The following is a 68,491-nucleotide window of genomic DNA, read 5'->3' as shown; positions in this document are numbered from 1 at the left end:
AAAGTTCTTCTTCTCAACGTTGATTATTTAAACTTTTCTAATCCACGACATCTTTTTCCCTGAGTTTTCGTTGAAAGTTTTTCGTCTTTTGATGAACTCGATGAATTGATGAATTTGCTAGAGTGCTCCATACTTCTTTACATTCCATACGCTTATTATTACTATTGAATGCAAGGAAGCATGGAACTTTCAAAGCTTAAAAGTGTTACTGCGTTCCATTGTTGATGCGTTACATCCATTAATTGAATCACGTTTGCATTTGAAGAAATTCCTGCAAAAGAAGAAAAGTTTTAAAGACAAAACCCGATTTTTTTTCCATTGATAAAAAGTTTTGTGCATTCAATCAGTTCCTCACATGAAAATAAAAGCCTATTTCAACTTTTCCAACGCAATTTTCTTCTCTTTTTATTACTTCGAAGTTTGACTTGGCACTTTTTTTTTGTTGCTCGTAATATTAGACAACAAAGTCGACCAATGCAGGACAATAAAGTTCATTTTAAAGAAAAGTTCATTCAAAAAATAAGGTGAAACGCAAGCAAAAGAGAAACTTTCATGTAATAAGGTTCACTGGCGAAGCGAAAAAAGCAAAGATTTCTAATAAAACACAAAAGTTTTAAGTTATTATTAGAACGACGTCACGAGCATGTAGAAAATCAAATAAAATGAGATCAAAGTTTTTCCTTGTTGGTTTGTTTGTTCGACGACGTCCGTATTTTTTCGACCACATTTTTTCTGTCAGTTGTTTTTTTTTCGCTCGTTGGCTCGTCGTATGACGACTGTCTTTTTCGCAAATCGAAGCAGAAAGTCATAAACCATTACGTACGACTTTTCAACATTTTTATGACAAAAATAATAATAAGAAGAGAAATAAGAGACACAAAAAAAAACTTTGAAATATGTTGTAATATGGCAATCACATGTTTCCTCTTTTACTATTATTTTAACTTATTGCCATATGATTGCATTTTGTTTTGTGTTCTCATTTTGTGTTTTTTTCGGTCGACAATTTTTTCTTTCAGACTTTCTTGAAAAACAAATGGATTGCATAAGAACGTCGGAATGTTGTTCGTCAAGATCGATTATTATTATCTGAAACCACTGATTTTTTGCGGATTATTTTCTTTTTTTCGTGAAAAATTCGCACAATTTTCTTGGCTGCGTTTCAAAGAGACTTCATTTTGATGATTTTTCGCCATTTTTGTCAGTCACTGAGGTTCCTCATTATACAACATCATCATCATAAAAGTTGTTTTTTCTTTCTTGGCAAGTTGCGATTTCGCAAAAAAAAAAAGAAGAGTCCAACAACAAATTTTTTATTTATTTATTTAAAATTATTTTACGATGAGTAATGTTTTGGCAATCATCTATTTCTGTGGGTATGCACGCTTGTTATTCGATTTTTATGTGTCCTCTGCGTTGCAAAAACACACAGAGCAAAGAGCGAATTCTGTATAGTAAATTGTTGTTTGTTGTCGACGCAAAACTGAGCGGAGCAGCGACAGTGTGTTGTGCCAGGAGGAGAAAACATTTAAATGGATGTTGCAATCAGTGTAATTGAATTTTCTTGAAAATTTATTTTTGGTTCGTGTGTTCGTTTCTCACATACCGACTAAATATATTCGTTCGAATGTGGACATTTTTTTTTTTGTAAAAAATAAAATAAAAAAATTTCCAATCCCAAATGTAAAATGTATTGAAATTCGATCCCTTTTGGGAATATTTTGACCGTTTTCAAGGAATTTTGTGTGCTACTCATTCTCTCACGCCTCCCACAACAGGATATTTTTTTCATTTTTTGTAAATTTATCATCTCGCCTCAGACGAGACATAAAATTATGTGTCAGAAAAGTGTCATCACATTTTATAAATCATAAAAAAATACACTGGTACTCTCGACACATAAATAAATAAAGTAGCTGTCGATTCAACAGATTCCAGTTCTTCGTGAATCCTTTCACCCGACATCTTTGGATGTTTGTTTTCGTTCGTATGACGCCACTGTTGGTGGTTGGTTTTTTGGTACGAGTGGTAAACAAACTGTCTTGAACGACTTTTATTTTATGACATTTTCCATATTTTCAACTGCAAAAATGTCAGGGGGCGAAAAAGACGTTCAAAATTTATTTTAAACTTTTTTCGCTTGCAGAATTTTAAAAGTTAAAAAATTTCAATGGGACGAAAAAAAAAAGATTTTTAACTTTTGAAATTAAAATTAAAATTTTTAAATTACAATTTTTTCGAACTTTTCTTATAATTTAAATTTTTTTATAATAATTTTATAATATTTAATTTTATTTTATTAAATAATTATTATTTATTTTATAAAATTTTTAAAATTTAATTTCAATTTTATTTTTTATTAATTAAATTTTTTTAAATATTTTGTACTGTAAATATTTTTTTTACAAAGTTTTGCATTTCTTGAAATATTTTTCACAAAATTACTGAACTAAAATTTTATTAAAATTATTTTTCAGATATTTTTTTTTTATTTTTTAATCAATTTAAAATTAAAAAGTCATAACAAAGATAAAAATATTAAAAAATACAAAAAAATATAGATAAAAATTTAAAATAATTTAATTGATTAATTTTATTAAATTTATATGAATTTTTATTTGGAAATTAAATTAAATTAAATTTAATTAATTTTTCTTAAATTTTATTTTTTTTTTCGATTTTATTTTTCTCAAAAAAAAAATAATAAATAAATTAAATAATAAAAATTGTGACAAAAAATAAATTTTGCACAGCCTTCAAAAATGAAAAATATTAAATTATGCAACACATAAAAAAAATCAGAAATCATCGTAAAAAACGAAAACAATATCATCTAATAAACACTTTTCTTGGTTATTCACCAAAAAAATGACGAAAAAAAGTATCTGCATATATTTTTATGATTACGATGATTTTATTGCACCTCCGATGATGCTCCCACTACTTACTACGGATGACAATGTAGCACACTCACACACAGGAATTTACCACGAAAAATCGTGATTCTTCCTCTTTCCGTGTTCTCGTGTGACATGTTTTCCTTAGCTCTATCTCCATGCCACGTTTGACGATGAGATATGAGGCAATGCAAGACTACTCCCCTGTCGCGTTTTATTAGGTTATTTATTTTTTACCACCTCGTCGTTGTCGTCATACGATACGCTCCGCGTTGTGTAACCAAAAACCGCCACATCCATCAAAAATTCATATTTATTCATAACGGTGATCGGTGTGCAGCTTTCTTCTCCTCAGGTTAAGTAAGGAATTTACTTTGGAAAGTTTTTTTTTGTGCCGTAAGATTTTTTTTCTTATGTAAGAAATTGAAATTTGTTCATTTTTTGCAGGATTCTCTACGAAAAATCGTTGGAAGCTGATTCGGATTTATTTTTAATGCACGTGAAATGATATCTTACACACTCACGTAACTAAAGTTAGATCCCTTTTAATATTAAATGCATGCCTGGTGTACTTTTAGCAGCAAAAAAAAAATAAAAGTTTTCGCACACACACAAGAAATTCGCGAAGGAACGCAAGGCACTTGATATCTCCTTGTCGTAATTTCTTTTCTTGTTGTTTTGAAAGGCACTTCATTTATCTCTCTTTCTCGTATTATTTTCCGTAGGTACATATTTAATGTTATTCAAGTCAGTACGTTTCATATTTTTTTTTCTTGCTTTTTGCTGTGTGTGTGATGCCCTTTTAATATGTATTTTACCTCCTCGCTATATCACTCACTCACTATCTCGACGAAAAAAAAAAAGTTTTTTCACCCGCAAACACACAAAAGTTGAGAAAGAAGAAAAAAAGTAAGAAAATTTCGCCTTAAAACTTTTACATGATGGGCGAAGTAGTATTGCATGCTGATTTATTTCCATCAGCCAATATATATTACTTTTGCATATTTCATTTCCTGTTCACTACTTTCTATCTCTTCGTTCCGAGAAAAAAGTTGTGAATTGGCTAGATGGACTTTTGATGATAATCGGAAAATAAAGTATTATTTTTTTCCTTGCTTTTGGTGTTGAAAGTGTTGTTTTGGACAGCATCTTTTTCAAAAAGAAGCCAGAAAAAAATAGGGAAAAAAAGCCAGAAGGCGATGTTGATGTCAGAGTTTGACATGGAGATCAATTCGGTTGATATTCATGAATTCACAAGGAGATGTAATGGATAAAAATGGCACTTTTTACTTGAAGCATGCTGATTTTGACATTCGATTATACAAAAAAAATTCGTCACACGATACGAGCACGTGCTTTTCTCCGCCACAAAAAAAAAATTAAACCACGTGGTTTCCAGCGCATTACCGCACGTATCAAGTCTCAAGTCTATTTTAAGCCAAATCGCTTTCGTCGCGTTGTCGTCGTCGTCGTAGGTGGATAAATATCGCTCCGCTATAAATAAACAAAAAAAAACAACAACAACAACAACAACGGGAAACATGAACCGATCCACAAAGAGTTATCTCCCAAGGAATTCTCGACTTGACACGACGAACGACCAGATCTGGTCCAAAAATAAACTCGGTGCGCGCGAGACCAGATGCAGTCATCGAACTCGACGAAAAAAACAAAAACTATCGACTACTGGCTACTTTTATTGCTCTGTGCGTGCGTTTGTGTGTAATTTTAGTATTTTATGTCTAGTTTTATTTTTTTTTTACTGTGTTATGTTTCTTTTTTTTACACTCTCTGTCTCTCGCTGCCTCTGTTTCCTTGTGCATGTAAAATATTTGTGTGTTTGAAACAAAAATATTTATTTCTGAAACAACGCGCTTTAAAAAAGATTCAAATTACATGCGTTTTTTTAATGGGATTGTTACATTTTTTTTTCTTGTCTGGCATTTAATGTCGATAATGACGAAATTTAATTACAAAAAAAATCATCTGTCGTATTTAAATTTAAATAAAATTTTTTTAAAAAATCAAAAAAAATTGTCTTAATTTTTTTTTTTAATTTTTAAATGATTGTTTTTTAACTAAAATTTAAAAAAAAATAAAATTTCTTACCTGATCCGATTTAAAGTCCTTCGTTTATTTTTTTTTTAAATTTTAAAAATTATATTTAAAAAAAAAAATCAAACCACCATTCACTTTCTATTTTTTTTAAATACAGTTGCAGTGAAATTAGAGAATGTACAAAAATAGCACATGAAAAATTCGGTGAAGCAATCGATGTATTTTTAGATGTGAAAATTTTGCCGACTGTTGCGCGATGATTAAATTTTTCTTAAATTATTTTCATTTTTTTTTAATAGAAAATATTTTTAAAATTAAAAAATTAATTTTTAAATTTAATTTAATTTTTTTTCCTTGAAAATTCTTGGCTCCGTTTCTTTTACAAAACAAAAAAAAATAAATATTTATTTAAATTATTTTAAATAAATACAAAACGATGTTAATAGCTTGAAAACTAAATCAAGAATGCACTCTAGGGATGCAGTATAACTATAGAAGAGCATATATAATGGATGAAAAATTTATTTTTATTTACTCGTCGAGAACTAAATTCATTTTTTTTTGCTTCTCTTCAAACAAAAAAAAAATAAAAACAAAAATTCACGGAGCGGCGAACGATAAGCGGAGGTGTGGTGCGGAGGAAGGCACACACCGAAAAAACATCTCGCGAGACGTGAAACGAGCACCGAAGACGACGACGACTAACACACTCAAACCTTAGAAGGGGTCTAAAAATGGCTACAACGAGTCGATTGGTCGTCTTTAATTTCTTCTTTTTGCGTTACTCACTTTTTGTCGAGAGCGAAATTTCTTCTCGGCAACATGTGCTCGCGTGTTCACTCTCCGACTGCGGCGAGACAGAATTATTTTTAAAACCGCGACTGATGATTAAGTGAGTAGTCAATAAATGTTGAAAATGATCCCGCAAAAAAAAAAATTAAAAAAATGATTCACTTAATTGTTTTTTTATGAGTCGATAATTTAAAAAAAAATATCACTAAAAAATTTCACTTAAATTTTTATTTTTTCAGATTCTCCCAGAAAACAGTCTTAACACTTCCGAAGCAGAGCAACAACTGATCCTCACTTTTTCGAAAAATGTGTTCATCAATGAAAATCTAAAAATTAGTCAGTACGATCTCTACTGAGAGGATGTACGATCGACTTTTTTCTGCTCTTATGTAAAAGAAGAAGAAAAAAAATATATAAGAAAAAAATTTTGGTGTTGGTGTACATATGGTAAACAAATGGTGACTCTGGTCTGAATTGCTCACTCATATGTCGTTTTGTTGTTTTTTTTTGTTTTTTTCTTATTTGTTGGTGATGTCTCTAATGACATGCATGCCAAGTACATAATTAAGAATTATTGTAAGGAATGTTCGTCTAAATGGTAGATGACGAAGGAATTAGAGGCAATTGAATCCATATTAATGGATGATCATTTGTCATCGGGAACTTTGCTCACATTCTGAATAACTTTAAAGATCCTGTTTCATGCGTGTTTTAATGAAAAATCAACATTTCATGTCCTTTTACGTCACTCAAAAAAAATCAATCAATTAAAAAAATGAAATTTTTCCTCACTTTAACCGCAATTTTTGTACTTTTTTCAGCAATTAACGCCACAAAAATCCCCTGTGTGGCTTCCAAGGACGAAAAAGGCCGATCCATGTGCACGTTAAAGCTCTCAAATGAAGCTGACGAAATCGATCCCATTTCAGACACGGCATTTCAAGTTGCCCAACTCGAAGGATCCGTAAAACTCTTACGAAATGGCGTTTGTAAGGCATCTCCTAAAATGGAAAATTTCGTTATTAAATGCTCGATTGAAGAAATTGCTGAAGATGCGTTCTCGGATTGTTCTCAACTGCCATCGCTTGACTTGCATTTAATTAATATCAAGAAACCGCTTCATTTAAAAACATTTTCGTCACTGATTTCACTGCAAAAACTCCATTTAACGGGAAATTCTTTGGGAATTATCACTTTTGACTTGACCCATCTTAAGAATTTACAAAATTTTGTGTATTCGGGACAGGCGATGACCGCATTTTATCCTGATAGTCTCAAAGGACTTTCAAAATTGGAACATTTGGGACTTTATTCGAATCGTTTATCGAGCTTGGATGTCGAAAAAATCCTGAAAAACACTCCAAACTTGAAAAAACTCGATATTGCTGATAATAATTTGAAATGCACTGATGTTGAAAAAATTCTTGCGATCTGTAAAAAGAAGAAAATTACATGTAGCGACTTTACATTACCGGAAATCCTGCGAAAACGTGATTACAAGCCCGCCCTTCGTGAAGGAATTCATTGTTTGAACGAAGAACAATTTAAAAAGGAATTTTCCAAAGATGCAGCCGTTGAAAAAGTCGACCAGCATGAGAATAATTTGATCGCAATCTTTAACATGGAGATTAATTTGGAGCGAAGAATCACGAGTCTCGAAATAAAGTTCAATAAATCGCTGGAATGTTGCTTGGCGAGTCAAAATATCACAACTACGACGGAAATTGCGACCACAAATGAACCTGAAATGGTAGAAAAAATCGATTTTAGTCCAATTTTTGAAATGATTCATGGAATTCAAGCTCATATGTGGGGACTTTGGATCATGGCGTGCGTTAATACTTTGCTAATTTTGGGCATCACAGTTTTTCTTGTGAAAAAATTTGTTTTTGACGATCAAAAAGATAGAAAAAATTTGAAACAACAATAAATTTCAACGATGAACCTTTGAGTTTTCTGTCATTTTTTAAAAATATAAAAAAATGAAAAACCTGATAAAACTTGTAATTTTGCTCCTTGCAGCAATTTCGGGAGTTTTTAGCAAAAAATACGAATGTCGAGTTTTTGATATGGAAGAAAATGATGTCACATTCAAAGCTTGCGAACTAAAACTTTCTGAGGGAAATCAGAATGAAATTGTTGAACCGACATCAAGTCAACTAGATGCAATTCAAATGGTTTATTTAAAGGGAAAACTACCCGCCGTGACTTCCGCTACAATAAAAGTTTTTCCGAAATTAATTTCGCTTCGCATAGAAGATGCCACAGTAGCAAGAATTGACGAAAATGCGTTCGAACCAGCTAAAGGAACTTTAACGGAGATTCAAATTCATGGTTCAAAATTCAATACAAAGCCCGGAAAAAATTTATTTAAAAAACTTTCTTTAGTGACGAAATTATCTCTTGGCTCCAGCGAAGATTATTGCCCACAAATGTTCGATTTTTCTGACATGACAAGTTTAAAAGATGTGGAATTCTTTAAAATGCATCTTCATTACTACCGAGTGAATGTTTTATTTAAACAAACGAAACTTGAACGTTTGGCGCTTTACAATAACGATTTGCTTCAAGTAGATTTCGAAGGAATTGTCAGAGTTTGTCCCGATTTAAAAACTTTCGATATTCAAGATAATAATTTGAAATGTTCTCGCATGGATGAAATCATCGCAGTAGCTAAATATAAGGGAATAACTCTGAGAACCCTGACTCCAAATAAATACTTGAGATCGAGAAAATACAATCCGCAGAAAAGAGAAGGTCTCTTATGTTTAACTGATGCGCAATACAACTTGGAATTTCAACCTGTTCAAATTATGGAGGGCATGAAGGAGCACGACGGAGATATCGTTGAGACAGACAAACACGTGGCTGAGATGGAAGAGAGAATAGTTGCGTTGCAAAAACGTCTTCCAGATTTGATTGAATGTTGTGTTGGGGATGAAAATCCGTCGACAGGAACCGATGTCCCGGACGTGGATGACGAGTTTGAGCAACTTTTGGCGGAAATTGAGACAATTTCAGGTCATTTGTGTGGATTGTGGATAATTTCAGTGATCGATTCTTTGATGGTTTTGGCACTTATGGGGTTGATTGTTTATAAAGTGATTAAAGAGCGAAGAAAGGAAAAGTTAAGATCACGTTAAAAATCAAAATAAAAAAAAACTTAACAAATACTGACATTTCACGTTTTCCCTTATTTGGTATTTGGCGACGAGTAAGTAATTTGACAACTCGATCACAGCACTCATCTTGTTGAACCTACTTACTTCCTTATGATACACACAACTCGATTTCTACATTTCATCGAAAAATAAATGGCATGAGATTTTGTTGATGGTTCTGTGTTAATTAAGCTTAAAAAAGTAAAAAAAAAACCTAAATTTAAAATTCTAAAACGAATTTCAACATTTTTAATGCATTTGGGTATATTCAAGTACCTCTTTGACATACCCAATTTCACTAAAAATGCATAGGAACACTGAAGTTTGTTTTAGAATTTTGAGTTTAGGTTTTTTGGACTATTTTAGACTTAATAAACACAAAACCATCAAAAAATCTTACGCTAGTTATTTTTCGATGAAATGCTGAAATCGGGTGATGTGGATAAAATGAGTTCTGGATATTTTTGTACAAATCGCTCATGATCGTTAAGCGTTTTGTAGGTTATGTAGGGGTCCTATCTTTGCTTTGTGAATCAACAAGAGTGTATTAAAGTACAACCTTTGTGTCTCGCAGCATTGATTCCACGTTGGATCGATTGTCTCTCAGTAAAATTGAGCAAAATGCACGGTTACAGAGTATTTGCAGCTTTTTCAATGTTTCGTCGGTTGCAAGGAACAAAATGCCACTGCAATAATCGATGTGTGGTCGAAATTTGCATTTCTTCTATTAAATTTTAAATAATATTTCACGTGTAAAATTTTTGATATGGAAAATCTAAAAAAAATTGTGATAAATTTCGAAAAATTTTTGGAAAATCTCGAAAAATTAAATATTTTTATTAAGTAATGTCGAAAGCTCGTTTCAAAATGTTTTAAATTTTTTTTCATGAAATTTTTCTTAAAGTTGAATAATTTATTTAAGGCATGAAAAAATCGAAAAATAAAATGATTAAATCTCTATTTTGTATCATCTTTAGAGTCATCGTCTCCCAAGACCATTCGAATTAAAACGTACACAATGATTGCTATAATGAGCCATAAATTGATGACTTGCAGGAGCCAAAGTCCCCACAAATGGTTCTCAATGCATTTAATTTGCCCAATAAGTCGATTGTAATTTTCAGTCATGTTAATTTGCGGAGCTTCAGTGATTGGAGGAGCTTCGTTTATGCAACAAGAAGACATGCTTGGAAGTTGTTTCTCGACCATTGTTACGTTTTTCTGCAGTTCTTCGATCCGCGTTACCAAAGCTTCGATATCGACATCGGTTTCTTGTAAGTCTTCCGTAACTTGTTCAGGTTCAAATTCGAGATTGTACTGATCGTCACTCAAACACATGATACCTTTGATTTTTGCTGGGTCATATTTTCTCGGCCTGATATAACCCATATGTGTAAAAGTTCTTAAATTGATATTTCTCTTGTTGGCAATTGCGAGGATTTCTTCCAAACGAGAACATTTCAAATTATTATCCTGAATGTCGAAAGTCTTTAAATCTGGACAATTTTCGACAATTCCTTCGAAATCTATTTGGAGTAAGTCGTTATTGTAAACCGCCAAACGCCTTAGCTTTGTTTGTTTAATTAACTGCTTTAATCGGTAGTAATGGAGATGAATGTTGTAAAATACAAGTTCTGTCAAATTAGTCATGTGATAAAAGTCAAAATCTCGTGGACAAAGAGATTCAGTATAGCCTATTTTCAGAACTTTTAGTCCTCCAAGATCTTTGAAGAAATCCCTTGCTGGCTTTTCTTTCAGAACAAAATGTCGAATTTCGATCCACTCAAGGGTTTTACTGCATGGCTGAAAGGCGTCTGGTTCAATTCGTTGTCCTTCTGCTCTTTTCATATCAAGGATTTGCAAATTTGGAAAAACTTTTGTTGCTTTTGCGCTAAATACTGAAAATGTTCCCTCTAAAAATAAATAGGTGATGTCATTGTATTCACTGCATACAGGTTCAATTTCTATGTCATTTTCCTTTTCTTTAATGTTCAAGTAACAAACTTTATGCTTTCTTCCTAATACTTCTTCTGATGTTGAAACTAAACAATGGTATTTTTTGGCAAAACTGATCGTAATTGTTGAAGAAACAATTAATATGAACATTAATGTTTTCATTTTTTAAGATTTTTTTTTAATGAAGAAAACTTGACAGAAATCTCAAAGAAACATATATTTTTTTTGAAATAAAAATTTTCTAAATTTTGTAAAAAAAAATATTTTACTGAATTTTCTTCAAATTTCTTATAATTTTTTTTTCATTGTATAATTTAAAAAAAATATTTTATTAATTTAAATCATTTTTTTTATTTTAATTTTTAAAAATTGGAAGGAAAAATTTCAATGATTAAAAAGACACGTCTCTGAAAGAAAACTCATAAAATTAGTAAAATAATTTTTTATCATAAAAAAACTGAATAATTTTTCCATTCAAATAAAAAATGAACCCATATATCTCGGGACAATTTACACAAAAATTGATAAGAACAGAACCTCAGAGGACCGTTAAATCATTTTCCGGCAACATTTGCTACTTTTTTTTTTGTTTAAAAAAATAAAATGAAGCCCAAAGTGCTGTTTTTAAAAACAAACTTTTTAAAAAAGTAAAAATTCGAATCTGATATTCAAAGCAAGCATCTAAAATTTAAAAAAAAAATCTCACATAAAATTCGTTCCAATGATTGACGATAACTTTTACGAGAGAGATATGCTGACTTTGTTTGTAACATTTGTTTTTATGGCATGTCACTCCATAAGAGGCAATTGATAAAAGGATATCTTGTGTGTTTCTGTGCAAGTTGATCCTTGTTTGTAAATGTAATAAAATAAAAGTCTCTTTAACATATCGCCATATATCGTTGATGCCTCCATCGTCGAATCGTCGTTTGAGATGATTGAAATAAAGGATGAATCAAGTTTTTATCGATTGTTGGTCGATTTAAAAGGAATTTCTTTCAAAAAAAAAATAAGTTTTTATGGATTTTTTGACCTTTTGATGGATTTTTATTGCTGTAACGTGTAATTTTTTTTTAAATTTCGTATTTTCAGCAAAAAAAATAATTTTAAAATATTTTTAAAAAAATCAATCTGCAACAAGTCTTAACTTTTATTCTAGAGTTTTTACCGAAAAACACGAGAAAAAAAATGAAAGTACTTTTTATGACCATTTCTTTTAATTTTATTGTCTGTAAAAAAACAAACATTTTTTCCATGTAGTTTCCCTTGTTTCGGGCTTAATGTTGTCGAGCTGTTGTTAAAATTATTATGATCTTCCGTTTTTTTTTCATCTTTCTCTTTTTTAAAATTTTCTTTTTTTTTGTATCCCCCTTTTTTTTTTGTTCCACGGATTTAGATAATGTGTAAAAAAAGATCATTAATGTTCACATTTTTTAAAAAACTTTTATGATTTTATGTCTTCCCTTGAGACATTTGACCCTTTCTCCCGTTTTTATTTTTTTTTTGTGTTGTCATTTTGTTTCGTATGTTAGATATCATGATTTTTTTCTTATCTTTTATAAAGTATCCGGCTTTAAGAATAATTTAATTGTACCGAATGAATTGAAATTTATATAAAAAAAATAAATATTTAATTTTTGCTTTGCTTGTAAAGGAAAAAAATATTTATTATTTTTTTTTTTACTTAAAATACTGTTGATAAAATAAAATATTATTTTTTTAACTTAATTAATTAATATGATTTAATTAAATCTTTAATTTAAAATTATTTCAAAAATAAAAAAAATATTTAATTATTAATTTATTTTAATTTTTAATTTAATTATTTTATTTTTTTTTCAAAATTTAAAATTTGTAAAAATTTATTTCTATGAGTTTTCTGTCAAAAAAATTTAAATTTTCATAAAAATGAAAACCATTCTTCGTATTTTAATTTTTTTATCAGTAGCCATGATCGGTTTTGCCAAAAAATACCCATGCTGGCATACAAACTCAGTTGTATGGGGAAATCATCTGTGTTGCGACTTAAATATAAATGAAAAGGAAAATGACACAGAAATTGAACCAGATTCCAATCAATACAACCAAGTCACGCATTTGCTCATCCATGGAACATTTTCCGTTTTAAGCGCAAATACAACCAAAGTTTTTCCAAATTTGCAAGTTTTAGAAGTAATGCACGGAAAAGGTCAGCGTATTACAACAGATGCTCTTCAGCCAGTCAGCAAGACACTTGAATGGATCGAACTTCGAAATTTTGTGCTGAAAGAAAAGCCCGGAAAAAATTTCTTTAAAAATCTTGTAAATTTAAAAGTTTTAAAAATGGGCAACGGCGAAACTCTTTGCCCGCGAGATTTTGACTTTTATGACCTGGTTAATTTGACTGAAGTAGTATTTTTCAACATGCATCTCCATTACTACCGATTGAAGCAATTAATTAAGCAAACACAGCTCAAACGTTTGGCAGTTTACAACAACGACTTGCTCCAAATAGATTTCAAGGGAATTGTCGAAAACTGCAAAAATTTAAATATTTTCGATGTTCAGGATAATAATATTAAGTGCTCCGACCTGGATGAGATTATTGCAATTTCGAAGGAAAGAAAAATTAATTTGAGGACTTTTACTTATGAAGACTACATCAGACCGAGAAAATATACGCCAGTGAAGCATGCAGGGCTGATGTGTTTGAGTGACGATCAATACAATCTTGAGTTCGTGCCGGAGTTTGTTTCGGACGATTTGCAAGAAACCGATGTCGATATCGATGCTTTGGTAACGCGGATCGAAGAACTACAGAAAAACGTGACAATGGTCGAGAAACAACTTCCAAGCATGTCTTCTTGTTGCATAAACGAAGCTCCTCCAATCACTGAAGCTCCGCAAATTAACATGACTGAAAATTACAATCGACTCTTGGGACAAATTAAATGCATCGAGAACCATTTGTGGGGACTTTGGCTCTTGCAAGTCATCAATTTATGGCTCATTATAGCAATCATTGTGTACATTTTGATCCGAATGGTCTACAATTTAAGAGCTAAAGACTCCAATGATGATTAAAAAGACTTTTGATCCTTTTTGTCTTTAATAAAATCTCTGGTACTAATAAAATTTTAATGAGATGTCGTTAAAAGTCGCCAACAAAGATTTCTCTGAAGACCACATGAGTGAAAATAAATATGAATCAAATTTCTTGTCGACGTCACTTTCAATCAATTCACAGAAAAATATCAAAACCACGTGGTTCTGTGTTAAAAATAGACAAAGACACGCGGTTTTTCCTCACGCTATGTGCGGATGATGAATTTCTAGATGTGTGATGATTGTCATTTGTTGTCGTTCCAAGAAGAAAAATCACGTTTGTCGCACACTCTTTAATGTGTAAATTTAGAATTAGACACACACAAACACATACATTGAGATTTGTAGACGGAGAGAAGTCAGTGACACCGGCAAAAATTCCTAAATTGATAGTTTGTAAGGGCTCGAAAAACTTTTTGGTAAAAAATTAAGTTTGTGAGTAAGTCATAATAAGTTCAATATTAAACTCAATATTATTTTTTAAAATTAATTTAAATTTTAAAAAGTAATTTTTTATTAAAAAAAAAATGAATAATTTTCTTTCAAAAATGGGCAAAACTAGATTTTAAGCTTCAGTAAAAATATTTTAGATTTTTTTTTGCTCAAGGTTGCAACTTATTGAGCCAAAATTACAAATATTTTACTTAATTTTCAGTAAGTCACTAAAATTTGACTTTAAGTAAAATTAATTAAACTTAAGCTTAAGTCAAAACAATTCATTTTTACTTTTTTTTCAAGCCTTAAGCAAATTGCAAAGACTTAAACTTAAACTTGAATAAAGAATTTTTTGACTGAAAGGATTTTACAAGAACTTAATGTAAGCTTAAGTAATAAAAAAAATATGTTTTGAATACTTGAACAAATTTTTTAAGAAAAATTTTCATATATTTTTAAGTTAGGTCAATTTATTAAGTAAATTTTTTTTTCTTAAGTTTTGACTTAATTAATTTTACAGCTCTTTAATTACCGCATTTCGAAGAAAAAATGCGGTATTAAATTCGACTTGTCGTCTGTGTGTGTGTGTGTGTGTCAGTAAGGCTGTGCCCCAAAAAAAAATTTTTTTTATTTATTTAAAAATCAAGGCGATTTTGATGGAAATCATCTTTAGAATGAATATTTATTCAATTTTAGCTTTGAAATTCATTGAAAGTTGATTAAAACTTGACTTGAAAAATTGCATGACCGTTTTTCTTCTTTTTCGAAAAAATGGTCATGAAATTTTTTTTTTTATTTTTTCAAAAATCAAGGACATTTCGATAGAAATAATCTTTAGAATGAATATTTATTCAATTTTAGCTTTGAAATCCATCAAAAATTTACTTAAACTTGACTTGAAAAATCTCATGACCGTTTTTCTTCTTTTTGGAAAAAACGGTCATGAATGTGTCTCATTTCAAAGAAAAAATGCGTAAGTGTGTGTGTGTCATTAACACTGTACCCCAAAATTGTCCTAGTTATTTGAGGACCCTGAAGGTCTGTGGGCAGTCCCTTGGGTTGTGAGGTGTATGGAATTGTGAAAGGGCCATGAGGAGTACAAAAATGTGAAATTAGGGGTACAAAATTATTAAATATATGCATTTCAATGGAAAAAGTCTGTAGTTGATAAAAAGTTCGGAAAATTGAAATAAGGAGTATGAAATTGTAAAGTGATGACAACAATAAAGATATGTATGTAAATAATATCGAAATGCGGTATAGTATGTCGTTCTTTAGACGACTACTTTTTCATTTTTTTATTTTTAAATTAATTTTGGTAATTAAGTAAAAATTAAACTTTAAATTTAAGTCAAAAGTTTTTCAGCCCTGTTTCTTACTTAGAATTCTTAGCGTTATCTTGAGTTTTCTATTAATAATCTGCGTGCGTGTCGTTACTTTCTCTTTTATCTTTTTTTCCTCTTTGCATTTAAAAGTCTTGCGGCGCTGCTGTGGACAATGCCAATGCACTCTTAATGATTTATGGCTAAAAATATCCGTATCTTCCATTCATTTTTGTTGCACTTGGGTGACATACACGACGAGAGAGAGAGGGAGTGCAACGAGTGACAACAACTGCATGCATGACGACGGAGGGCGACCGACATTGATGTGATGAAGACGAAGGAACGACGATAAGTAATAAATAAGAATAAATGTGCAGTTGGTGCATTTCACTCATCTTCATTTATTTTAATGGGCATGGCAATAAAATAAGTAATTTTTCTTAATTTTTACTTCCTAAATTGTGTAAAACGTGTGATTGGCCATCTTGACGCGCACACAAAAGATCCGCAAATTGTCATTGGTGTCACTTTTCAGATAAATCATCTTCTGGTTTGTGGCGTATCTCGCGTGAATTGGCTGAGTTTGAACCATGCAGTAACTATCACGGAGTCCCATCACTTTATTGACCTTTTTTCCAATGTCGCTGGCGATGCTTGTCAAATTAGTGCCATATTTTGCTCTTGCTGCTTCCGCATAATGAATGAACTCTAGTTTCTCGGTGAGCGTGTAATTTTTCTCGAAATGCACGATAAAACTGTCTTTGCGAGGTTGAATCCCGCTATCAGTGGACTTGCAAATTATGAAATTGTACGTGAAAATTGACACAATGATTGGCAATAAAAAGCGATCGAACATTTTTTTTGCTTGTGGTTCGAATGATTTGAAAGAACTTTTGAGACTGATTGAAGAATTGCAATGAAGGAAGACTTTTATAGTGAAGAGATACGATCAGAGTTCAAAAACAATTGAAATTTGCTATTTCCTGGTTCATTCTTTGTGAGAAGTCAGAAAGAAATGTATCTGCGATCAAGAATATTTAATTTTAATGGATATCCTGAGGGCATATTCTAACGTCTTTTATTCAAACAATGTCAAAATTTTGTAAAACATTGTAGATTTTAAATTTGAATTGAACAAATAAGCTTTAAACAATTTTAGAGTTAAGAATTTTTTAAATGTCATAAAATATAATTTTTAATTTTTAAATTAGTTAAATAATTTTCTACAAGAAAACTACAAGAAAAAAATTGCGAAGGAATTAAATTTTTTTAATTTCTTTTTAAATTAAATTTATGTGAAATTTGGTGAATTTTCTATTTTGCAAAAATTGTCTGCTTAAAGATAATTCTGCTTAAGTTTTTTTAAGACATTAAAAATTATAAAAATTATCGGTTTCAGTTTATTAAAATTAAATATAAAATTTAAATAATTAACTTTTAAATTTTTTAAATGAAAATTTATTTTTTTAAAAATCAAATTAAGAATTAAATTGTGTAAATTATATTAATTTTTTTTAAATTCAATAGTTTTTTTTTTAACAAAATTTATTTTATTTTATTTATTATTTTTTTTTATATAAAAAACTTTCTAAATACTAAAATCCTTTTCTTTTCTCATCAAATCGATTTTTTTTTTCAAAAATATAAGTGCAAACTTTCATAATCCAATATAATTGCACTTTTTCAACAACAAAAACTAGTTAACTCGCATACTAATCAATACAAACAACAGAAAAAAGTACGAAAGCGAATGAACCCCGTTTTTTTTATTTTATTTTTTTGCAACTTTGATAATTACCATCATTACTGTTATTCTTTTCCATTTTACAACCCGAGCACCGACACAGAATGGAACGCAAGTAGATTCAATTATTTACTTGACTCGAGCGCAACTTTTACAATTATACGAGGCACAAAACTACAATTCAATTGAATTGCTTTCTTTCTTCGTTCATGTCGCGCGCAATTCCCGTGCAGACATCGGAGCAGTACAAAGACACACAAAAGCAACGAGAAGAAGGAAAAAATTGAATTGAGGCTTAAGGGCTTTTGAGATTGATGTATTCTTTTGCCATTTTTCTCCCATTCTCTCGCTTTGTATCATTGCGGAGTTCATATTGATCAGATTGTGGATTATAGTCGTGAATTTAAAAGGGATTAATGCGAAACACATTAAAAAGTTTTTTTTATTGTTATTATTATGTTTTTTTTTTCTGTGTTGCCTTTGAATGCCGGGAGTAGCTTTAAAAAGGATTTAAATAAATGTGTTTTATTTATTTGGACGGAAGGAAGGTTCGGTTATGGATTTTTCGTTTTTTTTTTTCTCTTCTTTCCTTTTCGGCGAATTGCGGAGAAAGTGAAATTTCCTCTGGCGTACGGTTTACTTCCTTTGCCGTCGTCGATGTCGGAAGAGTTGTGAAAGAAAATCGACACGAAAATGATGTAATTTATGACGGTCATTAATAACACCTCATTTCATCCATTTCTCTCTCTGTCTTTCCTTCGCGTTTTCATAAATATTTTTTCCGCATCCTTTGTGCTTTGGTTCAAGAATCCATTCGCAATCGCGACAAACACGGGAAAAAATGTCGGGGTTAGGCAAGTCATTAAAAAAACATCATAACAGTCATCATTTATTTGAACAAGACGTCGTCGTCAGTGTCGCAATGACTGACAAGAAAAAGGGTTTGCGCGAAGAAGACGAACTATGATACTCTACGGATTTAAAAGGGATGATTTTAATCCATTTTAAATCCTTAAGAAGTTAACTTTCCTCCATGAGATGTTAACTTTACTCCTTGAGATGTTAACTTTACTCCTTGAAATGTTAACTTTACTCCTTGAGATGTTCACTTTACTCCTTGAGGTGTTAACTTTACTCCTTGAAATGTTAACTTTACTACTTGATATGTTAACTTTACTCCTTGAGATGTTAACTTTACTCCTTGAGATCTTAATTTAAATCCTTAAGAAGTTAACTTTCCTCCATGAGATGTTAACTTTACTCCTTGAGATGTTAACTTTACTCCTTGAGATGTTAACTTTACTCCTTGAGATGTTAACTTTACTCCTTGAGATGTTAACTTTACTCCTTGAAATGTTAACTTTACTCCTTGAGATGTTAATTTTACTCCTTGAGATGTTAACTTTACTCCTTGAAAAGTTAACTTTACTCCTTGAGATGTTGACTTTACTCCTTGAAATTTTAACTTTACTCCTTGAGATTCTAACCTTGCTCCTTGAGATGTCAACTTTACTCCTTGAAAAGTTAACTTTACTCCTTGATATGTTGACTTTACTCCTTGATATGTTAATTTTTCTCTTTGAGATGTTAGCTTTACTCCTTGAGATGTTAACTTCACTCCTTGAGATGTTAACTTTACTCCTTGAAATTCTAACTTTGCTCCTTGAAATGTTATTAATAATAAAATATAAAATCTTTTCAACCCACAGGGCAAGGAAATGAATATGCAAGGGAACGAACGAACGACACACAGAAAAAAGTTGGCGTGACAAAATTTAATTTAAAAGTACGAAAGAGACGAAAGAAAACTATTTAATGATCCTCTGATGTGCCTCTTTTATTATTAGCTTTTTATTCCTTTCTTACGGAACGTGCGGAATGTGTGTCAAGCAAGAAACTAAAGCAGCCGAAGAAAGTGTGGTGTAATAATGACAAAAGGGATTTTTTTTCGAGACATTCTTGTCAAACGGGTGTGCCGCGCCATCGTCGTCGTTAGTTATGCGACCGAGCGAATTTCCGGAAAAAAAGGGACACAAAAAGCGAGTGTTTGAAAAAGGAAATTTACGGAAGGTAGTTGTAAAAAAGTAATCAACATTATTTTGTTTTTTTTTCTGTTCGTTTGAACAATGAAAGGCAGTGATTATTTTTAATTAGAGTCTTTTTTGTACGTGAACTCTCATAATTTTGATTTTTTTTTTCACTATCCGCAAAAAAAGAAAATTTTATTTGAAGAAAATTCAGGTTTAAGTTTAAAAAAAAATAAAAAAATTAAATTTAATATAAAAAAAATAATGTACAAAATGAAAATCTTGGACAAGGTTTAAAAATTATAAGAAATTTTTTCACCTTCAAAAAAATGCATCTATTAAAAAAAATAATTTTCCAGACATTTTCCGCTCCTTTCTTCGGCAATTTCTCACTCGCTGAATTTTCACAAATCATCGACCATGCAAAATTCAACGAGCGTAAAAATAAACAAATTAAGCCAGAAAGACGCTTTTCATGGATCATTTATCGCACCTGTCCACGATTGCACTGAAAAATCGTCGAGAAAACATCGAGCACTGCAAAAAAAACTGCACTATTATTATTAACTTTCATCTCGAGCACTACTTCTTTCGCATAAGCAACCGTGTAAGATAAATAAGACAGGCATCGAGGAGAGTGTCGACAAACTATGTTGCATTCTAAGAGGCAAACAACAAAAAAAAAGGAAAAATAAACTGGAAATGCATGATAATAAATTGATTGCGCATTGCATCATTTTTCCCTTCTTCAAAGATTTTCTTCATTATTTATAATTTTTCCTTAGCACACCAACTTTTATGCAGATTTATCTTTATTCATCTTTTTGTGTGCCGAGACAACTTTATGGATCATCTGTGGCAACGTCTTCTTCTTCTTACCTGCCGGTTCATGTCCATGCCGGAACATCAATTATTTTATGATTTTTGGCATAAACTTCCATGTGAAAAATTGTCTTTTGAACACGAGGAAATTTCGTGATTAATGAGACAATATTGGGTTACGTTCACTTGTCACTCTAAATTTCCACTCGCAACACATCTCATCAGTTCTGACGATAGTTTTTCTCGACATGACATCCAATATCGTATTTCACTCACTTCAAAGTCGGAAAATTTAGATTTTTTCTTTAAAAATAGACAGAACACGTGCTCCATGATAAACAAAACACTCGTCGCTCGCTCGCTCTCGGAAATTTCGAACAACAATTAAAGTCGTAATCGCCGTTTTTATGGAGAAGTTTCAATTAACGCAGAGAATATTCATATGGACAGATTACATGAACGTCTGTGTAATAACGTCTTTCGTCTCAACTCATTATTAATGATTATTATTATTATTATTATGTTACTTGCTGTGTGTGACGTGTGCGCTTCTTTAATCTCCAATGTGTTCCGCTTTTTTTCTGAAGTTTCGTGCATCGTGGAAGGGAAAAAGTTATTGACATGTAATTTGTCGTCGTTCCATGTGTAAATTGAAAAATTAGATGATTAAAAGAAAAATGACAGAGTCTCGTGGCAAGAAAATTTCGAAATTGCTTAAAAAATTTATTAATCATTAATTTTTTTATTAAATATAAGACTTAAGATAGAATTAAAAAAAAAAATAGTGAAATTGAATAAAATTGATAATTATTTTAATTTTGATAAAAAAAAGTTCTTAAATAAACATAAGAAAAATTTTATTATTTTATTTTTTTATTAAATACGAAAAACATCTTTTGAATTATGAATTATTTTATGAAATTCATGTTGTAAAAATAAAAATTATACACAAATTACAAATAAATACAAAATACAAATAAATTTTCGTATTTTACAAAAAAATAAAATTAAAAGTTAAAATTTAACTTAAAATTAAATTAAATTAAAAATAATATTATTTTTAAATAATTAATAAAAAAAACTAGAAAATTATTTTTTTACAATGTATCATTTTTCGATTTTTTTTTTTTGTAGAAATTTAAAAAAAAATTAATTTATTTTTATTTCTTTTTTATTAAAAATATTTTATTTTATTTATTTATTTTTTAAAATTAAATTAAATTTTAATAAATTTTTTTTAATTTTTTTAAAATTAAATTAAATATACAAAATTAAATAAAAAATTGTTGTAAAATTTTTCGTAAAATAATTTTTTCAGTTCTAATTAAATTCTATGTGCAGGATGCAAATAAAAATGTTTTTTGCTCAAATCTACTTAGAGTTCAAACAATTCCTAATTTTAATTTGTAAGAAGATAAACACCTTGCCTTGCAATTTAATATAAAAAATGAAAAAAAAAAATCATGACACGAAAAAAAAAATATTACGAAGAAATCTCATTTTCCTGTGAATTCATGCAAAAAATTGTAATCATAATAATAATGAAAACGCTTATCCATGCTGATTCCATCCTTTTTCTATCATCAAAACATTTCAGATCGCATTGATTGCAATTGATAAGAAAATTTATGCAGTTTTTCTATATGAGAAAAAAAACAAGAGTAAACGTTACTTTGCTTGATTGAAGATTCAAAAAAAGGTCAAGAAACGTCCATTAAATGCCTTTTCTTTTCTCAATATTTGAAAAAAAAAATAAATTAAAATTTATTATTAATTTTTTACTTTAAAGTTTCCTTTAATTTTTTTTTTATTTCTAATTAAAAGTGCAAATTTATTTTTTTTAATGCAAATTTTCAATTAAAAGTCTCTTTAGCTGATTTTTCCGACGTCATTCACATAAAAATGCAATAAAAATTTTCAATCAACGACCCTTCCAGACACAAAAGATAATCAAAATTTAATCAATGCCCCCTCGTCAAATCAATTTTCTTCCGTTTCGCGACTTTTTCTGTCTCCTATAAAAACGATAAAAAAAATTCGCTTAAAAAGTTTTCATCAAATTACCTTTATTACTTTCCATGCACGTCTGCTATCCAAGATATTTATTACAAAAATCCATTTATTTGCAGTTTACAAACATTCATCATCATCTGATGAGTTAGAAGAGCAGCGTAGAATCATTGAACACATAAAAACTGGCATAAAACTTACATTTCATTAAAAATGCAGTCATTGCCTTTGTTTTTAGTCGCGTACGATTGTCGTCTTCTTTATTATTATCAGTTACGGTTCATTGATTTATTTTGTAATAAAAGTCGTTCGTTCATGGTGACGTCATTTTTTTACAAGAATCAAATTTTTCAGCACTTTATTTTGTGCAGTCCGACTAATTTTGATGATTTGCAGTATTTGCAAGTGAAAATTTGTAAAAAAGTACAATGTAATGATGACGCCTCGCTGCTGTAAGAGACAAAAATTTAACAGAAAAAGAGCAGAAAAGAAGCATATTCAAACTATTTTTCGCTTCGTCTTAAAATAAATTGCATCGCGTTCAACATATTGCTGGTAGTTTGTTGTTTTTTTCGTTCGGTAGAGGCAAAACATAGAGGAAGAAGAAGAAGAAAAACGGCTCGTAAAAACACAACAAAACAGCTACTAAATAAAAAGAAATTGGTATTAAATCTCACATTTTTCTATAAAAAGAGACGAAAGTACGACGTTTCGTACACGAGTTCTTTTACACGAAAATAGTTGTTGTTTTTTGTTGGTACCGAAAAAACTTTTTTTTACCGCATTTCGAAGAAAAAATGCGGTTATATTCTGGTTTTAACGGTAGTTTGTCAAGTCACGTGGTTTAAATTTTTTGTTAAAGTCTTGTGATTTGAATATATCTTCAGGTCATGTGGTTTAAAAAATTCGTAAGTCACATTTTTGAGTTTTTTCAGGTTTGAAAATTTCTTAGGTCACGTGGTTTGAAATTTTTTTTTGTTCACAAAGTTTGATTTTTTTTTCCAAGTTTTGTGATTCGGAAATTTTTTATCAGTTCAGGTAATTTTAAAAATATCTAATATATAGGATTGAACATTTTTAAATCACGTGGTTTGAAATTTGTTTCAGGTCACGTGGTTTGAACATTTCTCATGTTACGTGATATAAAAATTTCCAGATCACGTGGTTTAAATTTTTTGGAGGTCTTTCTTTAAGACTTTAAAATCAAGTTTTTTCGGTAATTTAAAAAATTTCCAAGACACGTGGTTTAATTTTTTTAAAAAAGTCACGTGGTTTAACAATATCTTCAGGTCATGTGGTTTAAAAATTTCTTAGGTCACGTGGTTTGAATTTTTTTTGTTCACAAAGCTTTAATATTTTTTCTAAGTTTTGTCATTCAGAAATTTTTTATCAGTTCAGGTAATTTAATAAAAAAATAATTCACAGGATTGAACATTTTTAAATCACGTGGTTTGAAATTTTTTTCAGGTCACGTGGTTTGAACATTTCTCATGTCACGTGATATAAAAATTTCCAGATCACGTGGTTTAAATTTTTTTTTGAGGTCAGAGGCTTAAAACTTTAAAATCAAGTTTTCTCGGTAGTTTAAAAAATTTCAAGACACGTGGTTTAAATTTTTATAACCACGTGGTTGAAACGATCACATAGTTAACGAACACAAAATGCGGTATTTTTGTTGGTTTTTCTCAAAACGACAACTTTAAATTTTTTTCTTATTTTTATCTGTGTTGAAGCAGCAGAAACGGCAGCCAACATACATGAGAGAAAACACAGACGCTTTTCATCAACGAAGACAGCGAACGACGACGACGACGATCGTGCATGCAAATATGCAGCAACTATGCCAGAAAAGCAATTTACTAGTTTTCGTTGTTGTCTTATATTTCGTGTGTGTGTGTGTGTGTTGTTTGTTTTGCTTTTTATTTAAAGACATCTCGCTCGCTCCAACTTGAGAAAAGTTATTGCACATATTTACATGGTTTATGTATCATCATCATTGTATGCGAATATTTATTTATTTATTGTTTGTGCGGCGGGCTGTGCTGTGCGGGCTATGCCAAGTCAGGGCGAAAGAAAGAAGAAAACGACGAAAAAAAGAAAATACTTAAAGAAGAATTACTTTTGTAAAAGAAAATGAATATTTATTTTATTTCTCACACACAAACACACAGACACACACGACATGCGAATTGTTTATTGCATAAACAGCACACACGTCGCAAGAAAAAGTAAAGTAGGTACAAAACTTTATTTTCTAGTTTTAGTTTTCTTCGTTCGTGTATTTATTTATTTGAGTAGAAGCGAAATTTTTCTTTCTTTTCTTACAAGAAGTTATTACGAGGGAATCACGGAGATTGCTTGGATGTGTGAGGCAATGACGCAAAAGACTTTTGAGTTTCTCGTATTTTTTTTTTCTGGGTTGGAGATTGAAAGTTTTCAGAAACTCATTAGTTAGACGATGAGAAACGGAAAATTATTTTTGTTTTAAAGTTTCTTTGCGTGTTTTATATTCAATCAAGCTTTAAAAAGTCATCAAATTTGTCATTTCATTTTAGAGAGGTTTTTACGAATTTGTTAGTCTTGTGAGAAAGAAAAATATTTTTTTTATAAACAAAAAATCTTAAGTTTTGAGAGTTTTTTGAAAAATTTGTTTAAAAAAATAAATCAAAATAAATTTAAGAAATTTTAAGATATTTTAATTAAAAATGATTGATCCATTTAAATTTTTTTTTATCTAAAATTTGATTTAAAAAATATAAAAAAACTTATATTTTGACATTAAATTATTTTTTTGAAAATAAAAATAAAATAATTAATTAAATTTAATTAAATCGATTAAAAAATTAATTAAAAATTAAAAATTAATTAAGATTAAATTAAATTATATTTTTTCAATTTTATCAAATAAATTACTAATTAAATAATTAATTAACAATTAACTATTTTTTTTTTATTTTAATTTATTTTTAAAAATTTTATTCAGCATATCTAAGGCTTAAAAAAAAATTTATTCAAAATACTTACTTGGAATAAAATTTTGATCTTAGAAACGTCATTTAGCTCTATAAAAATATTTTGAAATTTTATATTAAAAGTTTTAAGATTTTTTTAAGCTTGTAAATATTTTGAGTGAACTCTTCAGATATTTACCAAATATTGCAAATAATAACATAATTTCCTCAAAAATTGATGTTCACGTGTTTTTGGTAAAAATTTCTTGAATTTTCCTTTAAACTTAATTCTTTTTCAATAAATTTTCTCCTTTTTTCAAATTAAAAGCCCCATCACTTCACATTTCATCACACATATTTTATTCACGAAATCACTTCATTTGAACCCGTCAATTGCTCGACATTCGTTCCGTCGTCGTTGTAAACACTTTTCACGGTTCAACGGTCATTTCACGTTTGTTTCATCAAATATTTATAGACAATCGACAGCAATTATTACGTTCGTTTCTTCAACGGAAAAAAGTACACCTTTACACTCTAAACTTTACAATCTGACTGAGTCGCGTCGCACGGAATACAATAAAAAAAAAATTCCATAAACTGGAGCGAAAAACGAAACAATGAGTGAGTGAGCTATTGACAATAAATAAGTAAAAAATGTAAAAATAAATACCTTGATTATCATAATTTGTTTGTGTTCATGTCGTCATTTGCATCGAAGACTTGCTCGAAATCCTGATAAGAATTCCTCGGAGCTGCTTGGGTAATTCGACGAATTTAATTGAACCAAATAGCAGTGTGTCATTCATCAATTTGTGACGTGTTTATCGCTTTTTTGAGATGATGAGCGATGAATAAACTTGATAATGACAAAGAACTTCGTAGTCGTAGTCTTCGTTTCGTCGTCGTTACAATGACAGAGTTGAAGTAAAATTTGAATAAAAATTCATTCAAAAACGGTTTTTGTCGTCGTCGTCATTGCCTGATGTTGCAGTTGTCGTTGTTTTGTGTTTTGTGCTTTATGTGTCGCTTTGCTTGTCGATATGTCTTCGTTCGCATCGAATTATTTTGTCGCATTCAAACGTACAAAATATTCAAATTGATTTGAATTTTAAATTTATTACTTTTGTATTTATTTTACTTCTTTTTTTATTGTTCAGTTCAGTTTATGTATCGATTGTCATGCGATTCAGATGCATTTTTTGTGTGTCGCATTCCATGCTGGAGTAAGTGAAGTAGTTCGTTGTACTTATTTTTGAAGCAGTGACAATGATCGATTTTTCCATGATTTTTTTTTCTTGTCATTTCGTTGAAAAATCAGAAAGATTCTTTGATGGCGACAAAATGTCTTGTTCATTTTTAAATCTTTATTTCGTAAGATGTTGTAAGAAGATGAAAAATACTTCAAACGATTCATAATCTTTTTGCGTATTTTTCTCTGTGGAAGAAAAATAGCGAATTTAATTGTTTAAGTTGATATAAATTTTTTAAATAAAATATTTAAATATCAAAAAAATTAATTTAAATAATTTAAATTAATTTTTACAAAATATTTTTTTAATTTTGAAAATATTTTTAAGTTTCCTTTTTTTCAAATGTATTAGTAAAAATTGGTTTTTGAATCAGTTAAAAAAAATAAAATAATTTTTTTAATAATTAAAACAAATAATATATTTTTTTAAATTTTATATAAAATTTTAATTCCGCAAGTTAAACTTAATTTTCAAAAAAAAAAAAAAAAAATAATAAATAAATAAAATAGGTACCTAATAGTAAAAATTTTAGTTTAATTTTATTTAAATTAATTTTTATAAAATATTTTTTTTTACTTTTATGTAGTAAATAATATTTTTATGTCTTTTTTCAAATTTACAACAAAAAATCGTTTTTCGAACAAATTTAATAAAATAATATAAAAAGATTTATTTGTTTTGAACAAAAAATAGAATGTTTTGAAATTTTTTAAAATTTTGAATTAAAAAAAATCTGTAGAATACTTAATTGAAATAGTTTCAAAAAATTTTTTTAAATCTTTTAAATTTAAAATTTTTTAAATATATTTTTTAAATTAAACTATTTTTAATATTTTTTTTTTATTTTTTTTAAAAATGGAAAAAAAAATTATTTGTTTTGAACAAAAAATAAGATTTTTTGAAATTTTCAGTAATATTTAAAATTTTGAATTAAAAAAAATCTTTAGAATACATATAAATTTGAAATTTTTATTTTTCAAAAGGGGAGGGGGGTTTTTTAATCAAAAGTACGTTTTAAATTTAAAAATTTTTAAATAGTTTTTTTTTAATTAAATCATTTTTAATCAAAAAAAGTCTCATTAAATTTTTATTTTAAGTTAATTTTAAAATTTTAATTGTTAAAAGAACTAAACTCACCACTTTTTGAGCTAAAGGACATTAACTGTAAAAGACATGCAAGTTAGTTCTTTTCACTTTATCGTCGCTAGCTTCAACTATGATACACCATCATCTTATTTCCCAAAAAAAAATATTCCTAAATGTTATGACTGACTATTTATTTTTGCAAGTACAGTCGATTTAGCGTGAGAAAATGACCAAATGTGACTTCTTCTCGGAGCTTTGGTAAGACTTAGAGTGTCTCTGTCGTCATATCTCATGAAATTCAAATAAATTTTCCTCCATCCTAGTCACAAAAAGAGGCAATAAGCCCGCAAAAAGACAGCAAATCCATGAAATTGCTCAGACATAACTTTCCTTTTAGTGTCCCGAACATTTATTATCTGCGAATTCCCTCACATGCTATCATGTCGCACCGAAAAAAGAAATCCTCCGCTGACATTTTTGCACACATTTGCATTAAATGAAGTTTTAACTAGCAACCAGTCGTGTCATCATTACAGCAGATGCAGCTTAATTTAAATATGTCTTAGCTTCCAAACAAACACAAATCATCGCTGCACGTCTTGCGTTCGCCTCCGAGCCGAAGCAGAAGAAGAAAACTTGGGAAAGATGAATTTAATGCACGAATGATATGACGACAGCGTCGACAACGTTCGCGATTATAAAGCGAGCAATCATCTTGTCATAAAATCTTCTTTTCACACTTATGTCGCTTCCATGCAAATTATATTATAATAATTTTGCGGCGCGCGTAAAAACCTCCATTTGTGTGTGTGTGTGTGCATTTCGTGTCATTATCAGCTCGCTGCTAGAAAAATATTTTAAATGCAAAAATAAATTATTTTTTTTTCTCTTGAAAAATTTTTCAGCGAAGACGAACAACTTTTTGGTTTTGATTTCCAGACAAATGTTGGCAGCACGAAGACGACGACGATAATTTAGATTGTGTGAATTGAATTGGAATAAAAGTGCAGATGATGATATTATTTCCTCGACAACAACGGAGGCTGCTATGCAATAAACTGGAATAAAAACAAAATCAAAAGTCATAAAGAAGCAGATTAAAACTTTCTCGCGCGATTTTTCTCGTTTTTTTTTTGTGCAAAACGAGTCAAAGCGCATCGAAAAAAAAATAAAAATTTAAAGATTTTTTCATACTTTCCCTTTTTTTCCCATCATCGCTCAGATTTTCGGGTGATTAATGTCAAACACGAATGATACAAGATAAATTTCTTTATGATAATCCATTTTTTTTTGTGCCGTGTCACTCTTGGGTGCGTCAAAAAAGGGACAGAAACTTGCAAAGAATTTCCGTTCTCGGTCACAGATGTCCTTGATAAATGTCGTCTTCTTCTTATTCGCAAATCACAAAAAAAAAAAAATGTCAAACCCTTTGGCAGCGACTCGCAACATAATAAATGATGTTAATTTTTCGGGGTGACAGATTTTCAGCATTTACTGGGTCAGCTGGACAACAAAAAAAAAAAAACAACGACTAACTTAAATTCATTGTTTCTTGCTTCGTAAATAATTACTTTAATTGTCATCTTGATCCCCTCAATTAATATCTTCATCCTCAAATCTCTCAATTAAAATTTATCTTTGACCTTATTTTTGCCGGAAAATCTAAAAAGTACGAAAAACAAAGGAAAATTTTGTTAATTATTCTGTACGCCTTTAAAATTATTACGAAGCCACCTTTTTGTGTGCGATCAGTGAATTTTAGCGAAAACAAAAAAAAAAGTAAACACGGATGAGAAATGACACTTCAACGCCTTTTTCATGCTCTTTTGTGATGCGAGTTGCCAAGACAATGAAAAGTGCGTGCTGTTAGAGATAAAGATGAGCGTTAGTAATTAAAAAAAGGAAGAAAACAAACGCGAAAAAACAATGAAAGTAATGTCGTTTACATCGAGAAAATGTGGGATGAACAAAAACTTCTGATTTTTGCTTCGATTGTCTTAAAAGTAATTAATTTTAATTTTTTAGTAAGTAAAGGTTTTTTTAAAGTAAAAAAAATAAGTAAAATATTTAAATAATTATTTTTAAATATGTTTTAATATAAATAAAAAAAAAATTCAAAATTCTATATTTTTGATATCTCATTAAAATAAAAAATTAAATTTTAAAGTTTAATTTAAAAAAAAATTTAAAAAAAAAAAAAAAATTAAATGTAAAAAATTTTTTTTTATTTTAAAAAAAGAGATATCAAAAAAAAAAAACTTTGAATTTAAAATAAAATATTGTAAATATTTATAATTAAAGAAAAAATAAATAAGTATATTTAAAATTTTTATTTTTAATTTTATTAATAAAATAAAGAAATTAAATCCATATTAAAAATTTTTTTGAAACTTTTGTTTATATTAATTAATTAAAATTTCATTAAGGGTAAATTATTATTTTTAAATTTTAACAAAATTTTTTTTTCCAATAATTTTTAAATTTTTATGCAAAAATCAAAATTTATTTATTTATTTGTCAGCCAACATTTAAATTTATTCAATTAATTTTAAAAATAAATAATTATATAAAATAATTATTAATTTTAATTAAATTTAAAAATTATTTAATTTATAACTAGAAGTTAAAATAATTTAATATTATTAATTTTTAATTATATTTTTTTCCTATTAATAAAATTTAAGCTGAAACTACAATTTTTACTCCATTAAAATCCTGAACTCCAAAATGCGAATTTAATGACTTACCTCCAAAAAATAATTTCTCCCATCGATTTTTATTCTGGTTTCAACTTTATCGTTCTTCACAACAATGTCACGCTTTGCCTTGACAAACATTGCCATCCACGCAAAAAAAAAAACACCAGAAGCACAAGACGACGAGATAATCACCTTCAAAAGTAATTGTTTCTCATTAAAACTATCGTAAAATAAATTGCGTCCCGCTTGTTTGCTGACAAAATACAAAATCCTCTCGCTCTCGAGTCCATATCTCGCCAGCGCGACACAAAAACACACACACAGAAAATGAGTGACACGCGGAAGATATGATTTGCCATTTTGTAACTGATTGCCGTCATTTTCGTTTTAACTTGTTTTTCCTTCGTCTTCAGCTGAGAAATTGCGAAGCAGAAGATACTTGAGGGAAAAACTGCTGATCTGTCAAACTTTTCTAATTAGAAATTATGAGATGACAAATGTGTTTGTGTCTTTTCCGTTTGTCGTCGTCTTCGTTTCAAGGCGAATTTGTTTTTTCGATGATTTTTTGAATTCGCCTTTGATACCCCGAAATGTATGCAATGAGCAGTTCATCCACCTTTCGATTGTTTTTTCCTCCTCGATTTCCAATACTTTTCGATATAAACCACTTTTTGTGAAGTTTTCTTGATATAACTGTTTTTTCCGCTTTCTACCTGAACTTTATTGACTGAAGACACAAAAAAATGGGAGAAAAACATGATAATTTATGACACCAACTTTTTAATATTTATTCACCTTTAAAACCTTTTTCAGTTTGCTCTTCGTCTTTTTGCTGTTCTTCGTTTCTTTCGTTTCGTCTCTTCCATTGTTGCCACGTTTCTGGACGTGCGGAGAAAAGTAATGCATTGACGTCGCCCTTTTATGGCAAAATTGGATCTACAATGCATTTTAAAAAAATTTTTTTGTCCTACAAAAAAGAAAAAAAAATCCGTAAAAAAGTGGAAAAATTATATCTGTGGTAAAGTTTTTCCTTTTTATATTCTATTTCTTTTCTCTTAGTCTGTGAGTGCGAGTTTTGTGTGTGTGTTGACTATTATTATTATTCACATTTTATACAGTTTTACAGTTCAAGTGCTGTAAATAATACATGAAGGCGCGCACTGAACAACGGCTTGCACTTACTTGCATGCATTTTTATTGTTGTTTGTTGGCTCTTGCTGGCTGGCTGGCTTCCTCGCAGTAACAACAACGACGACGAAAAATGTGTGTTGAGAAAAGTTTACAAAAGGGCCATAATTTTTAGTTTTGAGCATCTCTCATTTTGATATACGACGTTGTTTTGTCTTCCAATGTGCAGCTAAAAGTTACAAAACATAGTTTTTAGTAGTTGGAGCAACAACAACAACAAAAAATGCAACGATACGCCTACTGAGATGAGAGTACCGGAGGAGGATGATAGAGTGGGATAGGAAACGATTTTACAAAATTGTTGGGAAAATGTTAATTTTTATGTGTGAGGATGTGTTTAATAGTCTTCAAGTTTTTCTTCTATTTTTTTTTTGCTGTTGAAAAAATGATGGAAAAGATTTTTTCTCAACAAGTCATGTTGATAGCTTAAATGAAAAGAAAAAGTTTTGACCAAGCAAAAAAAAATAATTAGAAAATATTTTCTAAAATATTGTTTGAATATTTTTGCAAAATTCTTTAAAATAATTTTCATCAATAAAAAAAATCTTTATATTTTCATGAAAAAAAAAATAAATTTTAGGCATTATAAAAAACTTTGAAGACAAGATTTTTTTAAAGCAAAAAATAGTTTTTTGTTATTAATTTAAATAATTTTTTTTTTTAAAAAAACCTAAATTTAAAAATAAAAAAATATTATATTTACATATGTTTCAATCTTTTATAAAATTATATGATAATTCTAATTTTCAACTGATGTTTTAAATAAAAATTGAAAATTGTTAAAAATATTAAATTAATTTTTAAAAATTAAATTCTAATCAAAAATATTTTTTAAATTAAATTTAAAAATTAATTTTATTTTTTTCTTCTAACATTTTAAATTTTGTGTAATTTTTTTTTTATTAAATTAAAAATTAATTAATTTTTTTAATTATTTTACCAAAAACATTTTTTTTAAAATTAAAGTTAAAAAATATTAGATTAGAAGATTTTTTTTAAAATGATTTTAAAATTTTAATTTTATTTAATTTAAATTTTCTTAATTTTTTTTTTAAATTTATATTTTTTTTATCTTGCCAAAAATATTTATTTAAAAAAATATAGGAATAAATAATATTTAAAAATAAATTTTAAAAATTGTCACCTTTTGGGAAATTTAATTATCATAAACATTCCCTCCCTACCCACTCATACATTCAAATAAAAATATCAAATAATACCATTTAGAGACTTAAAAAACACAAAACTGTTATTTATCTTTGTTTCTACTTTAATGTAGGTGCTTCACTTACACATTTTTTCTAATGCCCTTATTTTACATGCACTTTCCCGAGTAGGTACAAAGCAAGGCAAGATACTGGAATTTACAAACAAAACCACATACATTTCTTCTTGTCTCGTAATCATTATAAAGTGGGATATTTTTTTCTACTTTTTTTTTGTTCCATTTTTTTATTATTTAAATTCTAACAAAAAAAAATCTAAAGAGAGTTAAAAATATCATTGAAGCTGAAATCTCCCAATTTAAAGCTATTTTATTTTATTTTTTTTTTTTTGTTAAAAAAAAAGAAAAAACTAGAACAACATGCATAATCTGACTAAGCGATGACTATCTTGGACAAGCATTTTTTGCTAATAATATCGAACGACAATTTTTATGCAATTTTTCATCTCTCGAGTAGGAAAAAAATTTTTTGTGTGTGTCGCATATGTTGCCTTCACATAATATATAAAATATATGAAAATGTTTTTATGTTTTATGATTATATTATTATATGCGAAAAATAAATGAATGAGGATGAAAAATTGTATGGTAATTTAGTGCACCTGGCATTGACGAGGAAAACTTTTGTGTTTGTTATATAGAAAACAATAAACAATAAAAATATAATTTTTTAATATTTTTTTTTTGCGTTGTCGATTTTTTATGCATCACGAATGTTCCACGCGTTTATTTGAGTTTTTAATAAATAATAATCGAAAATTGCGTAATTAATGATCCTCGTTTATTTGAGCTGATTACTTGCTGCGCGACTGCTAAAATAGGCCAATTCGTCCCTGAACTGCAAAAGTACAAAGAGCACCATTAAAAACAGAAAATAACAAGAATAACTTTCTAAAAACAGTAATAATAACAAAAATTATTCGTAAATTTAATGATAATAATAATAAAAGGCATCTCACTCGCTGCCTCGTTGTGTTCCATGGCAGCCAAAAGGATGTTGTTGTTGTTGTAATTATGTCTGTAGCTGCATTTCCCATAACAATATCCCCGTCGACCAACACAGAAACACACATAAAATTCAGCAAAAACATTGCTTTTAGTTCTCATGGTTGTGTTCTCGGCGTCGTTTGGTAAATTTGTAATGTATCATTTTGTTGTTTTGTGGGCTGTCTGCCGCTCATGATGGCTTAGAGTTGGCCAGCGGCATTACTAAAATACACACCAAATTTGCATTCATGGCGTCCCTGTGTTGTCGGAACAGCAGCGTGCCCGCGGTTTTCCACGTGAATTTAATGATATGCGATATTTTTTGATCTTTTACGTCACTCGCTCGGCATCCTCGTCGAATTTTTATGAATTATTGCACGATTTTGTCATGAAAAAAAAAAATGTTTGCTTTGAAAAATTATCGTTTTTCTTCCGCAGGTAAGCTATGCGCCAAAATTAATGACAGTGAGAAATAAATTTTGCGGAAGACACACGAAAATTCGAGCTAAACATGAAGTCGATGGCAGGTATGACGACGACGGCGAACGACGATGATGATTTATTTGAATATTTTGTGTCTTATGACAAGTTGTAATAAATCACGAAACCAATATCGGAATGTACCTATCCTTCGGAAAGTAGTTTACATAGGAGCTGAGAGGAATTTAATGAATGAATTTATTCATAAAGGTGAGTGGTCATGAACTTTTGCCGATGGAACAGGATGAATTTGAATTATTTAAAGCTTTTCAAGGAAATTTTTGCTGAAATCGCTTGAAGAAAAAGAAATTTTGATTAAAATTATTAAATTTCTATAAAAAAAATATTTTTAAAAAATTTTTCTCTTTTAAAAAGGCATAAATTATTTACTCTTGAAGTAAAAATTTTATAAATCGAACAAAATTATTGCAAATAATCGACATTGCAAAATTTAAAACTGCAAGTCACGTTCGAAACCCAACAAATACTGCACCGATTCAGCATTTTTCGCCTTATTTTTGAATAATAATTGTGCAAGATGCTAAATAATCTTCGAAAATTATCAAATTTATGCTTTGAAGCCAATATTTACCTCTCAAAACTTGAAAATCTGAACACGTCACACCAATTTTGCACTAAAAATTCTCCTTTATCTCAATACATTTCGGTCCTTTTTTGCCATTTCTTACCTTTATCATTGTCTTTTGTCATCATTTTTGCTGTCCCTTTGACACCTAATTTAAGTAAATATGAGAAAACGTGTTTCGAACGTGATTCAATCTAAAAAAAACGAATCGAAAAAAAAATGAAAAAGGGTTCTTTTTGCACAAAATAAATAAAAAATAATCTTCTTTAATACTTTAATTCAATAGAAATCAGCCTCGTCAAAGGTCACGCTATCCAGCGGAATGTCAAAGAGCTCTTCTTCATCCACATTTGCAGATTGGAAACCAACCACAAGCATTTCCATGTCACCTCGGTCTGTGGGTGGCGCGCGTTTTCGACAAATCGTGTCTTGGTTGTTTCGAAACCAAATTGTCCCGAATACCGAACCACAAACTGCGATGGAAAAGAAAAAGGCTTCGAGGCATGTCATGACAGCGGAAGGTGGTTCGGGAGCTTCGTAGACTGTGATGTTAAACCAATCGGTGAAGGCCCCGAAGCCGGAGAGGAAAACTGCTTGGAAACGTAGTTGAGCGACACCAGCAGGTAGCATGAAACTACAAAAAAAAGTTTTTTTTTTAATTAGGCCGCTCCAAATGAAACTTAATAGTTTTGTCCGATGCCCCATTTTAAATTCGAAAATCCAATGGGGCAAAATAGAAAATAAAAAGTTAAAAATTTCATCAAAAATTAACGGTTTTTGTGTATTTTCATAATTTTTCAAGAAAATTTTTCAATTTTTAGTAATTTTTGTATTGAAAATCGTATTACGACAGCTATTTTTATGATATTAATTTTTTTTTTTCAATTTAAATTAAAATTTTTTAAAATCAATTTTTAATACTTAAATTAAAAAATTTGAAAATCAATTTTGAATACTAAAATTTTATTAAAAAAAAAATTGGCATTTTGAAAAATCATATTGGAAGGCCGCTCCTAAAAATGAAAATCGGAAAAAACCCCCCCCCCATTTTTATTTAAAAAATTTTGGACAAAACTATTGAGTTTCATTTGGAGCGGCCTTACTTTTTATTTAAAAAAAAATCTTGAAAATTTGAAAAACTAAAATTTATAAAAGTTAAAATTAAAATTGTATGAATTTTTAAAAAATAATTAAATAAAAAAAAAAATAATTAAAATTTTAAATTAAATTAAAAATATATTTAAAAAAATAATATTTATAGCTTAGGTGTGGCTTTAAATTTTAAAATTATTTTATCAATTAAAATAATCAATTTTAATTTTATTTAATTATTAAAATTAATTGGAGCGGATTAAAAAAAAAAAATTTTTAATTAAAATTTTAAATTTTATTTAATTTTAAATTAAAATAAAAAATTTGAGAAGGTTTTTTAATTTTTTTTTTTGAATTTAATCAATTTAATTTTTTTTAGTATTAAAATTAATTAATTATTTTATTTAATTTTTTTTTTATTATAAATTTTTTTTTTTTTAATTATTTTTTTATAATTTAAATGAATTAATTCAATTTATTTTAATTAAGATTATTTTTCACTCTTAAGTAATAAAAATTTAACTTACGTTTGATTCCACACAGAATGTTTGATAACTGAAAAACATTTCGACTCAATATTAAACCTTGTATCCCGTTTTTCTTCCATTATATAAGCTACAATGCCACCATTTGTCTCGTTCGGATGCTCAAAAGAGACTTCTATCGTTTCGTTATATTCTCCCACCTGCTGTAGAATGACATGGATCGGCTCTAATAAGAAAAAAATAATAATTTTTTACAAAATTTTTCTTAATTTTTTTAACTTACCAACAGGATGAGGGTTCGTTCTCTCACTATGAAGGGCATAAGAGCTACATTTATCATTGGCATCCGTTGAATTTTCTTCGCACGCGAAAACTTGAAAGGAATAATACGTAAATGGCTGAAGTCCATCGATCTCATATCGATACCATTTATGCTCGACATCCACTTCGTGCATCATAAATTTGTGTGTTTTCACGTAATTCGAGTTTTTGGTGATATCTATCAAATCTTCCTCTTTATTGTATTTGGTCACGTGACTCAAGCTGTACTCATCATCGTCATTCTCATCTTCTTCGTCGTCGTCGTTGTCGTCATATTCATCCTTATTTTCCGCTGCTTTCTTCAAATCAGGACAACAACAATATTCCAGGCGAAATTCTTCTTCCAGCTTTTCATCTTCTTCGTCAATGTCATAAACATGCGGATGCTCGCAAAAATCTCGATTCTTCAAAACCAAGTCATCCGGTTGTCTCAACACATCGATGCTAAAATGATGAATATGTTCGGTATCTTTCCTGCCGATTCGCCATTTTAACATGATCGCGTGACTTTTTATCTCAAAGGTCCCGAGATTTCTCACTTGATTCAGCGTTTTAACGGGCGTTTTGAAGTAAAATATCTCAGATTGTCCCTGCATCCGAAAGTTACCGGCGAAAATTGTGCGAACATAATACGCGTATTGCGTTCGTGTTTGAAGTCCTGTGAGATTAAATGCCAATATGCCATCTGAAACCCTCCTTGCTTGCGAAATTTTCACAGTTTTTATGTTCCAAGTATTGAAAGCACACGTATATGCGCCATAAAAATGCGTTATATTCGTGTGTGGCGTTTCCATGAAGTAAATTAAATATCCCTCCAGTTGCTCATTTGGCTGCACTTTGAATTCACTCCAACGAATCGTGACATTTCGAGGACTCAAAATTTCGTGCGAAACATCGATCGTCGTTGTGTGACAAGATTTCATGTTGCCGTTCGTGTCAATGTAAATGTCGGGCGATGTTTGATTCGTTTTTTCGAGAAAATCGCGCACCAATTGTGGACATAGATTTTCGTTCGTGGAAAACATGACAGTGCCATTTTGGATTTCGAAGTCAGGATGGGGGTCCCAAAGTGCCTGCAAATTGCTATTGTCAAAAATGTACAACGCAAAGTACTGAAAATCGAAAATTTTAGTGAGATTTTTTTTTTTGGTGAAAATGCATCAACTTACATCTTCTGACACCGTTTTGCCGCCAATGACGCGCAAATTCTTCAAAAAATCCAGCGAGGTGAGTGGATATGACCTGAAAATGTTAAAAAGTTCTGTCAATAAGGCGAAATTTTTGGCACAACACGAAGGACGAAGAAGGGAGAAACATAAAAATTTTCATCAAGTTAAATTAAATAAATGTACAAACTTTTTTAAAGTTCATTTATCATCGTTGTTATTTTTTTTACGGCAGAGTAAATTGAATGAAAAGAAGAAAAACAACAAAATTCTAATTTTCTGTGTCATGCCAAAAAAAAAAAAATAAGAGGAAGAAAAAATTGTTTTTGAGAAATTTTTGACGATAACTCATCAAGATTTTTTGTTTATTCGCGAAAACTTAAAAAAAAACTCACCTGTAAATTTTAAGATAGCCGGAAATTATTTCAATTGAGTCAAGGGATTTGGTTAGTTCATCCATCAAATCGGGACGATCAGCGGCAACGTCGATCTTAATGGTCAAAGATCCATCGATAATATTGCATCCGTGAAGTTTCTGAGCATCCTCGACGTAGTTGATAAGGAGTCCATGACAAATTTTGGGGCATTTTCCACATGGGCGACAACGAAAATCGTGATAGATTTTATGTTCCTGTTAAATTTTGAGTTAAATTAAAGTTAAGGTGAATGAAATTTAAGATTTTTTTTATTTTCTAATTTTTTTGAAATATTTCGAAGTAAGGAAATTTTCATTTTTTTAAATTTGAAATTTATTTTTAATAAGAAAATAAAAAAAAAATTATATTTTCTGCTGAATTCGGTCATAATTAAAAATAAAACAATGGGTGCATTCAAGATTGCTCATAAAAATTATTTAATTTTTTTTACTACTTTTTTGATGTTTTTGAACGTTAATCGTTGATTGAACACATTAAAATAATTTTTATTTTCATTATTTCAAATTTTTAAGTCAAAATTTTAATAAAATTTCACAAAATAAAAATTTAAGAAAAATAAAAAATTTGGTCACGTGACTCAAAAATTTTTTCATCAAATTTTCGATAGATAATGCGTTTTTAAAGCAAGTTAAGTTCATATCTAATATAATTTTAATGTTTACTGGACATTATTATCGTTTTTCAATCAAAAAGTACCAAAAAATGTCAAAAATTTTCATTTTTTTTTAATTATTTTTATTTTTCCCCCTGAATTTTTTCGGCAAAATCGGAGGGGCGGAGGTGATATAAAGTGAAATAATTAAATTCAATGGCCTTATTATTCTAAAAGTTAAAAATTCCTTTGAAAACTACTCAAAAACTTACATTTTCTGGATCCTTTTCCGAAAATCCCTTCGGACAAGTCGTCACACACAACGATTCCTCAGCATAAATGAACTTTCGGAGCTCCGGATCTGCCGAATAAGTAATGCACTCCTGTACCGTGACACAACGCATCGTTTTTTCGTCATACAATTTGTTCGCGGGACACTTTTCCACACAAACGCCATTGTCTCTGGGCCCTTTACAGACATAACATCCGCTTGCCGTTATGTTGTGACACCCGAACATGCAAAGATCGTGACACTTTTCGAGCGGAATCTCCTGCAATTTGCTCACGACGCACACAAAGTCATCTTTTGTCGAAGTGCACTTGATATTTTTCTCGTCAAACGACTTGGGGTACTCGATATCGGTGCAATTTGACCCATAATCTCGCAAAATATTCGTTGAATGATTCGTATGGAAGTCAAATGTATCAGCATCACAAATTTTCGGACATTTTTGAATGCGAACGGCGCCTCTGCTGATTTGTTGGAGCGATGGAAGACCAACCTGGAATTAAAAAAAAATAAAAAAATTTTTCGTCAATTTGAATAAGGGCTTCTTTAGAAAATTTGCTTAGTTTTGAAAAAAAAGAGAAAATTAAATTTTTGAAAATTATTATACAAAAAATAATTTTTTAACTAAAATCAGTTTTTTTACTTTTTTAAACGCAAATTTTAAAATTTTAATGAAAATTCACGAAAATTTAAAATTTTTCTTGCATTTTAAGGAATCGATATTTGAGAAAAAAAAACGAAAATAATTTTGATTATCATTTTGACCTTACTTCCGTTATATTAAACAACTCATAAAATGTCAGTGCTGTATTCACAAAAAGCTCATTCCCGCGTATAATTTGTAAATTCGGGAAAATGTGTCGCAATGACTTCAATCCCTGTAGGCGATATAAAAACACAAATCCCGTCACTTCTCGCAACTCTGGAAAATGCAATTTCGCAAAAACTTCCGGCTTCGCATCTATCAAAACTATGGTCAAAAATCCCAAAACAGCTGTGCAATTTTCTAGTTTTCGAAACTGCGTCACATTATTTCGTATGTCGATGTATTTACATTCTCGCGAATGAGTCACATGCAACACGAAGAAAGTTCCGATTAGCATGAACACGAGATTTCGCATATTTTCGTGTTCAGGTGATGATATAAAAACCAACACAAAACAAAAAAAATCGTAAGAAGCACACTGATAATGACTGCGCGATCGTTAGAATGGTCAAGAAATTACTGGTTGTGATGTTGAGTGCGATGTGATTGAGTGAACAAATTGATTGATCATTATTATTAATATTAGAGTGTGAGTAGCTAATTTTTTTTTCTTTTTTTTTTGAGAAGTTGGATATTTTTATGCTCATTCTTCTTAGAGAGGAATGTCGCTTATGGGAGCTCGTAACGATAAAACATAGCTGGAGACGTTCCTGACTACCACGCAAACCGCTTGCGGGCGACAATTTTCTCACATTCACATTCAAGTCATAAAATTAAATCAATGTACGTCGAAAAATGACTCTCTGACGCACCTACCGATCGTCTTCGATCGTATTTCGCGACGCACAGTAGGCTTGATTTGAATTCTCATACAAAAATAAAACAAAAGCAGGGCTATTTGACTTAAGCTTAAGTTAAAGTCACTTAAGTTTGACTTAAGCCAAATTCATTGACTTAATTTTCCAAATTTTTAAAGAAAATTTCATAATAACTTTTGAATTAATTTTATTTTTTCTTCAACTCAAGCTTAAGTCCGGAAGCCTATTAAGTCAAAATACTATTTTGGCTTAAATTTTAGTTTAAGTTAAATCACATAAGTCTTGTAAGCTTAACTTTAAGTCATATTAAGTTTTTGCAGCCCTGTTATTTTCTTCAGAGCTCCAAAGTTTAAGTCAAAAGAAAAAATTAACTTAATTGTCTTTTGACTAAAGCTTAAGTTTAAGGAAAAGTAAAATTAAGTCAAAAGTCACATGTTCTTTAGATAAAAAAATTTTTCAAGAAAATTTTACAAATTTAGATCTCATATTTTGACTATTGACTTAAGCTTAAGCCAACTTAATTGACTTAAGTTAAACTTAAGAGCTTAAGTGACTTTTACTTTAGTTTAAGTCTTAAGTCAATTAGTTTTGACTCACTAATTTTTGCACCCCTGAAGTGAAAAAAATTTCAAAAAGTCAAAAGTCCAAAGTACTTTTAGTTTTTTTTACTTTTACTCAAGTCAAAGTTTAAGTCTTTAAGTTTTTTTTGGCAATTAAAAAGTCAAAAACCATTTGACTTATGACTTAAGCTTGAGTAAAAGTCAAAAAAGTTTGACTTTAGTCAAATTATTTGACTTAATTTACCAAATTTTTCAAAATATGAAAAAAAAATTAATTTTTTCTCAAAATTTGGTCGAAATTCAAAAAAAAAAACTTAATTCAACTTTTACTTAAACTTAAGCTTAAGTCAAATTCAATTAAGTCAAAATTTAAGTCACATAAGTTTTTGAAGCTTAAGTTTAAGTCGTAAGTTTTTGTAGCCCTGAAAAAAATATTGAAAAAATATTGACTTGAATTTTAGTTTTGACTTTGCTAGGTCTAGAATAATTTAAAAAAAAAATAATTTTTTGGGGTATTTTCTTCCATTTTTGTACCACCGTGCGTTGTTTCATTGATCTCGCAGTTAACACATTGACATAATTATGAAATTTAAGTCAGTATTCCTTTATCACGTTCAGAGGCAGCGACGATGACGAGAATCAATTAAGTTCAATTGTATGATGATGATTGTGAACTGATAATGAGAACTCTCGCTTCGCATAATAACAACTGTTCAGTTGTGAAGTGGCATGTCAGTCGGTCAGTAGTGAATTCATTCAAATTCGCTTCTTTTCGCGATAAGAATGTTATGACTGCCAAACGGAGACGAGGACGACGAGATGTCTGATAAAGTGACAGACAGTGTTTAGAAAGCGTGCATTAATCGTCGCATTTCACAAGGACGTTCATTGGAATTCATCGGTGCTCTCTAGACAATTGTGACATCATGATCATCAATTAACATCGCATAAAAGCACATTGATTGCTTATTTATTTTGCTCTCATGTGGCAGTACGAAAGGAGAGAATTCGTTCAATTCATCAATTATGTCGGTCGGTCTCATTTGTTTAATCAATCGATATACTGTGCACACACAAAATGTGTCAAAAGCGTGCTGATTGACCCTCATTTCAACGTTTTTTCATCTCTTTCTGCTAGTTTTTGCACGAATCGACGATATTTAGACAAAAGGTGACCTAAATCTTTATTCATGACATCACTCCGTTGATCGACTGTTGTTTGTTACAAAAAAAAAAAGACCTTTAATTTAAAGCAAATACGAACATCGCGCAATGGGAATTTTTCCAGTCACATATTGCTGATGTGCCGATTTCGATTGTAAAATTTACAACTGTTCGTTATCGCTGTGTGTGTGGATGAGAGAAAACACACTCACTCACATTTATTAGGAGAGACAAAACAGAAATTACCATCATCATCATTTACGTGTTAGGCTCGTGCACACGTTCGTTCGTTTTTTTTTTTGAAAATCAGCTGAATCGGATATTTACTTCAGGAACCTCTTTTTTCCAATTTTTCGTTCGTTCGTTTTCAATTGACTTGCATAAAGTGTTGCACACTTCTAGAATAATAATAAAGCAGGGAATGGAACTCATCAATTGCCATTATTTCCGTATAGTAGTAACGAGTTGTGAAGTTGTGTCTGAAATTCCACGAAAAAGTGTCTGTCTGAGTATTTTTGTTCTGAAATTAGAATTTTTGGATTAAAAAAATCAAAAATAACTAAAAAATTAGTAGATTTTTTTTAAAAATTTGTTTAATTATTAATTAAAAATAAAATTAAATTCTTAATTATTAAACTTTTATTTTTGAATTTATTTTAATAGAATTTTATTCTTGTTATTTAAAAATAAATAAATAAAATAAAATATTTCTAAAAATTGTAAAAAAACTAAGTCTTTTTTTTAATTCTAAAATTTATAAAATAATTTCTAAAGTTTTAGAAAATAAATTAAATTAATTAAAATTAAATAAATTAATTTTTTTTTAATTAAAAATATAAATAAAAATATAAATTAAAAAAATAAATATTTTTGAATATTTACATTGTAATTTTTTAACATTTTTAGACGTTAAACGTTGATTATTAATATTTATTTAATTTTACTTTAAATTATTTCCAAATTTGAACTCAAAAGTGAAGAAAAATCAAACAAAATCTCACAAAATAAAAATTTTTGAAAAAAAAATAATTTAGGTCACGTGACTTAAAAAATTTTTTTTTCTACATTTCAATTAGAAACGTCTGATCAAAGCCAATTTCTTTTGTTTTTTGTATGATTTTAACGTAAACAGTAATTTTTCAATTAAAAAATTTCAAAAAATGTCAAAAATATTTAAATTTTTAATTTAATTTTTATTTTTGTATTTAAAAATATTTTTGAATTTTGATGTTGAAACTCTATTAAAAAATTATTCAACTTTCATAGTAAAAAGTTAAAAATATTTTTTAAAAATTATTTTAAAAATAATAATTTTGTTATTTTTTACAAAAAAAAACTTTTGATTTGAAAATGTTTAAAAAATGTTATTTAGAAAAAAAATTAAAAAACAAAAAAAAAATAATTTGCTTACCTGTAATTTGTAAAAATACGCTCAAGTCTCTAATTTTATAAGCAACGCTCCTGCATTGTTTTGTTTGCTGATGATGCCTTATTGCATACAAAATTGTGTCTTCGAGCAACTCAAAGTATGGCATCTACAGAAATTTTCTCTTTTCAAGTACGGAACGGAATTCAGTCAAATAAACACTAAATAAAAAGTTAGACAGGAAAAAAATATAAAAGATAATAAAATATAAATTTTCTGACCAGAATTGTCGTTTGCTGCTCTTATCACCCTTTTTTCGTCTCCACTCCTTCCCAAGGTACATCAAAAAACGAACACAGGTCCTCCGGAAATGAATGATGAAGCAGAAAATTGTATTACATATGGCGAGTTCAATTCGACGCTCGAAAAAAAAATAGAAATCTAAATTCAGATCACAAACAGCCAGCCAGCGAACGACGACGACGACGACCATTTATTGGCTCTATCTCTGCCTGGATGCTTTTATATATCATTTTACCTTTATCATCTTTTTTTTCCTCGCTCCAATAAATTGCAAAGGGAAATTTTTTTCGCTCTCCATTGTTTTGTGTCAATGAATGCGAGTGCAAAACGACAAAAGTACGGAGGGAGAAAAAAAAGAGCATGCCACACATTATTGAGTTAACTTTAACTCGTTAGCTCAGCAATATTGGCTTTGTTTGAATCCCACACAAAAAATCCGTGTCGTGTTTGTTTGTTTTGATTTGGGGTTTCTTCTCCTTTTTATCCGGATTGGACATTACGTAATCAGATTCTCCGTTCGCTTAAAAGGGATTTCATGTTTTGCCTTTTGTTTTATCTTCGCTTTTTTTTATCACACACTCCGAACAAAAAAAAAATTAAACAAGAAATTTTTCGGTCAAAGAAAAATGTTGTCATTTCCTTTGAGATGGTAGCCAAGAAAAAGACATGAAAAATATTTAGAGCGCAAAAAGTGCAAGAAAAAAAGTCAGTCAAGACAATAATAGTTTGTACACGAAAAGAGCATCAAAGCAATTCGTAAATATTTTTTTTGTCTTTTTTTTATTTTATTAGACGAAGAAAATTCGTCGTCGTCGTCGTAAGGTCGCATGTAAAAAGCATTCGGCATGCAATTTGGGTTATGTAAGTAACTTGCAAAGACACAAAAAGGGAAATAAATAGCTTGCAGCGCACTTTGAATGATTGTCAGACATGATTTTTTGTTTTGTCTTTCTCTCTGTGTGTTTAGAAAATTGGATAAAAGTCCTTGAAGCAACATTTTTGCCATTTCCTTCCTGCAGCACAAATTTCACAAAACAAACAAATTGTCTTTAAAAAATTTTAAATATTCCTCAAACGTTTCTCCAAAAAAGTTGGGAATCTCCAATAATTTCTTGCACATGAGATAGATGCGAGACACGAAAACTGCTAGCCAGCCACATGTTTTCCCAAAAATAAATGGTCGAGTGTGTGTTGCCTTGGATATTAAATTAATTTCTTGACTTTTGATCGGTTGTAGTTTTCATCAAGATTTTCTCTGGATGTACGTTTTTGTGGCTTGGTTTGGCACAAATTCTATGAAAATTTACCAAAATTTACTTATGAACTGGATTTTGGGTTTTTGTTTGATGATGTATTGGAATTTGGGAGTGATTTTAGGATAATGTTGAGGATAAACAGATTTTATCGATTTATTATTGGTCATCAATTAAAGAGACTAGACGATGAAACGAATTAAATTGCTTGAACGTGATATTGAAATTTTGAATTAAATCGTTAAGTGTTTCATTCAAATCTTCATATATTTTTGACATTGAAAAAAATTAATAGAATTTTTTTTTAATTTAAAATATTTCTAAACTACAAAATATCCTTAATTTAAAAAAAAATAATTATTTTTTTTATTTTAAGGCATTTTTCAATTTAACTTTGTTTTAATTTTAATTTTAATTTATTGTTTATAGACATTTAGATATTTTTAATTATTGATATTTTTTTAATTTATTGTTTTTTATTTTTTTCTAATATTTTATTGTAATTTTAAATTTTTTTAAAAATATATTTAAGTTAAATATTTTTTAATAAAATTAAATTTTAACTAGGCACCTATAAAAAATTTCATATAAAAAAAATCTAAAACATTTTTTAAAAATTAAATTAAACTAATTTCCAAATAATTCAAATAAATTTTTTTTTTTTCAATTTTAATTTAATTAAAATTTTAATTAATACTTAAGTTTTGTTTAATTTTAAAAAAAATAAAATAAAAAATTAAAATTTTATAAATTTTTTTATAATATGAAATTTAATTATTTATTTTTTTTTTTAAAAAAAATTAATTTCTTTTTTTTAATTTGTATAATTAATTAATTTTTTTAATATAATAAATAAATAAAATTTTTATAAAATTAAAATAAATTGATTTCCAAATATTTTTTAAATAAAATTTTATAAAGTTTTATTAAAAATAAAATTATTTTTTTTATGAAATTCAATAATATTTATTTTTTTTAATTAATAAAAATTAAATTGAAATTAATTGAATTTCTTTTTTAATTTTTGTAATTAATTAATTTAAATAATTTAAATAATCAATAATAAATACTACATGAGAAGCCTATTTATTTTTACTAAAATATCTTTAGAAAACGTTATGAATTTTCTAAAATTAAATTTAAAGAAAAAATTCAAATAATTTTAAATAGATTTAACTCCCTACTTTTCTCTAAAAACAAACAATTTCTGCTTTAACTCACTTCAATTTAACGATTTTATCTTCCATTTTCATTTTTCAAACGAAAAATAATAATCTAGGTACCACGAAAAATATCTAAACAATTTTCTCCCTACTTTCATTTAAGAAAACAATTACAGTGTTACTTACTTACGCCATAGTCATTCATTCATTCATTTATCTCCAAACTATATTACAGGAGAACACGTTTCAATTTGCTTCCCAAAAAAGAAAAAATTCTCTGTGTATAGTTACAGAAAATTTCATCTGACATCATGTACTAATTTGCTAAGCTTTTCATAACATTTCATTGCACAAACATTTGCCTTTAGTCTTTTCTTTCGAATTCCGTAAGCAATTTTCTTGTGTCTGTAGTAATGAAATAAACTACTTTTTGAACGAATCTATGCACTCACTCTGAATGTTTCTCTAATTTTCTCCTGTTATTATTATTGTTATTACTTCGCTTCGTGCTGTACCTCTGGCAGCAAAGGTATGCATACGAGAAATTCGTTTTGGCAATTTCTCTATATTTGTACAAATTAACATATCAATTAAGTGATTAAAGAAGTTTTACGTGTACGTAGTGCGATAAAGGTTATGTGTGTACGTGTCTTTTTAGTCACGGATTTTGCCAAAGTAACTGTTTGTTCTTTTATTTTTATTTTATTATTTGTTTGGATTTTGAATGTGCCGAGATAAGAGTTTTGCTTCGTGTTTTACTAATGAGATGACGTCGTCGCCTTGAGGGAATTTTTCGTTCAAACCATCAAGGAAACTGCTCGATGAACCACAGTCTTTAATTAAGATGAACACCTGACGCTATATTTCGCTTCCGCCGTTGCACGATGTGTGTCATGCCACGATGTTGCACCATTGCAACAATTTCGACTCGGTTGGGGGGATGAACGTCGCGCTATAAGATCACATAACCGTCCAAATATTTGTTCAACTTAATTTTCCTAAATGTTAAAACATGTTAGGTAGACACTCGGAGACACACACACACGGAAAGTCAAACATTCGCAAAACACAACTTGTAATAAACAAATGCACACAGAAACCTTACGGATTGAAAAGGAGTGAAATTAGTCCTTTGAGGGGTTAATTTTAAGCTTTATTTTGAAAAATAAGTCAATCTAACCTCATATGGAAAGTCTTGATTTTCAGCCAAAAACATTTAATCCCTTTAGAGTTTGCATTGGGGCTACATTTCAAATTGTGCATTGGGTTAAATTTTCAGAACTTGCATGGGGTCTAAATTTTAGATTGTGTCTTGGGTCAAAGTCTTGAAATGTGCATTGGGGTAAAGTTTTAGGGAAAAATTAAGAATGTGCATTGGGTCAAAATTTAAGATTGTGCATTAGGGTAAAGGATAAGATTGTTGATTGGGGCGAAATTTAAATTATGTGCTCAGAGACTCAAAATTGGCATTTGAAGAGTGAACTTGCATAATGTGCATTAGGGCGAAATTTCAGATTGTACATAGCGACACAGTTTTACAATGTGCATTGGGGAAAAGTTTTAGATCATATTAAATTATAGATTATGATAATATTTTAGACCATTTATTGGAGCAATAGACATTCAAAGACTCGAAATTTGCATTGGGAATTGAAATTTTAGAATGTGCATTGGGCAAAATTTTAAAATGTGCATTGGGACGGAATTTTCTCCGTAATTTTACCCCTTTTTCAATCCATAGGACACACACATGTTCAAATTTTGCTTGAATTACCTCAAAAAGTTGTGCAGCAAAAGTTGGAGAATACGTTACGTCATGTAGAAATAAGGATTAAAAAGTAAAGGGAACGATATCAGCGTTGTAGATCATCAGAAAACTTTAATAAATGAAAACATGATGTTTGGTAAAATTAACGTTTACATTGGTTTTTGCAATTTTCTACCACCATTCGTGTTTTCGTGGAATGAACCGAATGAAAATTTATGGAACGAAACACTCGAAAAGACAAATATTGGGAAATTTGCACTGCCATCGCAGGTACGACGTTTATTTTTCGGATTAGTTTCTGATCTTAATTAAGTGAATGTTTGTACGGGTTTTTTTTGTGTCGTTGTCGTTATCCTCGTTGCTTGTTGTTCAATTACGTTCAATTTTCGTAACAGAACACTTTTTTTTGATTTATCTTCGATTTTACAGCGAGATATGAGGTTTATGAAATTTTTGGAAAACTTTTTATTACTTTGCTCGGTTTTATTGCTTTGGTAAGCAAATATCGTACGAAACTTGAATGACAAAAAATTTCCTACTTTTGTTTCAGTCAAACTATCGTACTTTGGCTTGTTTCGGTAGATACATAAATCAAGTACACAAAAATTGTACGAAAAACTTTTTTTTTAAATATTTTTTTTCAAAAGAGGTGTTAGTTAGTCTGTATTTAATTACAAAAGTTTAGACTTTTTCAGAGACAAAAACGTAATTGACTTAATGTGGATCGTCATTAGAAGGTTTTTTTCAAGCCTGTGATAAAAAAGTCTTTAAATAGAATTTTTTATGGTTTGAAAACACTTTTAACTAAAAAAAACTTCAAATAACAAGTCCTTGTGGAAAGCATGAGCCTTTGTGCTGTAAAATATTCCTTTTTGTGACACAAAATAACAAACGGAAAAGGAATCTTTGGATAAAACGGAAAAAGGTGTTCAAGTTGTTGTTCATTTGATTTGATTTTCCTTCTTTTTTATTATTAAAGAAATCGACCAACAAAAAGCGGTAAAGGTGTAAATTTATCATAAATTTCATCATTTTTCATTTTCTGACAGTCCCTTTGAATTGAAGGATAAAAAATGGCAAGTCATCTCTCAAAATCGAAAATTTTGGGAACATTTGTCGTTTAAAGGCAAAATTTGTCAATTTCTTAACGTCTAACGTTAATTACAAAGAAAATTTGAAGAAATTCTAATTTTAATCGTCTTTCATTCGAAAATTCATTTAAAATTTATCTCGCAAGAGCGTTGAAGAAACGAAGATATTTTAATGACAAAGAGAAATAAAGTGAAGTAAAACACTCTAAATTTCATTTAAATGTCTCAAACGAAAATGAAAAACTATTTGCTTTTATGTCTTTGTTCGTTCTAATTTTGTCGCGTACGAGAGAAATCCTTTAATTTTACGATGTGAAGTGAAATCATTATCTTTATCTCCATATTCATTACTTCTTCACTATTTGGTGAATTTTCGTTTTGGGGTAAAAATGTATTTTGTGTAGGTTGATTATTAGAAGAAAAAGACGCTTTTATGCTTTTGCGTGAAGGGTTCCTTTTTGTATTTTAGTCGGAATCGCTTTCATATATTCATTTCTTTTTGTTCTTGGCTTTGCGTTGAACGAGGAATAAATTTGCAATCAGAGTGACGTTATTTCCGAAGGCAATTCCAAATAATCTCTCATTATCTTTTTGGATGTAAATGAACGAAATTTTTAAATTAAAATGAGAATTTACATTTTTTTTAAGTTAAATTGGAACATATGATTATTACCATACTTGCAAATGTCTCAAGATTTTTTTTGTTCTAGAAAAAAAAAATAATTTATAATTTTTTAATAATTTTTTATTTTAAAAATATTTTTAATTTATTTATTTTTTTTTAATAATTTAAATATTTCTGTTTGTTTTCAAAAAAAAAATAAATAAATAAATAAAATAAAATAATAATAAATAAATTAATTTTGAGAATATTTTTTAAAAAATTAATTAAATTTATTAGATTTTTTTCGTATTGATTTATTTTTTTAATAAGATTTTTTATTTTTTTCTGAAAAATAATTATAAATAAAGTTTAGCAAAAACATTGGTTGTTAAAAAAATTAAATTCTAGAATCAGAAATTCTAGTAGAACAATTTATTTAATTATTATTAAACTATTTTTTTTAAATTTTTTTTAAATTTAAATTAGGTATTTTTTTTTAATAAAATCTGAAATTCCGGGAAATTTCTGAATTTCTTTAAAAAAAAATTATGTCAATCAATTTTTTTTTTAAATAAATTTATTAATTTTTACTTATTTTTAATTAAGGCGAATAAATTTAATATTTTCATTTTTTGTCCAATGAAGATTTTTACGAATAATAAAAATAAAAATAAAATGGGGGAATGAGATGGGGAGGGGGAATAAAAAAGTAAATATTTTTGAATTTTTTGTTTGTAATTTTTAACGTTTTTAGACGACCAACGATGATTCTTAACATTTATATAAATTTAGATAATATAATTTTAAAATTTAAACTTAAAAGTAAAGAAAAATCAAACAAAATCTCCACAAAATAAAAATTTTTGAAAAAAGTAAATTTGGTCACGTGACTTTAAAAAAAATGTTTTTCAATATTTCAAAAGAAAATGTCTTAATTGAGCAAATTTCTTTAGTTTTTTTGTATAATGTTACCATAAACAATAATTTTTCATGATCTTTTAATATAAAAATTCCAAAATATGTCAAAAATATTTGTATTTTATATTTAATTTTTATTTTTCCCCTGAATTTTTTCGACAAAATCCGAGGGGGGAGACAAAAAATGGACATATTGAATTTATTCGCCTAATTAATTTATTATTTTTTTTAATTTAAATTTAATTTGTCATTTTTTCTGAAATTCTAAAGGTACAATTTAATTAAACTCTATAAATTTCTATTCAATTTTATTAAATCATTTTTCAGTAACTCTTACTGAAAATCCTAAATAAATCTCATAAAAAAATAAATCCTATTCCAATACATCACGTCTCGGTCATAAAATCCAAACTAATTTCTCTTCGATCCGATTAAAAATCTAATAAAAAACTAAAAAAAAAATCTGTCTGTGAGTGTGCCAGGAAAAAACAAAAAAACTTCCTCTACATTCTATGCTCAATAATTGGCAATATCTAAAAGGCATCAAAACCAAAAACTACCAACTCTAATAAAAGAATCATTTTCCTTTTTAGACAAACACACACAAATTCCATGACTGCTATTTCCTCTCTATGCCTTCTTTCTTTCTCACATCTCATATCCGTTTTCTTGGTTTTTATTATTATTTCAGGTTTTTATTTTGACACACAGCATGCACTGCAGCTAAAAATCTGAGGTAATTTTATTATAGGAGAAAGAAAACGAAGTTTAATTGAAAAAAAGTTACTCTTCTCTCTCTATCGAACGCACAACAAATAAAATCAATCGAGCATGTCTTCTAATCCTCAACTTTTTCTCGTTGTTCGTTGGCATGTGCTGTTGACCGACAAGCACGACCTGCTTTTCCTCTTTAATTCAAAAGTTAATAATAAAATAATCATCATCATTAAACTCTCATGTGTTGCCATAATCAGACAGCTTGCCTAATTGCCAAGTCTCGCTTTAATGTTCACTCGAATTTAACCTACAAAAGGGAAAATTTTGTACGGGAGAGGAAAAAAATACTGCAGACATGATATTATGAAACACTGGAAAAACATGATAATAATACACTAAAAGCATCATTTAAACATTTATTATTTCATACACAAAAGTGTGTGTCGGAGCTCTATTCCAGTAGGTTTGTGTGTCTCTCATTTTTTTTTCGTTTCATAACAACAGGGTTCATTTTTTTATTTTTTTTTCTGGGGGAAAAAGCACATGTGTGCATAAAATTATGTTTAAAATACCTGTCTTACCGGAGTTAGTCACACATGCCTGATAGAGGCGACCAGTTTGTCTGCGGAAATGAAATTTTTCATGTATTTGGATTTTTGTTTCAAAGGGAGTAATTTATATCATTTTTTTTCCTGCATTTTTTTCCATGACGTGACGTTTTATGGGCAAATAATGTGTTCAGTGCTATTCCTTTGGTAGAAGAAGCTTCAAGACATAAGACGATAATTCCGTTAAATTCTGGCATAAGTTTCTTCAAACACACACACACAAGTTTCCATTTCGGAAAAATAATTTGAATCAGATACGGAAAATGAACTGGAGAACATAAAAAAGTAAGATTAAAATTGCCGTCTAGATACCGATTAAAAAACATTTTTTGTGCATTTTCCGAATTAACGTGTGTGGAAAAATTTAAAAAGCTCGTACGAGAGGTAATGATGATACCTGGCGTGATATGTGTGTTTGTCATGGCATGGCATTCGCATGAATTTAAAATAAAGTACTTTTCGACTGTGTGCTCCAAAATGTACGAGTGAGAAATGAAATTGTTGTTGGGAAAAAGCAGAACACACAGAGAAAGATTGAAACTATTGATAAAAGCTTGATGTTTAAATTGGTTTTAAATGTTTTGTACCCACTGAAACGATATAGCTGATTTTTAGGGTTATAATCGATTTTAATTATGAGGTCCTTAAATTTAAAAAAATTTTTTTTTAGAGAAAATCAAATATTTTTCAAAAAAAAAAATAAAATTTAGAAAATATTCTACATTTTTATAAAAAGATGTGTTTCCAAATTTATTTTTTAAGAAAACCAAAATATTTATTTCAAAAAATAATAGTTTGAAAAATTCTTTTACAAATTTATGTATTTTTTGCTTTAGAAAATTTAAGGAATTTTTATAAAGTAAATAATAAATTTGTAAAATTTTCTTCTACATTTTTACAGAAATATTTTATCAAATTTTTTGGAAAAATAAATTATTATAAAAAATTAAAAAAAAAATTTTTAAATCAAAAAAAAATATTTTTAATTCAAAAAAAATTAAAAATATCTTGAAATTTTTTAGAAAATTGTAGAAAAAATTTTTTTTTTTGAAAAAAACCTTTTATGAACAATTTTATATATTTTTTTTAAATAAAAATTATTTTTTGGAAAACTTAAAATAAAGGATTTTTGTCCCCCTGGGTAACAATATATGAAACACGTGTGGCATAATCAGGAAATAAAGAAGAAACAAGTAATTGTGCAATAAATACAATGGCAGCAAAAGTGTGTCTGTGTGAGATTGTAATCAACTGCATTTAATCAAGTTAAATATTCAGTGCGTGCAAAATATTTTCCTTTAATTTTTCTGCTGCATTTATTTAAACAAGTAAAAATATTTTTTAAAAAAGTAAAGGCAATTAGCCATTTCCGATTCCAGGATCAACGGGAATAGGTCGGTCTGAATAAGGATTAAATCCTCCTGGTCTGCCGCCGAATCCGCCTCCAAAATTTCCTCCATATCCAGGAAATCCTCCAAAGTTACTATATGCCTAAAAATATTGTTAAAAAAGATTTCCAAAAAACTTTAGATATAAATAAAAAAATTTACGGCGCCGTTAAATCCGGTGTTAAATTGTGGCGCAGCAAAAGTTAATCCAATGAGGAGTGCAAAAAACAACAAAATCTTCATTTTTGATGTTTAGCTCACGAATTTGCAAAAGAGAATGTCACGAGAATATTTTTGAGCGAATTATTTATACGATTAAATGTACATATGTATGTCAAAAAACTCATCAGACTAATTTTTTTTTTAAATATTTTTTTATTGAATTTGTTTAAATATTGCAAATCCAAGCACTAAAGAGTTTTATCCATTTTTGGAAGAAAAATAAGTTTACGACTTCTTCGATAAATGCCTCATCATTTTCTTGTAGATCCGGTAATTGGTCTATCCATAAAGCCAACTCTTCCCATGCGCTTTAAAAAATTATTTCTCAAAATTTTAAGCTTTACAAGTCAAAAACTTACCCATCCATTAATTAAAAAGAAATAATTCTCAAGAAGTTCAAAAAATGAGAACTTGATCACAAAAATGTTCTAAAATGACTGAAGATAAATTCATCAAAAGAAAACGTGAGCTATCAAAAAAGACTTGTTCGGTAAGATTTTGCAGAATTTTATTTTATTTCTTTTTTAAATATTTTTTTTAGTCTTGATTCACTTTGATCTCTAAAAACAAGTTTTTTCTGTCATTCTTCAATTTTTTTTTATCACAAATTAATTCATAACAAAAAGAAATTAACCGATGAATACATCTGGTCTTCCTCCGGTATAACCTCCGCCAAAGCCTCCTCCAGGTCTCTGAGGGAAATTACCTTGGAATCCTCCGCTTCCGGGACCCGGATATGGCAAAATATGGAAGTCACCTCCGCCAGTGTTCTAGAAATTTGAATTTTTGTTTGAAAATTTTCATGAGCTTCGAAGAAAAATAAAACTTACTCCTCCGCCAAATTGTGGTGCAGCAAGAGTTAGTCCAATTAACATCACGAGAAACAGTAAGAACTTCATTTTTATTAATTTTTTGAATATTTTTAGTGTTTTTGAGAAGAAGTTGCGAGAAACACTGATGCAAAATAATTTTTTATCAATAAATTTATACAAAAAATATATCGATTTTTGTGTATATTTCTCTTCGTATCGAGTTTTTGTGAATGTTTATTAACCTATACGGTGATTCCCCGTTTCGAATGAGATAGAAAGTGTCTTGAATCGTTATTTGAATACTAACCTTTGTCAATAAATTTATTAAAAAAGAATCTCAATTACGTCATTTTTTTCTGATTTAAAATTTTTAATTGCTCTGATTAGAAAAACGCATCAGAAATTTCGTTTTAAATTCTGAATATTTTTATTCTTACAATTTAAAAAAAAAAGAAATTTTTATTATTAAAAATTATTATTTTTTTTTATTTTAATTTTTTATTTTTCTTTAATTTTTTTTAATTATTCAAACTTACTGACGTCAAAAAAAAAAAAATATAATAAAAATTCTTATACAAAACTCGATTTTTTTTATGGATCTCTTCTCTCAATTTTTATGAATATTAAACAGTAATTGATTCCCCGATAGAAAAAGTAACTCAAAAGTCACTCTTTAATATTTTGCTGTTGACAAAAACAGAGAGAAGATTTTTTTATAATTTTAAAATAAATTAATTAACTAAAAAAATAAAACTTTGTTCATTCAACTTATGATAATTAAATTTTATTTATCTGTACTTAGAATAAAAATCACATTTTTGATTTATCCATGGAAACCATGTCCTCCATGATGTCCTCCGAATCCACCATGGCCTCCCTAAAAATAGGTAATTTATTAGATTTTTTAAAAATTTTCTCACAAAACACTCACATTTTTTTTTATTTAGATCATTAAATTATCTTGGTTACTTCATTTTTTTAAAAATTTCAGTAAAAAAACAAATCAATAAAAAAATAATAAAATTTATGTTATGTGTTAACTTACAAATCCGCCATGTCCTCGATGTCCCCCGAAGCCTCCGTGACCTCCGAAGCCTCCGTGACCTCCGAAGCCTCTATGGCCTCCTCCGAATCCCCCATGACCTCCATGGCCCTAAATTAACAAAAAATGTTCTAATTTCCTCTATTTTTTTTTTTCAAAAATAGTTAAAACTCACACGAAATCCTCCATGGCCTCTATGTCCAAATTGAGGTTCAGGTTCGGGAGCAGCAAAAGCTAATCCAATAATCAAAGCGAGCAAGAATAAAACTTTCATTTTTAGTTTTTTTTTTTGTAGTGTTTGGCTTAAAGTTTTTTTCGTGAATGATAAAAAGTTGTAAACTAACCGCGATATATATACGAAAAAAAAATTCTGATTCATTAGGTTTTTTTGTTGTTGCTTCTTACCGATCCTAGATCTAGTTTACGCAACCTTGATCCGTACACCGCAGAGTTAATTACGACGTGTTTCCTTACATAATTCTTGTTTCGCTATTTTTTAACGAGAAATCCAAAATTCCCCATAGTTCAATAGTGCGTAAAATATTCGTAAACATCGGAAAGGAAACAAAAATAAAAAAAAAATAATCAAGAGAATAGAAGAAAAGAGAACAAAATTAAAAAAAAAAAAAAAAAACAAGAAATAATGTGACTTGCTTGACATTGTACGCAGAATTTTTGATAACGAACAAAATATCTAGATTTTTTTTTTTGTTTTTTGAAAATTACCTCTCGTTATTCCAGTAAAAATTTGAATTTTATGATTTTTTATTAGATAATTCATAAAATACGAATCATCTACAGAAAATTAATAATCGGAACAATAATAAAATATAAAAATCAAGGTGAAGGTCGTTCGTCAGAGTAAATATCACGTAGCACAATTAATAATAAAACAAAATAAATAAATACAACTGTCTCTAATAACTGGTGTCTGCCATGTTAAATAATATTCAGGACAGTGCAAAAAATATCCATGACAAAGGTGCGAAAGAAGTCAATGACACATAATATTCTTCACGGTTTTTGCTATGGTTTTGTGGTTTTATTTATTTAAAAATAAATTTGATTAAATAAAATAATATATAAAATAAATTCATTTTAATTAAATTAATTTTATTAATTATGTAATTTATTTTTAAAATAAGTAAATAAAATTTTTTTAATTTATTTATTTTAATTTTTTTTATTTTTTCTTATTTTTATTCTTTTTTATTGTTAATTTGACCAATAACAAGGTCAAAAATGAATATAATAATTGTCATAAATTTTTTTTATTAAATTTTATTTTATGAATTTTTTATTATAAAGTTTAAAAAAAACAATTAAACGAGTTCAAAGACAATTAAATTTAAAATTCTCACATAAATTTATTTTTAAAACCTAATTTAATTTTTTTCCATTAATCGATCAGGTTTCGATAACGCAACAAGATTCACAGAAAATAGTTCAAGAAACTCCAATCAAAACAAACAAAGACAAAAACCGGTTAACGTTCGCCGGTGAATGTGCGTGACTCCAAAAAAAAAACAACTATGTTAAAAAAGACTTTAAAAACTAAGAAAAAAAACACTCAAAAAGCAATTCAAACGTGAGGAAATTTTCAAAAGATACACAAGAACGTTGCTCAAATGACACCCTTAAAATATTTGCGATAAAATTTCCGTGCCATAAATCAAATTGAAATGGATCTCAGATTTAACTTTGGCAATTTTTTCACTTTTTGTCTTTTTTTTTTGTTGCGAGTCGTGCGAGTCAATTGTTCTTATTGAGAAAGTTTATTGTTTTATCGAAAAAGTGCGTGTTCTCATGTTTCTTTTTTTATTTTATGGAAAAAGATGTTCTTAATGGGAATTGACAAGACATGACAAGTGGAAGTAATTTTCATTTTTTTTTTTCGGGGAAAAAGTTTTTTTTTATTTATTGCAAAAATTATTTTCGGGCTTTGTTTGAAAAAATTGAATGAAATTGGGTTATCAAGAGTTATTTAATTTTTACATGTAAATCTAAGCAAAAAAAATTTTTTTGATAAGACGTTGTTCAAGTTCAATTATGTTAAGGCAGGAATGATTTTTTATTCCATTATAAAATTCTTATCAAAATAAAAATTGTAAAAAAAGAGAAAAATAAATTTTTGACGGTCGATTTTTGAGAATTTTTGTTTCAATTGAGAATTTTTCAACAAATAAGAGATTAAAAATTGCTTATACAAAAAATTATTTCGAAAATTAAATCATTAATTCGTGAGCTTTTGTTGCAAAAAGACACAAAAAAAATGAAATTCTTATTTGTTCTTGCTATGCTTCTTGGCTTAGCCTTTGGAGGTAAAATTTGAATTTTATTAAATTAATTTTTGATTAAAAATAAAATTCATAATTAATTTATTTAATATAAAAAATTAATTAAAATTAAATAAATTAATTTAATATTTTTTTACAGCTCCAACCTTTGGACACGGCGGAGGTCGTGGACATGGCGGATTCGTAAGTTTTATGATGAAAAAATATTTTTAAATAAAATTTTAATCAAAATTTTTCTTTTACTCGTTTTTTAGGGAGGTCACGGAGGACACGGTGGTGGCTTCGTAAGTTTCAAAACCAAAATTTTTGTAAAAAAAATATTTTTTAATTTTTTTTTTCAACTTTTTTTAATAGGGAGGTAGACCCGGATATGGCGGCGGCGGTGGCTTCGGAGGAGGCGGCGGCTTTTCTGGAAGCTCTGCCAATGCTGCAGCTCAATCACAATCATTTGGAGCAGGAGGCGGCCTTGGCGGTGGCTTGAGCGGATCTGCTGCATCAGCAAACGCTGGCTCCCAATCTTTCGGATTCGGACGATGAACGTTTTCCGACTTTGATATCGAAATGGATGTGAAAGACTCAAATTTTACAATTAAATTCCAATGGGAAATTTAAAACAAAAAGACTTTTTTTTAATTCGAGAACCAAAAAACAATAATTCTTATCAAAAAATATTTTTTTCTTATCAAACATTTTTTTTTCGGGTCAAACCTACAATCTTTATTGTTACCATTCACAGCAAAACAAAAAACGAAAACAATTCATCCCAGAAGGCACTCAACTCTATAAATATGATTTATTTTTATTACACATGTCAATTAGTTTCTCGCAATTGTCGAATATATTTGCAACCGAAAGATTTTCCCTTCATATGAGCAACTTTCGGAAACGAAGAAAAAGAGAGCAATAAATAAATTTCATTATTATTTTTGTCCTAATTTCATTAAATATCGGCCGATTTATGACGACGATGATGACTGACTTATGACGGTTCCGACAATTTATGGCTGTGATGGGAGAGAATCCTCTCTGTTGTGGTCATGTTTTGTTTGTTTGTGTGCTTTGATGTCATTAATGGCGAGGCAAATATAGTAAATTGAATATTTTATGGGAATCGTATTTATCTGGTTTCGTCAATATTGACGCCTGTCTTGACCATAAGTAGCTTTAATGCTGGCAAGTTATGTTTGTAGATTGTATGTGGTTAACAAAGGTCAATAAATTTCTTAAAATAATGTATTTGTAATAATAACTTTATTATTTAATTAATTAATTTTTATTTTTTTTAATAAATTATTTTTGTATTTTAATATTTTTTTAAAATTAAATTAAATTTTATATTGTAATTAATTATTTTTCATTTAATTAATTTTTTATCTTCTTTAATTAAGTTAATTCATTATTAATTTAATTTTATCTTCCTTCAGAGTGATTTTTGTTTTTTTTTTTAAATGTAGGTTTATAATTGTTAGATAATAATAATAAATAAATAATAGATAATAAATAATTTGAATAACCAGATAAACTAAATAATTTTTTAAATTTATTAATTTTTTTAATTTAAATTTTATTTTTAATTTAATTTATTTTTTTTTATTTTAAATTTAATTTTTTTAATTTAATTTTTTTTAATTTTATTAATATTTATTAATTTTTTTTTAAATAAATTTAATATTTATTTTCATTAAATATTTAATAACATTTAACATGATTATTTATTTTATTTTTTAAAATATTTAATTTTTATTTATTTTAGATTTTTTTATTGTTTTTTTTAACATATTTTTTTTATTTAACATTTTTTATATTATTTTTTTAAAAATGAATTTTTATGCCCCATAAATAAATTATTTTCTAAAATTATTATTTTTTTATTATTAAATAAATGAAAAGATTTAATATTTTAAAAACAAAAAAAATAACAAAAATATTATATAATAATTTATAAGAAAAATTTAATAATTTAACAGTGCTTTAAGATACTTCGATTAATTTTAGGTTGAAAACTTTAATTTTTTTCCATTCAAGGACAATAAAAATATTCATATAATCCATTTATTGACCAGAGATACCCAATAAAATCCATTTATTACTGTTTCTATGATATATGGCCATAATCACTCTTCTTCATATCTTTTCACCGCACACATTCACACGAATTTTATTAACAAAAGAGAAAAAAAAATCACATAAGAAATTATATTTCCCTTTTCCACAGAAACAATGATAAGACTCCCCCTGAAATTTATGCAAAACAGCAAAAAAGTCGAGATTTCGAAAAGAGAAGCAGCAGCAGCAGCGAATTATTGCTTATCTCATACGAATGAGTATTTAACGCTATGACGCTCGCAAGAAATAAAAGGGTTTATCTGGTATTTTGTGCGCTTTTCTTAATAACAATAATAATAACGCATGACGTCTGTATGCAAAATAAACATTTTCTTTGCTTCTGCTTCGCGTTTGCTTGAAATTGCGGCACTAATAATAATAATAATAAAACATTTGTAATTCGCATTGAGTTTTATTTATTAAAAGTGATTTAGATTGTAGAGACAAATCTCGTGTGTAATCAAAAATGATGCGTAAAGGAGAGATTAGAACAAATTCAGCAGCGAAAATTAAGTTGATGATGCCTTGAGTGTGGATCAGATGGCATTAACTGGCTTCATTTTTTTCGAATTATTTTGTTTTTTATTCGCGTCTAGCTTTTCTCAGTCGTCAAAATCCAAGGACACTATCATCATCATCATCATCAATTTCGTTGTTTTTTCGTATTTTAACGCGAACGACGCCAAAACTTTATCTTTTGCTTTATTTATGCACAACGCACACAGTATTAGAAAGCATTTAAGCGTCGTCGTCATCGCATTGTTTGAACAAAACACGACCAAACAAAAGAAAAAGAGAGATAAAAACATGGATTAATTAAGCGCGCGTCGTTCTTGTTGTTGTCGTCGTCGTCGTTGCTTCGTTGCCTGCTACTGATGTTGAATTAGAATCACGAAATTATTCATCAGAAGCTATCAAAGTTTACATCTGTTTGGCTTTGCTGTGCTTTTGATAGAGATTACGCGCACAGAAGACGAAAAAAAAACATGCTTTGCCAATTATTTTGGAACAAGGTAACAAGAGACGTAGAAAGGGGATGAACATTGCAAGTACAAAAAAAAAATTAAGTAATGACGAAAGGAGACGACAGGTAATTTTTTTTTATTTTTTTTTTGAAGAGGATTAAATATTGAGCCCCTTTTGAAGATCACAAAAGGCCCTTTTTTCGATTTTAATCCGTTGAACGTCTCTCCATTTGATGAGAGATAATTGAAATTAAATGAACAAACGTATGTAAAAAGCTCGTTGCTGCTGCCAAAAATGTGGCAAAAACGATGTATTCACACATGCATGGAGCGACAAATTGGGAGCTAAGTGCATCAACGCTAGTTAAACATTAATTTGTGCTTGTCGAATATTCCGAGAATTGTTAATTAAGTTGTGGGTTTTGTCTGTGTTGTACGAGAGCTGATTAAAAGATTTTCTTGGAATTTCGGTTTTTTTTTTAAATAGAGCAAATATTAAAAAATGCATCAAGGAATTTAAATAAAAAGGAATTAATTTGGTTCAATAATTGAATTTTTATGAGATGTTAATTTATTATTTTTATTTAAATGAAATATTTTTAAATAGCCAACAAAATAATTCTATTTATTTTATTTAATTCTATTTATATTAAAGCTATTTAATGTATTTTTTTTTATAAATATTGAATATGAGTTGAAAATTTAATTCTAACTTAATTTATTAATTTTTATATTTTAAAATTTTTAATTAAATTTTAAAATTCTAATTTATTTAATTATTCATGCATTTAATTAACTTTTTATTTTTATTTAGGTACATATTTATTTTAAATTTATTTATTTTCTAATTTTAATATAATTTAATTAAAATAAACTTTGACCTACAAAATAAATATTTAAGAAAAAAAATATTTTTTATTAAATTTATTAAAAATACATATAATTTTTTAAAAAATAATTATTTGAGACATTATTTACAAATAAAAAAATTAACTACTTTTGAAAATTGGAAAAAAATTAAATTAAATTATAAAATAAAAATATTAAAAAAATAAAAAAAATATTAATTAAATAAGCTTCACGTGATTGTAAAAATATTAAATAAATTTTATTATTGTTCAAAAAATTTGGTAATAAATTTTAATATTTCAAAAAATAGTTTTTAGCCTTATTTTAAATTATTTTTGAGCCTTTAAATTTTATTTAATTCTTTATTTTACGAAAAACGCAAATCAAAACGCTCATTTCTCATTTTCTTACTCCTCATCATCATTTTCTCAGTCACTATCCTCCCTGCATGCGATACGTATTGCATATCTACGTGAAAAAAGCACTTCGGGAAAAACTCTATCTGTCTCACATTCGCCTCTACCGTAGTTTCCCGCAAAGCAGCTGATTTCGTTCAGTGCGCAAGTAATACAAGTAGCTGTCTCGTTCTTCGTCGTACAACGTGTGTCGGAATTTTCCAACGCCGCACGTTCGCAGTAAATGTGCAGAGATTTTCCGTGTACGCACACGGCATTTTCGGTTGTTGTAACTACACTACGGATGCTTCATCTCCGTGTGCCGTGTACGAAGCGCCGCCGACAACGACGACCGAACGAACAACCCGAATAAATTTGCAAAGTTGAAAATTTAGCTGGGCTTAGTCCTAGACTAAACGTTGCAATTGACGGTAGTGTGCGCTTTATTTTTATTATTAAATATTAAATGTGTGACACATACACAGTTGGCAGGCAGGCACACAAACACACAGCCAGAAACCGAAGACACACAGTACCAAAAAATACACACACGTGCTGAGACGCGTCTCCACAGTTTTTGTGTGACCGTTGGAAAGGGATATGCTTGGGGTGCAGTTATCATTAATATTAGTTGCTTTACCAGCTTTCAGTAGTAATAGTGAAATTGGGGATAGTGGGTTAGCGCGATTACAATTTTGTTGCTCTTGTTCTTTTTCCCTACCATTTGCCTCTATTACCCATTTTTTGAATTCAAAAATAAAGTGTGGCAGGACCTAACATTAAAAAATACAAAAATTTAAATTAAGTGAAAAGTGAAAAAAAAATTAAAGTGTAAAAAAAATATTAACAATAAAAAAATATTTTTTTGATATAAAATGAAACATTTTCATAAAATAATAACCGAATAATTGCAGAATAAAATAAATAAAAATTTAAATTACAAACACAAAAAAAATCTTTTAAAATTAAAAGCAACCTTGATCAATCATCACTTCATTTTGTTTAAATATTTTCTAAAAAATATTGCGACAATTACCTGGCGTCTGCATTTTTGGTGACGGTAAGTTTTTAATTTTTTTTACTTCTCACACCTCATTACCTCTAAAATGTATTAAAAGTAATTACTGACACTCAAGCAAAAAAAAAAGTTCATCCCACAAAAAATTGACATGAAAGACAAAAAGATTAAAAATAAATATAGTTTAGTCAGCACTTCAAAAAACATTTTTGAATATTTCATAACGTGTTTGGTTGACATGAATCCTCGTCATATTTTTTGATGTAACGTTGTGACACATTTCAATGTTGTATTAAATAATATTATTTTAAAATATTTTTTAAAAAGTGATATTTTTGGATTAATTAAAAATTAATAAAAATATTTTAAAAAAAATAAAATTAAGTAGAATAGAAAATTATTAATAATTATAAATAATTAATAACTAAACACTTAAATAATTATTTTTTTTAAAAAAAATGTCATTTTTCATAAACTAACACAAAGTTAAAATAAATAAATAGAAAAAATTAGAAAATAATTTTTAAAAAAATAAAATTGTAATAAAAAAAATAAATAATTAATTAAATAAAATTAAATAATTAAAATACATGGATGAAAAAAATAATTTAGTTTTTTGTTAAATTTTCATTAAAAAAAATTAAAAAAATAATATAAAAATAATTTTTATTATTAAAAAATTATTTGAAAAATTAAAACAAATTCTTATAAAAATAAAAAAATAATTAATTTTAATCATTTTATTTCGACTTTTCTAATTATTTAACATGAAAACAAATTTTCCGCCATAAACTTCCAGAAGTCACCTAAAAATTTATGACTATCCTTAAAACGTCTTTAATGCTTCATTTACGCTCAATCAATAAAATAAAATAAAATTAAACAATATTCCTGCCATCATAATATTTTATTATTAATATACCTGGCTGGCACCCATTCAACATCGGCACTCATCAACTGCCTCATAAAATGATAAAACGATCATAAAATTGCACAAAAATTTATCTCTCATGTCATTTGTCTCCGTGCCATTCATTCATTTATTTGCTCTTTCTCTCCTTCATTCGAGCAATATTCCGACATATTTTTTCGATACAATTTTCACATAAAAAAAAAATGAATTGAATTGAATGAAATTTGTCACCAGATACTCATCGGATGGTTGCTTTGCTCCTTTGCTTCGTTTCTTCATCTCGAACGTGTGACGAGAGATGGATGAAGTGACGACGACTCTTAATTTTTTTTATTTTCATTTTTTTTTCATCGATTTGTAAGACGAGAAAAGCAATGAAACAAGTTGTTGTAACTGGAGAGATAAATAAAGATGATGACGATTTTATTGATGACTGTCACAAATTTTGCTCTGTAATTCGAAGCGGAATGTTGTCGTCAGGAATGTCGATAAGAAGACTTTTTTTTCGTGACAAATTAATTGATTGATGAGAAAAATATTTTTGGAATTAGGTTGCATAAGATATTTTTTTTTCTTTCGTTTTGGCACGAACGAGAGTGAATTAAATTAAATTCCATTGAAACAAAGAAGAATAAAATTGTTATTAACAAAGAAAGTGATTGCAATTCAACAATTCAAACAAAAAAATATTTATGATACGACAAACAACGTGATCGTCTAATTTTAGCGAACGAATGTCAGTTACACGCTATTATTAAATGATCTGTGTGTTAAAAATAAATTATTATTATTTTTCTAGCTGTTCACTTGTTGTCGTTCGTTTCGTACGATCGGTCAGTGGTTATGATTTTAACTATTTTTAAAAATGAAGTGCACTTAAACAAAAAACAAAAAAAAATTGTTGGCACGTTCGTTACAGTCAGTCAGGTGAAATGAAAAGAAAAATCTGTGAAAATATCAAAAATCGATCATAATGAAAAAAAAAATTTTTACTTGAAAATTTCCACGAATTTCAGTGACGAAAATGTAATCAATATCCCGCATATTTTTAAGTTAATGCCGCAAAATTGACAAGGAATGCCAAAAAAAAATCTTTTATCTTTTATTTGTTTCCTTTTCGCTTTTTCCGCATTTTTTTTTAATAAAATAATAGAATGCGAAGAAAAAAGGAAGCAAAATGACAGAAATAATAATAAATGGTAGTAATAAAATTAAATTGAGCATAAGAATCTCATCATCTCTTTCAGATTAGGTTTTAGTTAGCATTTCCGGATTTTTTTTCATGCTCATATTTGAGTACTTATCCAAGAATTCGAGGAAAAAAATTGAATTGATCACAAGTGAGATAAGAATAAGATGATGACAATGATTGAACAACAAATCTTGATAATATTTATTGCTATTTTTCTCGAGTTTTTCAACACATTTATGGTAACACCCTTCTTTAAATGTTCAATACTAATGCGGTTAATCCACTTTTTGTGTCTTTTGTCGATGATTATTATTTTTAAAAGTAGGTATTGGACTTGAATTCATTTTATTTTTATTAAAAAAATATTTTTTGTGGAATTACTTGAAAAATTCATTTTATTTAATGAATTGACTCAGAATTTACTTGAAAAATTTATTTTTTTATTTTACAAAAAAAAAATAGATTTGAAAGAAATTTATTTTATTAAAAAAAAAATTATTTTAAAAATTGATTTAAATATTTTATTTAAAAAAAATATATTTTTTTGGTAAAATAAAATAAAAGATAAGAAGAATAATTTTTTATATATTTTTTTAATAATTTTTTTTTTTTGCTATTTTAGGTTCAAATTTAAATTTATTTTTTTATATGTTTATTAAAATATTTATATTATTTTTTTTTGTAAAAAAAAATTAAGAAGATTATTAAAAGTACAAGAAAAATAAATTAAAACAAAAATAAAAAATTGAAGTGAAAATAAATATCTTTCTATTAAATAAAATAAAATAAAAAAATAGTGAAAGCGGATTTAAAAACTTTTTGGCAAATAATTTGTCTAAAACAACTTCCTTTTATTTTGTGGCCTACTTTTGAATTTTATTTAAAAAGTTGTTGTTGTTGCCGAATTCAATTCCATTACGAACATCTTATTTTGGCAGAAAATACTGAGAAAGGAAACGAGGGTGATGTGATTGAATTTCCATTTATTTTTCTCTCGTTTTACCTTTTTTTTTAAAAGATATTTTTTTTTGTATCGAGACATTCTATTAAGAACGGTACAAATAACAGTTTAACAGAGAGTATTTAGATAAATCGCATTATTTTTATTTATGCAGGATCGGAAACAAATCATTTTATCATCAATTTTAAAGGTTGTTTTTTTTTGTCTACGAAAATTCTGTTGAAAAAAATCACGTTTCTTAAAAAAATAAAATAAATGTGAAAAAATCAAGTTAAGCTGTAATGTAATTTATAATTCACAAAAAAAAAAATAAAAAGAAAAAAAATAAATTTCCACTACAAAGTAAGTTAAGTAGTCGAAAGTGTCACGCATGACATGCGACTAAAACGGCTCAGCGTGTAACTTTTTTTTAACATTTTTCTTCTGATATTATGTAAAAAAAAATAAAAATTAGAATGCAATGCACCACCGAGGAAATTATTCATCCATGCCACGACGATGAAACAACTCGCGACAAAGATTTTAATGCCGTTACGTTTATTTATTTAAAATTATTCAAGCACTCACAAGGGTGTTAACGAAAAAAAAAACTCTCATGACATAATTTATGAAAAGGTCATTAAAAATTTACTACCACTGGTCTTGTGATTTCGTGCCGATTTTATTGAAGCGAAACGTAAAAGATAAGAGTAGGTCACGATTTTTCTTAATTTTTAATTTAAACAACTACGTTTGTTTAACTTTCGTTTTTTTCAGCAAAGAGAAACTTTTCACTCGGTATCGTTTTTCATATTTATCTTTGCAAAGTTCACCCTTTTTCCTTCTTGATTATTTTAAGAAGATTTTGATTTATTTTTCATTTCTTACGCAAAGGAATCTCTCGTTTTTCATTTTTTAGTTAGTTACGCAAAGAAAAAATGAAAAATACATGAAAATTTTCTTGCGAGACGAGGATAAAATTTTAATTTTTCTCGGTATTCAACAGCTTCGTCGAAATACAAAAAAAAAAATATTTGTTGAAGAAATGAATTTTTGAGTTAAAATTAAATTTAAAATAATTTTCAACATTTTTCACGTACCTACCAAAAGTTAGGGTAGCTCTGACGAGAATGATGAAAGCCTAATTAATGTTTGAAATTCATCCACTCCGCATAATTTATTTGCGAGGATCAAAAAAAAAAATAAAAGAGAAATTTTAATCAATGAAAGAACCTTTGTTAATAACGAGAAAAAAAAAATAAACCAGAAAACATGCATAAAAAGTCCAATATTGTCTATTATTACTTCCATAACCATTTATTTTCATCTCTCTTTGTCTCGGTAGTCGAGGCGAATGGCAGGCATGTCGCCACCCGACCATTTATCGCAAAACAAAACAGCTGCACGAGTGTGAGAGGACACTAAAGATTGACCATTAAATGTCACATTTAACTATTTTTTACTGTTACGGTTATGGAAAAACTTGTGTTTTTTACGGATACATTTTTTTTTGTGTCAGTAAACGTGCAACAAAAAAAGGGATATAAAGTTTCTTCTGTGATATTTGATTTTTTTTCGTGTGTTGTTGTTAAATATGGACTCTTATTACGGTGTTTATGCGTCGTGTCGTGTCCTGTCGTGGCATGGCAGGTTTGTTTGTCGTTATTTGTTATTGGATTTTTATTTCAAAGTTTATTTTTTTTCTCTTTTTTATTTTATTAAATAGCAATTTTCTAGTTTAATTTTTTTTCTATTTTTTTATCCAACAAATAGAAAATCAAAAAGAGAAAAAAAGAAGGAAAATTGTGAAAACTTGGAAAAACAAACAGATTAAGAGGGTTTAATGTTTTATGGTCGACGATTAGAAAGATGAGACTATTGAGATTTTTTTTCAAAACTTTTTTTACGTCGATGTAAAGTTTTAAATTATAAACTAAAATAATAAATAACATTAAAAAAATAATAATAAAAAAAAGAAATAAAAATAAAGTTAAATAAATTTAATTTAATTCAAATTTAATTAATTAATTAAATTATAAAAATTAAAAATAAAATCTTCAAAATAAGATTCGTCAAATTTTAAACCACGTGACTATCTTAAGGCATATTTTAATTTTTGCCCCAATTGACATTTTGGAATTTTTTTTCTACAGTTTTTGTACCAA

General features: G+C 28.3%; 3 protein-coding genes across 3 annotated transcripts; 1 reads left to right on the top strand and 2 right to left on the bottom strand.

Annotated features, from left to right (window-relative positions):
• Positions 1 to 35,031: 35,031 nt before the first annotated feature.
• Positions 35,032 to 40,302, bottom strand: LOC134831402 (insulin-like growth factor 1 receptor). Its single transcript, XM_063845122.1, has 7 exons — positions 39,919 to 40,302; positions 39,132 to 39,641; positions 38,226 to 38,461; positions 37,834 to 37,906; positions 36,627 to 37,776; positions 36,386 to 36,569; positions 35,032 to 35,400 (listed from the first exon to the last, which is right to left on the bottom strand). The coding sequence occupies exons 1-7, from the start codon at positions 40,267 to 40,269 to the stop codon at positions 35,046 to 35,048; spliced, it is 2,859 nt and encodes a 952-aa protein (XP_063701192.1). The 5' UTR covers positions 40,270 to 40,302; the 3' UTR covers positions 35,032 to 35,045.
• Positions 40,303 to 53,546: 13,244 nt separating this feature from the next.
• On the bottom strand, positions 53,547 to 54,696 carry LOC134828649 (holotricin-3-like). The gene is made up of 3 exons (XM_063841631.1): positions 54,628 to 54,696; positions 54,442 to 54,567; positions 53,547 to 53,678 (listed from the first exon to the last, which is right to left on the bottom strand). The coding sequence occupies exons 1-3, from the start codon at positions 54,694 to 54,696 to the stop codon at positions 53,547 to 53,549; spliced, it is 327 nt and encodes a 108-aa protein (XP_063697701.1).
• Positions 54,697 to 55,430: 734 nt separating this feature from the next.
• Positions 55,431 to 58,485, top strand: LOC134828648 (uncharacterized). Its single transcript, XM_063841630.1, has 4 exons — positions 55,431 to 55,496; positions 58,088 to 58,131; positions 58,203 to 58,232; positions 58,303 to 58,485. The coding sequence occupies exons 1-4, from the start codon at positions 55,439 to 55,441 to the stop codon at positions 58,483 to 58,485; spliced, it is 315 nt and encodes a 104-aa protein (XP_063697700.1). The 5' UTR covers positions 55,431 to 55,438.
• The last annotated feature ends 10,006 nt before the right edge of the window (positions 58,486 to 68,491 follow it).

This window comes from Culicoides brevitarsis, chromosome 2 (assembly GCF_036172545.1).
Source record: "Culicoides brevitarsis isolate CSIRO-B50_1 chromosome 2, AGI_CSIRO_Cbre_v1, whole genome shotgun sequence".
Lineage (NCBI taxonomy): Eukaryota > Metazoa > Arthropoda > Insecta > Diptera > Ceratopogonidae > Culicoides > Culicoides brevitarsis.
The sequence above is the reverse complement of the archived record's forward strand: the minus strand, read 5'-3'. Positions and strand labels throughout refer to the sequence as shown.

Coding starts and splice junctions, on each gene's coding strand:
- LOC134831402 (XM_063845122.1), bottom strand. CDS start 40,269: ATGCGAAATCTCGTGTTCATGCTAATCGGAACTTTCTTCGTGTTGCAT. Junction 38,462..39,131: donor CGGAAAAGGATCCAGAAAAT/GTAAGTTTTTGA, acceptor AAAATTTAACAG/GAACATAAAATCTATCACGA. Junction 37,907..38,225: donor GGCTATCTTAAAATTTACAG/GTGAGTTTTTTT, acceptor TAACATTTTCAG/GTCATATCCACTCACCTCGC.
- LOC134828649 (XM_063841631.1), bottom strand. CDS start 54,696: ATGAAGTTCTTACTGTTTCTCGTGATGTTAATTGGACTAACTCTTGCT. Junction 54,568..54,627: donor CACCACAATTTGGCGGAGGA/GTAAGTTTTATT, acceptor TCAAATTTCTAG/AACACTGGCGGAGGTGACTT. Junction 53,679..54,441: donor ATACCGGAGGAAGACCAGAT/GTATTCATCGGT, acceptor CAATATTTTTAG/GCATATAGTAACTTTGGAGG.
- LOC134828648 (XM_063841630.1), top strand. CDS start 55,439: ATGGAAACCATGTCCTCCATGATGTCCTCCGAATCCACCATGGCCTCC. Junction 55,497..58,087: donor CATGGCCTCCCTAAAAATAG/GTAATTTATTAG, acceptor ATTTTTTTACAG/CTCCAACCTTTGGACACGGC. Junction 58,233..58,302: donor GAGGACACGGTGGTGGCTTC/GTAAGTTTCAAA, acceptor TTTTTTTAATAG/GGAGGTAGACCCGGATATGG.